The sequence below is a fragment of the Pelodiscus sinensis genome, chromosome 16 (genome assembly GCF_052426305.1).
Source record: "Pelodiscus sinensis isolate ZL-2025 chromosome 16, ASM5242630v1, whole genome shotgun sequence".
Taxonomy (NCBI): Eukaryota; Metazoa; Chordata; order Testudines; family Trionychidae; genus Pelodiscus; species Pelodiscus sinensis.
In genome coordinates this window covers 5170093-5240741 of record NC_143067.1, presented here as the reverse complement: position 1 = coordinate 5240741, position 70649 = coordinate 5170093, and the positions used below count along the sequence as shown (strand labels likewise).

The 70649-nt window shown below is 53.7% G+C and overlaps 1 protein-coding gene across 1 annotated transcript; it reads right to left on the bottom strand.

Annotated features, from left to right (window-relative positions):
* Positions 1-28623: 28623 nt before the first annotated feature.
* Positions 28624-66962, bottom strand: LOC102458106 (LON peptidase N-terminal domain and RING finger protein 1-like). Its single transcript, XM_006138309.5, has 12 exons — positions 66231-66962; positions 58317-58435; positions 53522-53644; positions 51754-51894; positions 50367-50517; positions 47728-47842; positions 40865-40979; positions 39008-39129; positions 38416-38574; positions 35257-35419; positions 34457-34603; positions 28624-31879 (listed from the first exon to the last, which is right to left on the bottom strand). Exons 1-12 carry the CDS (start codon positions 66535-66537, stop codon positions 31682-31684), a joined length of 1860 nt encoding a protein of 619 aa, XP_006138371.3. The 5' UTR covers positions 66538-66962; the 3' UTR covers positions 28624-31681.
* Between the last annotated feature and the right edge of the window lie 3687 nt (positions 66963-70649).

Below are 70649 nucleotides of genomic sequence, written 5' to 3'. Positions count from 1 at the left end.
AGCGCTGCCTGACCCCTGGCCAGCCGGCAGCTATTCATGGGACAAAGGGCTGGGGCTGAGCTGCCCGGCTCCCTCGACCCATGGGCAGGGGGGAGCTGGGGCTACGCTGCCCAGAGCCCCCAGCCAGACCCACAGCTCCTGGGGTCAGAGGGCCAGGGCTGCTGGCTGGTTGCCACCCACCTGGACAGTGCTGCCGCTGCCCCCAGCCACACGGCTCCAGCCCCGGGCCTGGCCGCCTGAGTAACCACCCCCAGCCACGTGGCCCTGCCAGCCAGGCCACGGCGTCCGGCCCACCGTAGCCGATGAGGCTGCCCCAGCAGGGACCGCTTCACCACGCCCTGGCTCCAGGCACGTGTCCCACCAGACTGCCACCGCCACCGCTCACCGTCCGGCCCGGCAGCTCTGCAGGCGAGGTGCGCAGGCCTAAAACTCGTTGTGCCCGGCCATGCAGGCGCAGCTTAGCCGGAGCCCGGTTACAGGGAGCTCCTTGTAAGCCAGAGGGGCAGAACAGGGAAAAGCAGGGAGATGTTGGAAAATTCGGTAAGTGGGCCGCGAAGCCGGACACCAGGCCCGCTCGGAATGTCATGGAGATGAAGGAGGCAGAGCTCGGATCAGCCAGTCTCCAAAGCACAGGCTCCTCTCACGCACACTGCAAGAGAATCTCCACTAGCTGCGGGCAGTCTAGGGGCTGAGACACACACTACATTCTTATCATCCCATACTAAGCCTCTTGTTGGCTCTTAAATTACAAAGAGCAACATGAGCATCCAGCAGTGACTGCTGCAGCAGGGACTTTTGCGGTGCAAGCCACAGGCCACTAGGAAATTATAAGAAACCCCCTAAGACAGAGGTGGTGAACCTAAGGCCCGGGGGCCAAATCTGGCCCCCGGCTTTCCTGGATCTGGCCCGGAGGCTCAGGACTCCATCCCCAGCATTGGGGAGCCCACGCTAGGGCTACAGCCTCCCCCCACTGCCCAAATATGGGGCTGGAGCACACAAAATCTACTAGCCTGGGGCCAGGGCTGGCCCAAGCCATTCGCGCGGCACCACCCCGGGGCACTGATGTGTGCGCAGCCCCGCCCCCGCCCGGTCTGGCAGCCCCGCACGGCTCCCCCTACAATGGGGCACCCTGGGTGGTAGCCCGGTCAGCCCATAGCTTGGACCGGCTCTGCCGGGGTCCCCCTCTGCTCTGACGTGCGAGGGAAATGCGGGGAGTGTTTTTCTCCTTCTCAGTCGGGGGCCACGTCAGGCAGGGCTGGTTGCTTGGTTGGTTTGGTTTTGGTTCTCACTTGTGTGCAGCCCCCGACTGATTTTTCTGTGGGTCAGCAGCCCCCCGACCCAAAAAAAGGTCCCTCCGCCCTGCCCTAGGACATTGCAGGAGGGGCACAAGATGGTAGCAGAATGAAAGCCACAAGCAAACGGCGCCAGGTTCAAAGCAGAGGCTTTGTCTCTGGAGCTGTGCAGTGGCGGATTTCCCTCCGTTCCGACAGACCAGCCGACACACGGCGTAACCCCGGACAGGTCACTCGGGTTGCCACAGCAAAGGCCGCATGCCCAGCCTCTTCAACAGCCGCCCGCGCGACACACTGTGTCACTGTCATTTCAGTCGCATTTGTCGGGCTCACCCGTTGTCCTGGCCAGTGCATGTCGGTGCGCAGGAGGGTGGCAATGAAGCAAGGAAGTTGTCAGGCTGAGGCACAGGGAGAGAACTCGCTGCCTGTTTTCCTGCTTCCGGCTGCATCCCCTGATTTCATGGTCATTTTGTCCATTGTCCGTTCCAGGGATTAGGGTGAACAGCAGGGGGACTGACAGACTTGCCGGGCTCCTGGGCAAGGTGGGGGGGGGGCACACTCCTGGAAAGGGCGGGGCCTCAGGCAAAAGGGGCAGGGCTAGACAGCCACGGCCCAGAGTGTGCTACACCACAGCCCCTCCTCCCCCCAGCCAGCCCTCAGAGCCACCCGGAGCTCGCTGCGCCGCACTCCGGCAGGGATTTAAAGGGCTTGGAGCTCTGGCCACCAGCAGTGGCAACCAGGATCCCTGAGCCCTTTTTGTATCACCGGGCACTGGGGTAACTGCCCCCTTTGCCCCCACCACTGTCAACAGGCCTGGTCAACAGTATCTTCCGCTGGTCCTAAAAGAAGAGGGCTTTGACAGTCTGATCTATTGAACACGCTTGAATGTGCTGCTGCCAGGAGCAGGTGCAATGTATGAGGCGGTGAAGCAAACAGACGCCCTTCCCAGAGCACAGGGGAGACGTGCGGGACTTATCCTCTCTCGCCGCAGACGCGGGAACGCTCAGCAAAGAATGGCAGCTGGGGAAAAAAAGGCAGGAAAGGGATTCGGAAACCCACGGAGGGCTGGGAAACAAAGCGGTGCTTCATGGGACATTTTGCACGGTGCCAAGATGCACTGCGCTCCGTCCCGCCTTCCCACAACAACAAGCGACAGATGGGGTGGCCAGGCTGTGTGGGATACCCACCCCCAGGCCTTTGCTCACACTGTTGACAAGGGGGCTAAAAATGTGGACACACTCTGTCACCGCGGGGGGTGGGGGACAGGGTGACCAAGCCTTGCCAGCTTTTCTAGACCATCCCTGATAGACATTTATCTAACCTGCTCTTAACTATCTCCAGAGATGGAGATTCCACAACCTCCCTGGGCAATTTATTCCAGTGTTTGACCACCCTGACAGGTAGGAACTTTTTCCTAATGTCCAACCTAAACCTCCCTTGCTGCAGTTTAAGCCCATTGCTTCTTGTTCTATCACCAGAGGCCAAAATGAACAAGTTTTCTCCCTCCTCCCTTTTAGATACCTGAAAACTGCTATCATGTCCCCCCTCAGTTTTCTCTTTTCCAAACTAAAGAAACCCAATTCTTTCAGCCTTCCTTCATAGGTCATGTTCTCTAGACCTTTCATCATTCTTGTTGCTCTTCTCTGGACCTTCTCCAATTTCTCTGATAGAAATTTCTCTGATAGAAATATAGGGCTGGAAGGGGAGTCATCCGGTCCAGCAGGAGTAAGAGTACTTAGACCATCACTGATAAGTGACAGGGAACTTGTTCTTAAAGTCACCAATGAGGGCAAGAGAGAAAGAAAAGAATGGGAGGAGGCGATGGCGGGGCAGGCTGGCTGAAATGGCAAGAAACTGCTTTTTCTTTGTGAAACTGTCTGGTGTCTGTTTTGTGGGCATTGATTCTTTAGTGAAGTGTCTGAGAAGTTTGTCCAATATACAGAGCAGCCGGACACTGTTGGCACATGATGGCATAAATTATATTTCTGTGTGAGCAGAAATATGTGTTCTTGATCTTATAACTAAAATGGTTAGGCCCAATGATGGTGTCAGCGGAGTAAATATGTGGACAAAGCTGGCAATGGGGTTTGTTGCAAGGGAAAGTGCCAGGGTTGGTATTAGTATGGTATGTCCTGTGGTGGTTGGTAAGAATCATATTGAGGTTAGGTGGTTGTCTATAGGAGACTATGGGTCTGTCTCCCAGAGCCTCTTGGAGTGTAGTATCCTGTTCCAGTATAGGTTGTAGTTTATTGATAATGTGTTGGACAGGTTTAAGTTGGGGGCTATAGGTGATGACAAGTGGTGTTCTATTGTTGGTTTTCTTGGGTCTGTCTTGAAGTAGATGGTTGATGGGTATTCATCTGGCTCTTTCAATTTGTTTTTTTATTTCTCCGGGTGGGTAATTGAGGTTTATAAATGCTTGGTTGAGAGTTTCTGGTCTCTGTCAATGGGATTAGAGCGGATGCGGTTGTATCGAAGGGCTTGGCTATAGATGATGGATCGTATGATGTGTTCTGGATGGGAGCTGAAGTCATGTAGGTAACTATGAGTCAGTGGGTTTTCTGTAGAGAGTGGTATCTAATTTACCATTGGTGATTTGTACTGTGGTGTACAGGAAATGGATCTCTCATGTAGAATGGTACAGGCTGAGATTGATGGTGGGGTGTAGGTTATTAAAATCTCTGTGGAATGTCTCCAGTGTTTCTTGGCCATGGGTCCTGATCATAAAGATGTCATCGATGTAGCATATGTAAAGAACGGAAAAAAAGGGATGGGATCTGAGGAAATGTTGTTCTAAGTCAGCCAAAAATATGTTAGCATATTATGGGGCCATGAAGGTACCCATGGCTGTGCCGCTTATCTGGAGGTATAAGTTGTCCTCAAGTTGGAAATAATTGTGGGTGAGAACAAAGTTACACAGGTCTGCTACCAGATTGGGATAGAGTTTCTAATTGCTTGTAATCCGTCCCCATGTGGGATGTTGGTGTATAGAGCTTCTACATCCATGGTAACAAGGATGGTGTTATCAGGGAGATTATTGATGTTTTGTAGTCTTCTCAGGAAGTCTGTAGTATCTCAGAGATAGCTGGGAGTGTTGGTTGCGTACGGTTTGAGAAGAGAGTCTACATAGCTGGATAATCCAGTAGTGAGTGTGCCAATACCTGAGATGATGGGGTGTCCGGGGTGTCCAGGTTTATGAATTTTGGGAAGCAGATAGAACAATCCTGGTCGGAGACACAGAAGGTGTTTCTGTGTGGATTTGGTCCTGAGTAGATGTAGGGAGTTCTTTAAGGAGACGGTGTCGTTTCTTTTGGTATTCTGAAGTGGGATCAGAGGAGAGAGGTCTGTAAAATGCGGTGTTGGAGAGTTGTCTGGTTGCCTCCTGGTTATAGTCGGACTTATTCATAATGACCACAGCGCCCCCTTTGTTAGCTGGTTTGATTATAATGTCTGGGTTATTTTTGAGACTCTGGATGGCATAGTGTTCAGCGCGGCTGAGATTGTGTGTCGCTTGTTGTCATTCATGAATAATGTCAGTCTGTGCATTGTTGCGGAAGCTTTGTATATAGAAATCCAGATTGTAATTCCGACCGTCAAGGGGAGCCCATATAGAATTATTTTTCTTTTGGTGTTGATAGGGGGGATGTGCTTGGTCAGACTGATGTTCATTGGTAGTTTGGAAATATTCTCGTAGGCGGAGGTGGCGAAAGAAAGCCTCCAGGTCACCACAAAATTGAATCCAGTTCGTGGGCGAGGTGGGGCAGAAAGAGAGACCCTTTCAGGTGCAGACCCTCACTTTGAGACACTTTTAGCAGCAACATAAAAGAAGCATAGTAATAAAAGGCTTGTATCCCTTCCCCCCACAAAAGCAGCCATGAGTGGGCAGTTTATCCTATAGGGTTAATATGTGCTTATTCTCCGAATGCTCATTTCACAAAGCTCCAACTCTCTTCCTTCTGCTGAGTCATGTACCAGCCGACTGCTCTGACTCCCAGCATTGTTTGTAGTCTTGGCACTGGTTTTAAGGCCGTCATTTCCTGGGCCTTGGCAATTGCCTTTGGGGCTCTCGCTCATGAACGTCATTTTTTCAAAAACTATTTTAATTACTTCCTAATGTTCCGGCGACAGGAGCCGCACTCAGCATCTCTGTGGCACATTGCTTTGTCGCTCAGAGGTGCTGCCGGCAGCATCTGCTAAGTGACTGCTGGGGAAGACAGCACCACAGGAGATGTGGCCACACTGAGGAAAAGCCCTGGTGAAGTAATTAATCAAACACTTCAACCCCTACCAGGCCAGGGCTGGGTATGAGTGGGAAGTAATAACGCAGCTCAAAATCCAGGACTGCTCAAAATGAGTGACTGCTGTTCGTCTTTGTTGCAATAAGTAGTCTCTGAAGACTTCGTGTGAGATCAGGGCCCATCTGCGCTCGGCTTTGGGCACCCATGTAGCAAGAGACAGGTCCAGCCCCCAAAGAGAATACAAGGTAGACATATAATGTGTGTGTCTAGATTACAGGGTTTTTTCAAAAAAAACTTCCCCTGCGTCTAGACGTGGCAATAGGGAGAGAGGGAAACAACCCAGCCCCGGGGAAGTCAGCACTTTTGGACATGCCGCGCTCCGGTCTGTAAGTAAACATTAGGCTTTCTAGGACTCTGTTATTAACTGGGAGAATGGAAAGCAATTCCCCCCTGTGCCTGTCCTCCAAAACAAATCACTTGCGGACAATTCCAGGGTGCATTGCCTCGTGGTTTTCAATAATCCGTTTCCCCGTCCTATGCTTTCTCGGTAGCCGATTTTCTCAAGCAGCTGCTAACACTTTATCGCAGCTGTACCTCTCCCCCTCTGCCCATTCTACACCTGCTATAATACTGTGTTCATTAACAGGAGCCTTTCCACGGCAAGGTTACAAAGTCACTTCCCACTCTTATATAAGCTCTTATCAAGCAAAAAGAGTAAAAAGCTGGCGGAATGGGGAACGCGGAGAGTGGCTATTCTTTTTTGTTTTAAGTGAAGTTGTTTTCCATTTTCAGATGTTAATTCGAGAGAGGAGGAATAATAATAACAGGAGATAACGTATAAATATTGAACTATTAAGAAGCTGCTTCAAAGCAATCTCGGAATTTTTATTTTTTTTTAAAGCATGGAAATATCCCTGTTAACTCCCTTATCTTTCCGGGTGCACCTGGCACTGTGAAAGATTTAAACTTGCAAATCCAAAGCTCAAACAGGGTAAATATTCTGGCTTCAATCAAACTGCCCTATAAAAAAAATTACTCACTCTATTTGGCCTTTGGATTTGTTGCGTGTCTGTGGGAGGGAGGGTTTCATGGCAGCTTATGGATTTGTTTGGGGGAGCTGCAAAGCGTGTGCCTGCTTAGTTATCTTCATAGCAACGCATTTAGGGGAGGGGCGCATGTCTGAGGCTTTAAGGAGGGTGTGCTGCTGTTTTCTTCAATGCCCTCTTTAGTGGAGGCTGCACAGGCTTTGGTGGAATCTGGATTCAAAGGGTCCCCTACTGGTATCGGTCCCTCCGAGGCATTCATGAGACTTCATGCCCGTGAAAATTGTCTTCAGGCAGCACATTTTCCAGTGCCCTTCTTTCCTGCTTCCTCCGCGGTCTCCTCTCCCCATTATCCTCCCCGAGCTGCCTCTGGCCTGCTCCTGTGTTTGAACTTTGCACTCCAGTGCCCAGCAGCTCAAGGGCTCATCTTTCTGGTTGCCTGGCACCCACCAATTGAGGCCCAGCATCCCAAAGAGCTCCGCTCCCGTTGAGGCAGCTCGACAAGAGCCCCGCACGCTGAGGAACACTCACCCGACTCGCTCCTCTGAAAATCCGGCCGCTACTGTACTTCACTTGGTGGCCCGTGATGTGGGACAACAAGTGAATCCGGTCCTGTTTTCCCCCCCTTGGTTGTTGGGACAGGAGTATCTCTCACCCTTACTCCAGCTGGAGGCTTTCCAGGGACATTTTGGCTGCTCCCTTTGGCTGAACCCTCGGGCTATTTTTGGAAGCTTTAACAAAAATGATCCAGGAAAGGAGGGTTGTCTTTGACCTTTATGCAATAGGCACCCCCCCACAGCCCCGCCAATAAAAAAGAAACAGCTAGCTTCTGCATTTAAAACACATAAAGCCAGGGGGTTCCAGAACTGGCCAGAAAATCGTCCGTGTCGTTTGCCCAATGTCCTCCCAGGAATCTGCTCCAAAGAATCCTTGGCACCCTAGAGCTGAGCCCATCGCCCTGAGAGGAGGTGCTTGGAGTGACCCATGACAGGTGTGGAGCAGAGCCAGGGCAGATTGCCACGGCTCCAAAAAATTGCCTAGGGAGGTGGCGGAATCTCCATCACTGGAGATATTGAAGAGCAGGTTGGATAGACATCTGTCAGGGATGATCTAGACGGTGCTTGGTCCTGCTGTGAGAGCAGGGGACTGGACTTGATGACCTCTCGAGGTCAAGTTCTGGTATTCTAGGATTGTAAAGTGCTCTGATGGTTTACACCAGCTGTGGATCTGTCTCTGTGCCTGCCTGGCGGGTGGAGGGGGCATGAGCTTTGCATCTCACGCTCACACCCGTGTGACTCCATTGTCTTCAGTATTGTGTGTTGGGCGGGATATACCAGAGTGCTCTTACACAGAGGAGACAGCATGGGATGTGTTGGCCAAGGTGTGCAGGGTTTTCTGCTCATTTCCCCCTCCAGGATCCAGCCCAGCTCAGCATCTGCAAGAGACAGTCCGGTGAGTCAGACAACAGCCTCTCTGGCTGCTGATCGAAGCTGGAAACCTGCGTTCCCCAAGGCGCCTGGCTGCCTGTACTTTATGCCAAGCATTCGCCACACTGCCAATTTCAGCACACATTTGCAAAACTAAACTCCCTGCAGACAATAATCATCCGGCTTCTGAAAACTGCTTTCCCCCAAGAGCCTGTAGGGGCCCCTTAATGTCCTATCTCCAGAACGACAGACCTCAACATCCCCCTGCTCACAGACCATGGTGGCACAGGCCCAAACTCCGCTGGCTGCTATGAGGTGACCCCTGAGCAAACATATCAGCCTTTTGAGGTTAAAAATACTGGGCCAGTGGCATTGCTCAAAGCAATAGTCTAGAACGTCGTCTTAATAGGTAGCAAGTTTAAAATAAGACAAAGGAAGTATTTCTTCATGCAATGCTTAGTCAACCTGTGGAACTCCTTGCTGGAGGATATTGTGAAGTCTGGGACTTTAACGGGGTTCAAAAAAGAGCTAGATAAATTCAAGGAGTACAGGTCCATTAATGGCTGTTAGCCAGGATGGTAGGCATGGTGTCCCTAGACGCTGTTTGCAAAGGGCTAGGAATGGGTGTGTGACGAGGTGTACCAGCCCCACACTGGGAAAGCTAGGTTTAAACAGGCTTACCTGGCTGAAGAAGCCCCACCCCCACAGCCCTGCTGGGCATGCTCAGACTGCAACCCAGATATAAAAGCCTGGAGAGAGGCTCTGTCTGGGCCGGCTGCTGAGGAGGCAGGAGACATGGCCAGAGCTCCTAGAGGTGAACTAATGGAGAAACTGGATCTGGGAACCTGCCAGCGAGACACGCATGCCCCTGGCAAAGACCAGGAGGAAGGAAGCGCTGCAGGTGAACTGCCAGAGTAATCAGTCCTGGAATCCAGCCAGCAGGACACCAGAGCTGCAGAAGAGCTGGAGGAAAGTACCTTGGGGGGGAATTCAGCGGAGCATGGTAGGAAGTAGCCCGGGACGGGAGATTGCATCCCAAGAAGCTCAGCGTCTTGCGGTGGGATTCCCCTCTGAGTGAGCAGTGGCCCACACCTCTGCTCTTAGGGCCCAGGGTTGGGACCTGGTGGAGTAGGGAGGGCCTGGGTCCCCCCTATCCATCCTTTGCCTCACCACCCTAACTAGTAGGGCCCGCACATGCTTTATACTGACTCCGGCTACTAGGCCGCACTGCCCCAGCAGGAGGGGCGTTTGCTACTGACTCCGACTACTAGGCCGCACTGCCCCAGCAGGAGGGGCGTTTGCTACTGACTCCGGCTACTAGGCCGCACTGCCCCAGCGAGAGGGGCATTCATTACTGTCTCCAGCCTTCAGGATGTGCTGCCCAGTGACCGCAGCGTTGAGGACTAACTGCTGCAGGTAAGCCCTACAGTCGTATCAGGAGGGTTGGGGGTTAAGACTGAAGAGAAGTGCTGGATGTACAGGGTTGTGGTGTAACACTAAGAGCCCTAGGGACTCAACTCCTCTCCCTCCCACCCCCAGGAGGGGTGTGAGTGTACACCTCTGCCACAGGATGATGGGGAGGGGTCGCTTGATGGTCCCCGGTTCTGTTCCCTCCCTCTGGGGCATCTGGCCTTGGCCACTGTCGGCCGACAGGACACTGGGCTAGATGGACCTTTGGTCTGACCCAGTATGGCCGTTCTTATGGCTTCACCAGAAAAGGGCCCTACTGCTGATGAGAGGTGTAGATGACCCAGCGCTGAGCAGAGTTTCCCTGCAGACCAGGAGAAGGGCAGACCACGATCAGCTCCATTTCAAGCATGGGACAGACCTATCTCCTGTTGCCAGCAAGTGGTCATTCCCTAGGCTGAGGGATTCCCTTGGTTACTGGAGCCATGTTCGTTGACCCCTTGTCATCGCAGGCCCTTTTGTAACCCTGATCCATGCCGCAAGACTGAAGCCAGGAGATAAAAAACCACAGCTGGGATTTTCAAAGCCATGGGGGAGCTGGGTGTCCGACTCTCTCGGGCTGTGTTTGGAAATGCCATGCCAGCGCTCCTGCATCTCAAACGGGAGCCGTGTGGTCTGTGTCTGCTCAGAGGACCATGCGCAGAGGACCGTGAAGCAAGCCAGGGAGAGCCACAGGGCCAGTGGTTCCCAGTGGAATGACTCTCATGATCTGATTCTCAGTCTTAAGATACTTCGTTTCTTAAAGAGCCAGCTCTTGGAGTCCTGTGACTACAAAGGGACACCAGCTTTCAGCCACCTGTCCAGGTCTGGGCCCCCCGTTACAGAAAGGAGATGGACACACTGGAGAAAGTCCAGAGGAAGGCAACAAATATGATAAGGTGGCTGGAGCGCGTGACTTACAAGGAGAGGCTGAGGGATTTGGGCTTATTTAGTCTGCAGAAGAAAAGAGTGAGGGGGGATTTGAGAGCAGCCTTTGACTACCTGAAGGGGGGTTCCAAAGAGGATGGAGAGAGGCTGTTCTCAGTGGTGACAGATGGCAGAATGAGGAGCAATGGTCTCAAGTTACAGTGGGGGAGGTCTAGGTTGGATAATAAGAAAAACTGTTTCCCTAGGAGGACGGGGAAGCACTGGGATGGGTTCCCTAGAGAGGAGGTGGAATCTCCATCCCTAGAGGTTATTAAGTCCCGGCTTGACAAAGCCCCGGCTGGGATGATTTAGTTGGGAATTGGTCCTGCTTTGGGTTGGATTCGATGGCCTCCTGAGGGCTCATCCCACCCTATGACTCTATGATCCTGTGACTCTTTTTAAAAGAACATCATTCCATAGATTCCAAGGACACTGTGACCATCTCGTTTACCTCTAGTAACACCGGCCAGAGACTTCCCAGACTCATTCCCACAGCACAGCTTTGAAATCAACAACCTACCTTGGTTTAAAAATGGTCCGTGACAGAGCCTCCACCACCACCAGAAATTGTTCCAGTGAGGAATTACTCTATCAGACATGTACGCCGCCTTGCTTCTGAGAAGCTGGAACGAAAGTCATCCAAGTTCACCCCAACAGCCCTCAGATCAGAACACAACTAAAAAGAACCTTATGGGTATTGCTTTGTTTGTGGAGGTGGGGTGCTGACTCGTGAGTTTTGAAAGCATGGGGCTGGCGGTACAGCAGCCCACATCAACGGCGCATCGGAGAGAACAGGAGTTGGTCTCAAAGGAGTAGAGTCCACGGGAGGGGTTAGGCAGGTCTGGGAGGGGTTAGGAGAAACAGCAGCTCAGAGAATGTAGCATCACAGTGGAGAATCACACGCTACGTCTACACTGGCGGCTTCTTGCGCAAGAATTCTTTTGTGGAAAGAATCTTCCACAAGGGAGCGTCTACACTGGCATGTGCTTTTGCCCAAGAGCATCCATGGTAGTGTAGACAGTCTCTTCCGCAAGAAAGTTCTGATGGCCATTTTAACCATAGGGGTATCTTGTGCAAGACATTCATGTTGCCTGTCTACACTGGCCTCTTCTGGAAGAGCTCTTGCGCAAGAGGGCTTATTCCTGGGGAAAGGAATAACTCTTCCGGAAGAAGCCCTGTTTTACAATGCTATAGTGTAAATTTACTTGCGCAAGGACGCTCGTGCAGTGTAGACAGCAGGCAAGTTTTTGCGCAAGAACAGTTGTTCTTGGGCAAGAAGCTGCCAGTGTAGACGTAGCCTGACAGTGTCTAACTGCTGCTTTTCGCTCATTATGCGATTTCGTTTCCGTTGCTATCTTCTTTTTAACACTGAGGTTTATGGGAGGCAGCCTGCCCCGATGAATTGGAGTATAACAGACGTCTCCTTCGAAATTGCTCTAGTCCTTTCCTTTTTACCAGTACGGAAGAAAGAGGAAGGTGGAAGAAACTGGCTTGTGAGTACAGTGCTATTTATGATGCAATTCTTGCCAGGGATGGAATCCTTCATGTTCCAGCTGAGAAGAACCCCCATCCTCTTCCGGGCTGGTGTCCCCAGAACTCAGGCAAGCCCCAGAGAAGGTTTGGCATCTAACAGTGAAAGAGGGGTAGCTGGACACTGGAACCATGAGCAACTGGTTTATGTTCATCTCCTTCATTTTAGCCTGAATGCTCTTCGAGGGAGCAACTTGTTTTCTTTCAAGGGGTGCGGCGTCGAGCACGGGGGTTGGCCGAAATGCGGTCGTGCAAATGTTTGGTAATCATCACACGGATGCAGAGTTCTGGGAGGGTTGACCTTGGAGGAGGGGGAGCTGGTAGAAAGGCAGGGCAGGCGAGTTAGCCTAGCGGGTGGGTGGGTGGATTGATTATCGGTTCATCTCTTAGATTGCGGTGAGCGATCAGGGTTAGGTCTCCGGAGCAGCTACAGCATCAGGAAGGTTATTACCAATATTATTAGAACAAGTGATCCGAGGAGAGCAGGAGAAATGAGTGCAATTTCACAAGGTCCTTTATTAACAAATCCATTAAGCAGATAAACCGTCCTGCGAACACAGGAACACAACAGCAGAAACCAAGAGAATGCATAGTCCCTCCCCTCTCCTGTGGGGGAACCCTGGAATGTCAGTGATCGTCTTCCTCCCCATCTTCATCCTCATCACGAGTGCTAGACCTTCGGGAGTCTTCCAGGGCACACAGGCCAGGTTATACCTTTTAAAATGGGTTGCCCTGATGTCCCTTACGGTTCAGACATATTCATAAGGGGCTTAACCCCTTTTTAATATCTGTATTTTCACACCTCACTAACTTTGCGGGTAGGGAGGAGACATAAAAATGCAGCATCTTTTTCCTTCATCGGGCCTTGTCTATACTTATGGGAAGATCAACACTCCAGAGATTGATCTTCCAGGGTTTGATTTAGCAGGTCTAGTAAGGACCCACTAAATCAAACTCTGATGGTGCCTCCTTCGAGCCCAGTACTCCACAGGGTTGTGAGGAGTAAAAGAAGTTGACAGGATAGTTTCTCCTGTCAACCTCCCACAGTGGGGATGCCAGAGAAATCCGATGTAAGGGATGTCGACACCAACTACACAATTCTCACAGCTGGAGTTGTGTATCTTAAATCACATTTGTGGCATAGTGTAGAACCTGGCCTCAGTGTTGCTGAAAGGAAGAACTGGGTAATGAAGGATGCTGAGCGCATGTCAGAAGGGAATGCATTCCTTTGCTGCAGTGCAGAGTTATTTTAGCTAACGCCTTTCACAAGCTCCTTCGCTGCCTTGCCTTCTCCCTGCACAGCGATGGAAGCCATCACTTCTCCTGTCGCCCCGCAATGGTGTGTGATTCCTGCAGCAAAGAACCCAAGCGCGACAATTGTTCATAGCGCTCTTGTGCAATCTAATTCTCTCTGATTCCGGCTTTTTCCCATTCCCGTCACTCCACAGTGCAAAGGGAGGCAGTGAATCTGGGAAACGTAATTAACTACCCCAAACATGCCAGGGTAATTGAGATCCACATAAGCCAGCACACAAAAGCCTAAATAAATTTGATTAATTCCTTTCAATTTGTACAAGTCTCCCTCTCAAATGATAATTAATGAGGGGAAACAATTAAGGTAAACAAAGTGCAGTTTTGAGAGTTGTCCTCACTAAAAGTCACATTTGGTTTTAATAATGTTTTATTTATACAAGCCCCCCTCCTTTTAACGAGTTTCCCATTTTCTCAGCATTTAATCAGCTTGTGAATATTTTGCTTCAGCTGAACAGTCCCGTGAAATCATAAAGCGTCAGCGAGGGAGCTGCGGGGGAAGAAGGAATGAATAGCTGATGGGTGCCTAATGAGATGCCAGGCTGCGGGTTAGGCACTCAGGAAGAGGCAGTGTGGGACAATGGATAGAGCTGAATCCGAGCACTTGTCCCTCCTGGATTCTATGGGGCAAGTCGCTAACCTCTTTGGGCTCCTCTTTACTACAAAATTTGCCTTAACAAACACTTATCACGCACATCCACAGCCTCCCCCTTTCGCTAGAACCTGACCAGTGCTCACTGCTGCCCGGTGTGTGACAGTTTGCAGGCCAGAAGTCTAGCTGCTCACTGGAGGAATGACTGGCAGAAGCTGAGCTAGGGCTGGATAGGTGGGCAAAGGGTTAACGGTCTCCCTGTGTGTGCAAGCTGCCCCCAGGTACGCTGCTGCATTGCTCCTGGCTAGAAGAGGCTAGAAACCCATGAAAGGTGGCCCGTCGTTGCCCGCTCTCAGAGCCCCCCAGTGCAGCCCCCAATGCCAAGCACCTCAGTGCCAGCCTCCTGCCCCTTAAAGCCCACCACCTCCAGACCCCCAATGCCAGCCTTCTGTTTCCAGAGCCCTCCCAGTGTCAGTCCCCAATATTAGCCCTGTCCCCAGAGCCCACAAGAGCTAGCTTCCCCTCCCACATGCCCCAGTGCCCTCCAGTTTCAGCCCCCTGCTTCCTAGCTCCCCCCACCTCTTAAGGCTCCCTAGTACTAGCCCCACCCCTAGAGCTCCCCATATTAGTTTTGCCCTCAGAGCCCACCCAGTACCTGCCCCCTGCCTCTTAGAGCCCCCCCCCCCAGCACTAACGCCACCCCTGGAACTCCCAGTGCCTGCCCTACTCCCAACTGCCATCTGAGCATTGCTGCCCGGGTTGCAGCCGGCTCCGCACAGCCTTCCCGCCGCACAACGGACCGCTCTTTCGTGTCTGGGAGGAGACCAGAGAGTGCCAGACTGGAGAGGTTCCACCTGCACTGGCTCACTCTTTTGACCCAAGCACAGTTCGATAATATTCAGCACCTTGCAGGTTGTTTCTGTTAGGAGAAGAAATGGATGATGGAAACAGGCATTTCTCTGATAACATCCTATCTCTACGAAGAATCTCCACAGAGGTCTGTTTCCCTGAACACAGCGTGACTCAAACAGGAAACTCCGGGTTTCTTTGGTTAAAACTCCAGGCATCTTTTTCCAGCCAGCACTCTGCCCAAAAAGCTCTCACTCTCTCTTAGCTTACCCTCAGGGTCCCACGACAAGTGTTTCTCTGGCAGTCCTTGGCTTTCTGCTGGCCTTCTCCGCCTGCCTCTCCTCAGACATGCAGTTCCTCCGAAACAAAACACAGTCCTCTGCCTTTATATTCAGTCACCAAGGAAACCACTCGGCCCACGCAGCTCAGTTTCTGACTGCTCCTGCCTAGGAAGGAGTCCTGCAGAAAGAGTTGTAGGGGTCATACTGGACCACAAGCTAAATGAGTCAACAGTGCGACACGTGGAAAAAAAGGAAATATGATCCTGGGAGGCATTGATAGGAGTGTTGGGAGAAAGAAACGAGAAGTGATTCTTCCGCTCTACGCTGCGCTGATTAGGGCTCAGTTGGAGTATTGTGTCCAGTGCTGGGCACCACATTTCAAGAAAGATGTGGAGAAATTGGAGAAGGTCCAGAGAAGAGCGACAAAAATGATGAAAGGTCTAGAGAATATGAGCTATGAGGCAAGGCTGAAGGAATTGGGCTTGTTTAGTTTAGAAAAGAGAAGACTGAGAGGGGACATGGTAGCAGTTTTCAAGTATCTAAAGGGGTGTTACAAGGAGGAGGGAGAAAAAATGTTCTCTTTGGCCTCTGAGGATAGGACAAGAAGCAATGGGCTTGAACTATAGCAAGGGAGGTTTAGGTTAGACATTAGGAAAAAGTTCCTGCCTGTCAGGATGGTTGAACACTGGAATAAATTGTGGAATCTCCATCACTGGAAATATTTAAGAACAGGTTAGACAACCTCCCTAGACAAACACCTATCAGGGATGGGGCTTGGTCCTGCTGTGAGGGCAAGGGACTGGATTTGATGCTCTCTCAAGGTTCCTTCCAGTTCTAGTCTGTCTAGTCTAGTCTGTCTCCCTGCCTCGTACGGGCAGGAGAAGCCTGGACCTAGAGTACTCACCTCGTTCCCTTCTCACCAATCAACAGCCTGCAGTTTGGTTTAATCCAAGGGAGCAGTGGCCATTCACGATATGGGGCCAGACCTTCCGCTGGTGTAAATGCATGGATTTCCACCAGTTGTGGCACTGGCCCACAAGTTCTCACTTACCAGCAAGAATAGAAATGAATGCCACACTAAGGCCATGTCATTCTGCTCTCTGCCCTGCCTCGATGCCAGGGGCGGGCAATAAAAAGGCAGCGGTTCTGGTGGGCTGCTGCCGCTATATTTACCTGCTATATTTACCTACGCCTTCACAGGTAGGGACGATCATAGCATCCATTGGCCGGGAAGGACAATCCACGGCCAATGGGAGCGGTGATTCCCCAGTACCTGTGGAGGTGGAGGTAAATACAGTGGTATGGGGGCCTGGCAGGGACTTGGCAGACCGGATCCAGCCCATGGACTGGTATTTGCCTATCCCTGCTCTGTGCACTACCTACCTCAGGCAAAACCTGATGTAAACAGTGTGTGCCTCAACTGTTCCTGAGCCCCTTCAAGGAGCAATTCAGAAGCGGGGGGGGGGGGGGGGCATGCATGTGAGTGTCTGGAAAGTCAGTAGCATCCTGGCCTATGGACTGGGCAAGCCCATTTCAAATGCCCGGTGGCACGTCCATTCAGAGTCACACAGCCAGCAAATTTCTACTGCCATGGTTCCCTCCGCGAGAACAAGGAGACTAATCTGGAAGGCTGTCCCCAGGCAGGTCCCTGCTTGTCTGTTTCGTTTGTGCCCAGCTCTGCCCCCTCCGATCAGCCACGTGATCCTGCCAAGGGACCATTGGGCTCACAGGCAAGTGCCAACACATTCCTTTGATCCTGAGGCTGGCTTGTTATTGTGCGCCAGCCTCCATCTTCAGGAGGCACCCGGCTGGAAGAGGAGAGAGTGGACCAGAAACTCTTCTCTCATTCATCCTAGTTCTTTAGACCAACCAGGGGCACTAGGCGTTCTGGCGGGTGTGGCACCCCTGTCCAGTTTGGTTTCCATTCAATCCACAGTGAGCAGCCCCTGGATTGGTCAGCTTCAAACGTGTCATTATTGCTCTTTGTTATTTCTATCGCCATAGCGCCCGAAGGGCCTGGTCCGCTGGGTGCTAGGTACCGTCCATCCCCCTGCACTAAGGCATAGCTTCCTTGTCTGGTGTAACCACTGATGGGCAGATTCAAACCCGGGACTTCTGGAGCTTGGTGCAGGAGGCTGGACAGCTTAAGCTCACTCTAGGCTGTAGAGCTCACTCATTCTTACCTCTCGCTGTCAGTGGTCTAAGTGCCACTCCATGGGACAGTGACCCACACCCAGTAGGCACCGGCACATCACTCCGGGCGTTCGTTCCACCCTGGGCAGTTGAGGCTCCGACATTGTGCCTGGGACCCTTGTGTTGGAGGGCTCCCCACAGGGCCTCTCCAAAAACAACTTCCCTGCCTTCGCACATGCAAGGCAGGAGGAAACGGGAGGAGGGCTACGTCCCCCTGAGAAAAAGCCCCTGAAGAGAAACCCCTCCCTGCCTTTCCCACCTCCTCACGGGCTGGCTCTCACCTCAGAAGCCCCTGGCCGGTCTCTTTCCCTCCGGAATGCCGGCCTGAGGAAAATCACTGGTGTGTGAGTGTGGAGAGGGGCAGGAGACTGCTCTGTAATTACAGATAAGCAGCCAAGCGTGCCATGCTATTAATGCCTGCCTGGCTCTAATATGGGGAGGGAATGAGAGGCTGGCTTTTTAAAATTCCTCTTACAGGCACTTCTCAAGCTTGTGTTGGGGGGGGGGGGTGTGATCAGCCTTTCTCCAGGCTGTGGGGGCTGCAGCGACCCTTTGTCCAGGGAAGCTGAAGCAGAAGAGCAAAGCGACAGCCCTGGAGTGCCGCCTTTCATGTTCCCTCTGCCGAGGGCTTTCGCGCCACATGCTTCTGGCCCTTCCGCACATGAAGGGAAGTGCCACCGTGGGCGAGCCGGCGCCGAAATGTGGGCCTTTGATGTTGGAGGCAGCGGCTTCGATGAAAGGAGGCCTCTGCCCGGACACCTCCTGCGCCCCGAAGCAGTTTGGCCGAGCGAGCAAGGGCATCATGTCCCTCAGGCCATTCCTACATTGGCTGGGAGGGCTTTCTGGCCAGGGACGTGGCCTGCTGCAAGGAATCGCCCTCACACCTTGCGTCTCACGTGGCCGCTTTAAATACAAACCAGCAAGGACGGGGAGGGGACGAGGCAGATTCTGCTCTCTCGCCTCCCCCGTCTGACCCCAGCCTTCAGAAATTGTTTGCTTCTCGCCATCCTCCTTTCTTCAGCATCCCCTTCTGCTTTGGCAGGACTTTCGGCTTGGTTCTGTGGCGTAGGCAGCTGGTGAGGAGCTAGGGTTGCCAGGTGTCTGGTATTCACCCGGACAGTCTGGTATTTTCGCCTCCTGTCTGGTAAAAAAATTCAGAGAATACCGGACACCTGAGATGTCTGGTATTTTCTGAATTTTTCCCTGGCCAGGAGACGAAAATGCCGGGCACTTGGCAACCTACAAACACTTAGCAACCGGGCACTTGGCAACCTACAAACACTTAGCAACCGGGCACTTGGCAACCTACAAACACTTAGCAACCGGGCACTTGGCAACCTACAAACACTTAGCAACTGGGCACTTGGCAACCTACAAACACTTAGCAACTGGGCACTTGGCAACCTACAAACACTTAGCAACTGGGCACTTGGCAACCTACAAAATGCCGGGCACTTGGCAACCTACAAGCACTTGGCCCCCATGCTTACCTGGTTCCTCAAGGCTGCCGGCACAAAATGGCTGCTGGCCAAAAGACCTGGGTCTTACTGCTCAACTGCTCCCCTGTTCCTATCCCTGCACTCACTCTTAAAGGGGACATGCTGTTTTAATGCTGTTTTATTTATTTTATTTATTTATTTATTTGGGGGGTGAGGGCTTAAGTCCTTGGAGTCCTTTTTTTTCCCTCTCTCTCTCTCTCTCTCAACAACTACTTTGGTCTCCTCTCCCCTCCTCCCTTTTTTTCCCTTCAACAGAATTTTTTTTCCGGTTTTTCTGGTGGGGGGGGGAGCGTGTTTGGTATTTTTTTTCAACCATCTGGCAACCCTATAAGGAGCACCCAGTGTGGCGCCTTGATACCTCCGCGATGGACACCTTGGCAGTACCCAAGCCGGAAAGCCAATGGAGAAAAAGAAGCTGAAGACAAAAAATGATCCTAGGGTGACAACACTGAGGCTATGTCTACACTGCCGGCTTGTGTCGGCAGAGAGTATGCTAATGAAGCACACATTAGCAACTTCTCACCCTTCATTTCCATAAAGAGGTTTTTGCGCAAAAACGAGCAGTGAGAGGGATTTGTTTTGCGCAAAAAAAACCTTTTGCACAAGATCTGTAGACCTCCTTTTTTGAGGCATAAGAATCTTGCGCAAAAGGGTTTCTTTGCGCAGAATGGACCTTTTTTCACAAAAACCTCTTGCACAAAAAGCCTCGGGCAGAGATTATGCAAATGAAGTACGAGAATCCCTGGCATCTCTCCCAGGAGACGGCCTTGTCATAAGTAGGTGGCAGCTCCCTTCAGTTTGGACTCCCTCATACTACTACACAAGCACCCGAGTCTGCAACGTGATCAGTCCCAAAGGGCGCCAGGAGCACTCAGATGAACGGAGCCACTGAGCGACGCTCGCTCACGTCCGTAAGGGCGTGCAAGGCCAGGCTGTGAGCAGCAAAAGGCCCCCAGCACCTTTCAGCCTTGCTCACTAGGTGGACATGGGTGGGTTCTGGGAAGAAGCAGACGTTAGAGCTCCTGCGACGGATGTCTTCGGGGCCCAGATTTCAAACCACCACCCCACAGGGCTTCGTGCAACCCCCAGGCCGCCTCACGGCAACCGCTGCTGTTCTCCATGTGTCTCTGGGTTTGCTTCTCAGGGGGTTCTTCCGGGGTCTCTGAAATATTAAGGCAGAGACAAAGCAAGCCTTCATGAAACCCACCAGGAGCCTGAGGAGGGATGCCATGTGGCAGGGTTCCTGGGACTAGCCTCAGCAGACAACCAGCCCTGTTGGTTCAACTTCCATCATCGGCTCTAGGAGACCCTGCCGGAGCAGGGGCTGGCCCCCTCGGGCAGATGCCTAGAACTGTTTACACTACATTCCAGAGGGCAGGGGACCACATGTGAGATCTGGATGTGGGGCTTGCCTGGCCTTTCCATTCCAGGTGGATGCTTGGCTTTGACTCTGCCCCGGCGGTGGGCTTGCTTAGAAGTGAAGCCAGCTGATTTTAGTTCTTCAGGATTCTCCCAATGCTTAAGCAAGGTATTTCACGGGAGGCCAGGAAAAAATCTCAGCACAGAGAGGGGCAAGAAGAATACTTGAATTATATTAATATTTTCCCCTGCAGTAGGTAGGACTCTGGGTGGTGGTTTCTTTCTCCCCTTCCCCCTGGCCTTAAAATGTAAGCTGGGCCCCCATAGCCTAACGCATGTCTTGAACAAAGCTGTGCATCTTCACTCGAACAGTCATCTCTTTGTTTGTCAAGCACAGGCCAGTCGAAAGAGTTGGGAGCCACGCCAAACGCTAACGAAACGCGGCCCAGCCAGGCACCTGCTGCATTCATTACGCGCCTGTTTGGCTCATTTCTACCCCGCCTCTTAGATGGGGAGGCTGCAATTGAGGGTTCTTCATGAAAGCAGCAAGGAGAAGACAGATAAAAGTCCCGGTGAGATAGAGGAATCCGGTTTGGAGGGGGGTTCGCAGCTCTTTATCTTCCAGAGGGAGCCAGAGATGTCTACTGGTCTGGCAGCTCATAGCAAGCATGTTGTACCTCCAAACCGCCACATGGTGGGAGTATTCCAGACTTTTGTATTCCAGACTGTTGTAATTCAGCTGAGGTTTAGCGTTAAGGCAATGCTGGGGGAACGGGGGGTGGTGGGGGGGGGGCAAACACAGGCTGCAGAAGGAACATCTGTCACCACAATTAGAGGAGGTGAGGAATTGCGTGAGGTGCTGGAGGCGGGCGAAAGGATTCGGATATCAGGGCTGCTGCTGGGCAATGTAAGGCACCCCTGTGCCTCAGTTTCCCCATCCCAGATGCAGAGGAGAATGACACTGACCTTCTTTGTGAAGCTCTATGAGAGCTGCTGAAGAAAAGTTTTACCTAGGCACTAGGAATTATTAGGGCTATCTGTGTTTAGGATTAAACAGGAGCCTAAAATCTACATACATTAAAAACATAGACGGAAGCACAGAGACAGGAAGAAGGCTGGAGCAGCAAGAAATTAGGAGGGAGGCAGAAGAGGCTCAGGGGACCAGTTCTCTCCACACTAATTAACCTGACATGGAGGGGAAGCTCTATAGTGCAGGGGCTGTCTGTGTTTGTACAGCACCGAGCGCAGCGGGGCCCTACGCGGGAGTGGTGTTCTCCAACACAATAATAATAACGTGTCTGAGCCACTCGACTAACACGTAAAGCGCAGGGTGTCCGAATCCACTCAGTGGGGCAGGGAGCTTGTCATCTTGCCTCCAAAGAGCCTGGGGCACACATAGCACTTGGCAGAGCAGGGGGGCAAAGCCGTTGGGGCTGCCCATGACCCCCTGTGGATCTTCCACTAAACGCACGCAGCTAAGTGTGGGCAGCATGTCGAACTGGAGTGGCCTGCATGGCTGTGCCCTCTATCTACCCGCCTCCCCAACCGCCACACGTCCAACGGTGTTCCCTGTAAGCTGTGTGCTTGGGCAGCCGCCCTGGGGAGATTCCAGTGCTGCCCAGCTGATTAGCAAAGCTCCCACAGCCTCCCATATACAGCAGCATGTGTTTCTATGGGTGGTACACATCTGCACCTGCCTTGGTGCACATAAGAAAAATTATTCTGCACATGGATTGAGAAAATTAGAGGGAACATTGATGCCCAACCCCTTGGGGGCTGCACAATGTGTGCTCCACCACTATCCACACACATGCTACGTCTACACTGGCATCCTTTTCCGGAAATGCTTATAACGGAAAACTTTTCCGTTATAAGCATTTTCAGAAAAAGCGCGTCTACATTGGCAGGATGCTTTTCCAGAAAAGCACTTTTTGCAGAAAAACGTCCGTGGCCAATCTAGACGCGCTTTTCCGCAAAAAAGCCCCGATCGTCATTTTCGTGATCAGGGCTTTTTTGCGGAAAAGAAATCTCTGCTGTCTACACTGGCCCTTTTCCGGAACAGTTTTCTGGAAAAGGACTTTTGCCCGAACGGGAGCAGCATAGTTTTTCCGGAAAAACATTGACGATTTTACATTAGATCGTCAGTGCTTTTCTGGAAATTCAAGGGGCCAGTGTAGACAGCTGGCAAGTTATTCCGGAAAAGCGGCTGATTTTCCGGAATAAGTGGCCAGTGTAGACACGGCCACAGTGTCTGGCATCTATACTTGCTCTGACCCCATCACGTCGGAGCCCTATGCACCAGATGGACTGATCGGTGCATAGACTGAACCACACAATGACAGATCCAACTAGACCATGCATCTGAGCGCCATAACATGGCTCCTTGCTGTTACTGCCTCCTTTTTCTTCTCATGAATGGTCCATGCTGGGGTCATTTCTTACATGGTCTGTTCCTACCCGTGGGTGTAGAACTGATCAGTTGCTTTTGGCAACAAACGAAGTCGGTGTGGCTGGGAAGGCAAAGCAAAAACAAGGAAGGGAAGGCAAACAACTCGTGAGTGATAAATATATAAACATGCCTAGTGATCTGCCCATCGATGCGGTGGTGTGTACATACATAGACATCTGGGGGAACTCTTTGGGTGCATCTTCACAGCACCCTAAACGCAAACTAAGATATGCCACTTGCACTATGCAAATGGCATAGCTTAGTTTGATTGTATTTCGAAATTTGGTGCAACTACACCCCGCCAAATTTCAAAATGACACACTATTTCGAGATAGCCCTTAACCCTCGTGGAACGTGTTAAGACATGGAATAACTATTTCGGGATACCTCCTGAATCCTAAAACATCCATGCAGTATAGACGGACCATTTCTTCCTTACAGTGACTGTTCCATTGGTTTGGGGGAGTCAGAGGATGTGGATGTTTTTAGGGGGGGTCGGAATGAATAGGGTGACCAGCAGTCCCAATTTTAAAGGGCCAGTTCTGATATTTGGGGCTTTGTCTTATATAGGGGGCTAATACTCCTCAGACATCACCTGGTTGGTCTCCCCTGCTATCCGGTCACCCTAAGAATGAAAGGAGCAGGCACGCACAACAGTGACTTCATGTATCAGTCACCTTCCAGCTGCACCTCTTTTCTCTCCCACCCCTTCCCAGTCTCCCACCCTCCCCATGGGGGCAGGGGACTGGACTCGATGACCTCTCGAGGTCCCTTCCAGTCCTAGTATTCTGTGATTCTATGATTCCCTTTGGCCTATCGTCAGCCCCCTCCTGCCACCTAGTGGAAACCGGGCAGAGCTGCGCGCAACTAGGAACTGAAACTTGCGTCAGGTTTGTTGACCCAGGTGTTTGAAGCCCTCTTTGTGAGGGGAAACCAGGCACCGTGCAGTGAAGGGGGAGCCATTCGTGCCAGCAAGGACCGGCTACAGCTGGAGCGATAGCCGATGAAATGACAGGCAATTCCTTTCTTCCTGCCCCACACATGCAGGAGTGAGAGTTGAATTCAGAACCTGCTCCAAAAGACACACACACACACACACACGCACACATACACACACACACACACACACACATACACACACACCCTTGCAGCCACTAGAGGGCACCAGTCACACAAACACCCTACATCTACCTGCCACTAGAGGGGACCAGTCACATTACACACACACAAACACACACATCCTACCCTATACCTACCTCTTTGTAGGTTGCAGCAACTAGAGGGCACCAGAGTCGTGTTTCTCACACACACATCGTACACCTATCTACCGCTAGGTCGGTTGCAACCACTAGAGGGCACCAGAGTCATGTTTTTCACACACACGCACATGCCCCCTACATCTATCTACCTCTTGGTAGGTTGCAGCCACTAGAGCCGTGGTCACCAACCAGTAGATCGTGAACTACCGGTAGATCTCAGGGGCTCCAAGAGTAGCTCTTGAGCCCTCTCTGAACTGCGCGCCTGCACAGTCCATTTACATTAGCTTTCCTCATGTAACGTAGGCGGGGCTTCAAGGAAGGGGCGGGGCAGTAGATCTTCGCCTGTTCTGAGACTTAAAAAGTGATCTTGGGTGTAAAAAGGTTGGAGACCACTGCACTAGAGGGTACCAGAGTCATATTTTACACACACACACACACACACACTCTCTCTCTCTCTCTCTCTCTCTCTCTACCGCTTGGTAGGCTGCAGCCACGCGAGGGCACCGGACGCACAGGGCCTGAGCAATAAGACATGCCATGCCGCCCCATCGGGGGCAAAGGGGCTCACTGCGCTACAGAGAAGCCAGCTTGCACAGTCTTTCCTAGGAGTGTAATAATCAGCCATCACTGAGTCTCGTCCTCTGTCGCCAGGCTGAGAGGCTTCGGCTGCCACCTCAGGGCTGACCCTGCTCAGCTTTCCACCGCAGGTGGAGAGCCCCCAGGGCAGCATCCTTGGGCCAGGGAGAGACCTTGCCCCGCTGTTGGCCTTAGTGTTGTGCTGCGTTGGTCCGTTTCCATGGCAATTCCTTGCAAGGCTCCGTTCACCGGCCACCCCGGCCTGCTGCAGTGCCGGCAATGCGCCCGCGTGTGCAGCTAGCTGGGCAGTCTGCTCCCACCGCCTCAGCCTTGTTTTGCCTCTTTTCCCTGTGGAAGATATTGGGGCGCGCCCAGAGCATTTAGTGAGGGGCCCGCTCCTGGGAACTGCCCCCCTCCTCTCCCTCGGCAGGACCGTCACCACACGCCGGCAGCCATTTAAAGCAGGGCTGTGGAACCTAAGGCCCGGGGGCCAGATCCGGACCCTGGCTTGCCTGGATCCAGTCCCCGAGGCTCGGGTTCCCGCCCAGAATTGTGGCGCCAGCGTCGGTGGCTTCTGCAGGGCTGGAGTAGGGCTGTGAAAGGAGAACTGGTTTGGCTTACCAGTTCTGATTAACCGGTGGGGGCTGGAGCCGCTCCCCGCCTGCCGTGGGTACTCCCGTGTCTGGAGCAGCCCCTGTCCATGGTGCCCCACAGGCAGGGGTAGCTGCTCCACTCAGCCTCAGCAGGTGAGGAGCCATTCCAGCTCAGCATTGTCACACCGGTTCACCAATTAAACGGGATTTTACATCCCCCGGCTGGTGCACACAAACTACTCGCCTGGGCCCCCCAAGGCTCTGGGGTGTGAGGGGAATGTGGGGAGGGTCTTTCTGCTTCTCAGGCAGGGGCCACATCAGTGCGGGGTTGGGTTTTTCCTTTTGCTTCTCATTTGTGTGCAGCCCCCCGACTGAGGGAGCGTATGGGTGGCTGCCTTTTCCCCGCCTGCCCTACCCCAAAGGGATTCTCCAGCCCTTTGATGAAGAGCGCACAAAGCCTCCGCCAGCAATGGCCCTGACACGGGCTAAGAGGCAGCGCCCCAGGGGACACGGCTGTAGAAACTGCTGCAGGACGGTGGATCCTCCCCACCTTTGCAGAGTTTCTTGTTAAGCCTGGACCATCCTGTGAGGCAGTGGGGACTGGATACGCTCGCTTCGCTTTGTTCTGTTGCAGCGGATTTCTGCTGTCCTGTGGTAACCCCGTGGGCGTGCCTCAGTTTCCCTGGGCACTGCAGCAATAGCTAGATGGCGATCAGAATTTCGGTGCATCTCCCTCCCATACACAACAGCTTATGCTGGGAGGCAGGCAGAGATTTCCCTACACCCCCGAATTTCCCCAAGACACCCCCAGTTTTGTGAACGATGGTACCATACAGCCCAGTTTCACCCTCACAGACTCACCCCTCATTGGCCCTGAGACACACACCCCCTGTAAATTTGAACACCCGCCCCCTAATTTCAATTCCTGGGGAGGCTACTGGAGACGGGGGGGGAGGGGTTGTGACCGGCTGACATCTTTTGCCTTGGAATCTGGACCAAGGCCGGAGGCAGGACTGGCTGCAGAGGGAGAGGGGCTGCTGGGTGTGTGAGAGTCGCTGACTTGGGGGCAGAGATGGGGGACAGGGCCCTCTAAGTCCCCTCCCCCCAAGATGGACTGTACTGACAGCTTCTGGTTCATGCTGACCAGTCCATTGCACACTGTGGACTAATAAACTTTCAGTTCTCCCTGCCGGCTGAGTCACATCCGGCTGTGGATGGGGGGTGCAGGGCCCGGTGACGTCCCGCCCCGTGGTGACAAATCCCACACCTGGTTCCTGCTGTCCCCACTGGGTGACCAGGAGGCGAGCCGGGGGCTGGCACAGCGCTCTGTGGCGGGCAAGGCAGGCGTCGGCTTCCTTCCCCTTTTGGGTGGTTGGTGGATTTTGTGGGTGGAGGATTCCAAGGACATGGCCCTTGGGAAAGTCTTGGGCCCCCGGCCACCACCTGCCAGAATGGCCAGGGTGCCCTAGACGGGGCATTTCTCCTGGCGCTTTATGAAGGAGACCCATAAGCCCCACTTCTCATGATTAGGGCCCTACCACTTTCACGGCTGTGAAAAACGTCATGGCCAGTGAAGTAAGCCCTTCCCTGTCAAATCGGATACCTCCTTGCTCCTAGGGGCACCCCATCCAAGGGGGCTTCCTACCTCCCACTGGGCAAGGAAAGAGCAGGACCTCTCTCTCCCCTGCAAACTGCTCTGGTGCTGGGAGAGGAGACCAGGCCAGACCCACCTCTGGGTGCCTGTCCGTGCTGCAGGACGCCGTCAGGGACTGACCACCAGCCTGTGGTTGCTGCTGCTGTGTGGCAGGCGGGAGGGGGGGGGGGCGGGAACGCTCTGAAGGCAGCTCAGAAATAAGGGGGCAACCTGCTGCGATCCCTATAGCAAGTTTGCAAACTCTCCCCCCCCCCATCTAGTTTTGAGAGGGGACCCCAGGCTTACCCCCCCCATGGAACTTCAGGTTTAAAGAGCTGAAAACAGGAACTGTACCGATGTTCAAATCTTATGCCTGGGGAATTGGTTGCAATGGGCCATGAATTTGGAAGGGCCCTGCCCTAGGCAGGGGGTGAAGGTAGGGATGGGGAAGGCAAGCCCCTCAGCTCCACCCCTGCCCCCAGCACCACGGATAGGTGGGGCTCTAGTGTCCCCACCCCCAGCATTATGGGGAGAGGATGGCACATGGGCCCAGCCTCCCTGGCCTGGAGAATGGGGAGGGTGGGTACTAGGGGCAACACCCCCCCACCCATCCACCCAGTGCGCCCACAGTAGAAATTCTTGGAGCTGAGCATGAACAGGGCCATGCCTAGGACAGCAGCACCCTCCCTCACCCAGGATACCCGCAACCCCGGGACCCCACTCGTGATCGGTGATGGTTCTGGGCAAGGCGGTGACACTTGGTCCCATAGGGGGTGCTGTGGTGCTCACGTGCACAGGGGCTCCCTCGCTCTGCAGGAGGGTGCACGGAGGGTGGGTGCAGGTGCGCCTGCCACGTTCTGTGAGCTAGGGTGCCTGGATGAAGCTCCGGCTCCTCTCCGGCCCCAGCGTGCCTGGGCGGCCGTTCCCTCTGGCCATCAGACAGGGCACTCAAGGCCCAAGCACATGCTCCCTCCTGCATCCCTGGCAGCTGGCTTGGGATGGGATGGGATGGGATGGGGGCTGGCCAGCCTGTGCCCATTTCACAGTCCCATGGCTGGAAGCAGCAGAAGGCCCCATTTTCCTGCAGCCCCCTCCCCGGCGAAGCTGCAGCTGAGCCGAGCCCAGGACACATTGGCTGCATCTAGACTGGCAAAGTTTTTCCACAAAAACAGCTGCTTTTGCAGAAAAACTTGCCAGCTGTCTACACTGGCCGCTTGAATTTCTGCAAGAACACAGACTTCCTACTGTCTGAAATCAGTGCTTCTCGCGGAAATACCATGCTGCTCCCGTTCGGGCAAAAGTCCCTTTTGCGCAAAAGGGCCAGTGTAGACAGCTCAGATTTGTCTTCCGCAAAAAAGCCCCGATCGCAAAAATGGCGATCGGGGCTTTTTTGCGCAAAAGCGCATTGAGATTGGCACGGACGCTGTTCTGCAAAAAGTGCTTTTGCGCAAAAGCATCCTGCCAATCTAGACGCTCTTTTCCGCAAATGCTTTTAACGGAAAAGTTTTCCGTTAAAAAGCATTTGCGGAAAATCATGCCAGTCTAGACGTAGCCATGCAGTGCCAGAGCCGTAGTAACTCCCCCTTTGGACCAAGGGCAGCTGATGAGGAAGAACACAGTGGGGGCACCAGCCACGTGACCAACCCCCCCATGTGACTCCTCTCCATGCCAACCTCCCCTCCCCACCTCTCTTCGGAGCCACATAGCTGCAGCCCAGTCCGCTTCCCCGGCTGCATTGCATTACTCCACTTCCCCTCCCCCCTGCCACTGCCAGTGAATGCAGGTGGCCCGACCCCCCGGTGTGGGTGCCAAGCCCCCACTAGTCCCTCAGAGGCTCTTGCCCAGATGGCTGCTGGCCCCTTGCCCCTCCTGCCCAGTGCTGGGGGCAAGCACCTCCCTTCCCCCTCCCCCCCCATGCATCGCCCCTGCTTTGTACCAGTCTTCTCACTTCCTCCTCCTTTGCTCCAACTTGTTCTTCCTTCAAACAGCCTCCTGCCTGGGCAGGGTCTCACCCAGACTGTCCCTCAGGGCCTGGTGGATCCACAAGGACTTCTGCTCACGCTTTGATTGAGTGTCCCCCAGGAAGGAACCAGACCCACCCAGGCAGTGTTCCAACAGGCACCACACACAAAAAACCCTCCTTTATTTCTCTGCCCAGACACAACGTTTTGTGCAAAGAGGAAAGCCCCTAGTCAACGGCAAGCCAGCCGGAGCGCTTCAACCGAGTCTCTGCCCGACGCAGGCGTGGAAGGAGCCGCAGCTCCAATGGGGAGGGTCCCGGGGGCTGGCCCGTTGCTAAGCAAGATGTCTACTGCGAAACGGCTCAGCTGCGATGCCTGGCCACGTGCTGCCTAGAACCGGCCTGGCAGCCATGCGGGTGGGTCCCAGGAGACGAACAAGGCGCAGGGTGAACACGCTGGCAGTCGAATCCACAGCTGGAGGCCACCGGAAGGGGTCAGGGTGGTGAACAGAAAGCCCAGGGCTGCCACTCAGCTTGGCGACCCAATCACGCCCACCCCTAATAAAATAAAGGCACTTCCCGAAGTTCAGTAGAGAGAAATCTCCCCTTGTATTTCCATTCCCAGCAGCAGAAACGAATCTCTTCTGGGATATACCACAGCACCTCTGCACAGCCAACCCCAGCCCTTCGTCCTACCCAAAACTCTGGGGTCTCCTCCACAGGCCAGCCAGAACCCCTCACTCCCAGCCCTACGGTCGCCTTTAGAGACCACTGTGGGCCCCATGTTGTAGTAACAGGAGCAAAGCAGGAGGGGGAACAGCCAAATCCAGGCATGAAGACAAAAATCCAGCTTTGACCCATCCCTACCAGCCACCCCCTTCGGCCTCCACCTGGACCAGCAAGCCTCCACTACTCTGGACTGTCACGCCCCAAGCCAGGCACTTTGTTGGGAAGGAGGGAATGAGACCTCCAGTGCCAGTGACACAAGAACACATGGGGGAGGAGGAGGAAAAGGGCAGTGCATGGGACCAGAAATGCCTGAACCAACTATGGGGAGCAAGGGGGGAGCAAGAATGGAGAGTCTCAGTCCTTTCCTGCCTGGTAACAAATCCTAGAGATGGAACATGAACCCTGCGAGAGCCGAGGTAACACACCCGACACCTACAGGTGTCCATGGGAGTTGTTGAGGATGCTGGTCACATAGAAAACAGAGGAAAAGCTTCCCCGGTCAGAATGCTACAGCCCCACCTTGCTCCGGACGGTAGCGTGGTATAAACTGGTCTCTCCTCATAGCACACGGAGCCGCCGCTGGTAGCGGGGCAGAGGGGAAAGGCAGGGGTGAGATCCTGGCCAAACCCAGTGCTGATCTTTTAAATAAAGAAGTAAATTAAATTAAACCCAACCCCCCACAAATAATATTGAAAACAACCGTGTCTGGATAATCTGCAGAAAGTACCACAAAGTCCTATCTGAGCTTCACTTCCTCCACATTTCATCTCCACCCGTGGTGCAAAGGGACAGTTGTAGACACGCAGACGCTTGCTCTCCTGCTACAGAGATGTTTAGATCCACAACCACCTCTGTGTCATAGCCCCTCATGGCCACAAGAATCCCAGCCTCTCATCTGCACCTGTCCGCATTTCTAGAGGAAACCCTCCAGGTTTGGTTTCAAGGCTGCATCCCACATGGGAAGGCGCCCGTGTTCCTGATGGTTGTTCACACGGCAGCCGAGCCCTCAGGCCAAAAGATCTCAGCCCCCAATGGCAGAAATAGCACGAGAAACGTGGACCGCCCAAGATTTCTCCCACGCGCGCTGTCAGAAACCTTGTACAAGTTGTAGGCCAAATCTCCTGAGAGACTGATGCCTTCAAACCCAAAGCGTAATGAGCTAGCCCGGAAGCCGAACTCCAGCCTACACTCAATCCAGCTCCAACCACGGCCTCATTGCCGTGAGCAAACTCTCCTCGCATTTCTCAGTCCCTGGCATTCCTCTTGCAGCAGAGGGCACAGTAGCTAGGGAGGGCTGAGGTATTACTGAGAAGTCTTTCCTGGGAATCTGCTTAAGAGCACTTACCCACCCGCACGGGGTATAAACAATTGCCAGAGCTGAGACTAGGAAAGAATTTTCCCCTCGGTCAGATCTGCAGCCAGCTGGTGGCGGGTGGGCGGGGGAGGGGGGGGATTTTCACCTTCCTCAAACATGAGACCCAGGTCACCTGCAGGTTTAAACTAGTGTAAATGGTGGATTCTCTGTCCCTTGCAGCCTTTAAACCTGGTTTGAGGGCATCCAGGTTAGGGGCTCTACCACGGGGGTGGATGGGTGAGGTTCCGTGGCCTGCAACAGGCAGGAGGTCACACTAGAGGTTGACGATGGTCCCTTCTGACCGTAAAAGCCTGCGGGTCCGTGAGAAACAGGCGACTGGCCCTCGCAAAAGCAAGGCAACCCCTTCTCTCAGCATTGCCAGACGGACTTTGCAAGGAAGCGTCTGCCCTACATGCAGGTACTCAAACAAAAGCAGAGAAGGAAGCAACCCGGAGAGACAGGAACCTACTGAACGGGGGAGAGTCAAATAGCAACTTCTCCTTGGGCCATAAGTGGCTAGTAGAAGCAGAACCATGAAGATCCGAATATTTAACTTCTCTTTTTTGTGGACGATCTGATCGAGGGCATGACTGAAGGCAGCAACTCTATCTCCCGGGAAGCCATAGCAATCTCTCCCTTCCTGTTATAACTTCATCCAGAGTTGTGCAGAGACTGGGGCAAGCCAGCAAAAGGTAGCCCCCCTGAGTGCAGAAGAGCCCCAAACAACGAGATCCTGGCATTCGTTTCTGGTTGTCCTCTACTGATTGCTCCATGCTACCAAAACAGATCGGCATGTGGTTTCCGCTCATAGCGACAAGGCAGTGTCCGTCGACTGGCCCCATCTTCAGACTCATTGCCTTCCTCAGACTGAGTGAGATGCTCCTAAATCCCCTAAGCAGCTTAATCAAGACTGCATGGACGGCATGGTATCACTAATGGACCAATGACTCTAGCTGCCGCTGCATGTGCTTTCCAGCTGTTTGCCAGAAAGGTGTGTGCACGGCCCGGGGGGGAGGTGGATATGAGGATGAAAAGACAATAAAAACATGAAGGCCACACAGAAATAAAACAGGCGAGGTGTCCAGCCCTCCCAAAGAAAGTGCTGGGTGAGTTGGCCAAGGCGCCAGCCATGCTTTGGAGTTCAGATCCTGCCTCGCGGGCTGAGGTCTGCGAGATGGTGGCCATATTCGCGGCCCTGCAGGATGCCTGTGAGGATGTGCTTCAGCTGGGTGAGGCGGGCTCGCAGCGAGGTGGTGGCGAAGAGCCGGAGCTGGTCGGAGGGGTCAAGCGGCAAGATGGAGATCAGCCACCAACACCAAGCTGGTCCATCTTTGGTGGCCTAGGTGGGGGAGAAGAAAGTTGTGGTTCAGAAACAGGGCACGAGCTTGACAGGAGCTGGGACCTGTGGGATCTCTTTTAGGAGCTGTCATGCTCCCTCCCCCCACCCTGAGGGGGCTTGCCCTCCTCTTCCATGGAAGAATGCCAGGTTCAAAATGGATCCCAGCACCAGGTGGTACAGTCACATCTCCAGCCAAACTATTTATAGAATCACAGAACACTGGGGCTGCTCTAGACCGCATGATTTTGCGCAAATCCTTTTAACGGAAAAGTTTTGCATAAAATCATGCCAGTCTAGACGCACCCTAGAACTGGAGGGACCTCGAGAGGTCTTCAAGTCCAGTCCCCTGCCCTCACGGCAGGACCAAGCACCTTCTAGATCATCCCTGATAGATGTCTGTCAAACCTGCTCTCCAATGATGGAGATTTCACAACCTCCCTAGACAATTTATTCCAGTGTTTAACAACCTTGACAGGAAGTTTTTCCTAACGTTCAACCTAAACCTCCCTTGCTGCAATTTAAGCCCATTGCTTCTTGTCCTATCCTCAGAGGCCAACGAGAACAATTTTTCCCTCTCCTCCTTGTAACACCGTTAGATACTTGAGAACCACTATCATGTCCCCTCTCAGTCATCTCCTTTCCAAACTAACCAAGCAGAAGAGACGTGCCTAGAGCTTTCTCAGTGGGGAAAGCCTTACTCAGGGTTCCTTCAGGACCAGTATTATCTTTGCTCTTTGGCCATCTGCACATGCAGCTGCTAGATCTGCAGGTAGCGCCTAGTCACACCAGTGAGGTGCACATTAGGGAGAAAAAGCCCTAATAAGGTGGGTTAAAAAGCAGGTAATTGTGTAACTCCTGAAAAACTCCATGGTTACATGCACCCACAACAGTAGCCAGCTCCCCGGGAGCTGGTACATGCCGGAAACTGGCTTTTCAGCTAGCTCCCGGCGTGCATTGACTCCCGCCCCGCTCCTGATACGGAGACAGCAGCTCAGGGTGGCAGCTGGCCCCCCAGGAGCAGGGCGGGCGCTTGCGTGTAACCGTGAACGCTAACAAGGAAGCCCAGGCTTCTCGGTGAACTGCGTACCCAGTTGTGCGTTCGCATCCCTAGTGTGTATGGGGCGCCTAAGCAATCCGACAAACTGCTCTTCAAAATGGCCACCAGTTGCAGAGAAAACACGTCCCTCACGGGAACGCGGTTAGGGCCCGCCTTTTGTTTCAGACTGTCTGAGGCGGTGTAAGCTCCAGCCGCGTACAGAAGAGAATTTCTGCACCCTGCCGGGAGAGAGACGCCCTGGCTGAAGCAAACGAAAGCTGGCGTTCTGCAGTCGGAATCCGTCAGAAAAATAGGACAAGAGGGCCGGATCCAGCCCTGTGGGTACCTCCTCTCTAGCTGGGAGGGGGGAAACCTAAGGCCCGGGGGGTCGAATGTGGCCCCTGGCTTGCCTGGATCTGGTTCCCAAAGCTCGGGGCTACCCCTGGCATTGGGGAACCCTCACTGGTGCTCCAGCCCCCCCACAGGGCTGGAGCACACAAAATCGGCTAGCCTGGCCCCCTAGGCTGTGTGCAAGGGGAATGGGGAGAGGGCTGCTTCTCATTCGAGTGAAGCCCCCGACTGATTTTTCTGTGGGTCAGTGGCCCCTGACCCAAAAAAGGTTCCCCAGCCCTGTCTTAAAGGATCCACAAATATTGACTCTTTTTGGGAGGGGGGGTTTTCAAACCCAAGCAATTCAGCTCTCAGGTGACAATTCAGAAAATGGGACGCTCAGTTTCCAGGACCAGTTTCAAAGCATCTGTGGGCAGTGGCCCAGGAACATTTTAAAGAGTGGCCGGGGGGGGAGGAAAAGGCCTGAAATGCAGCTCCCTTACCTGTCCACCCCCCATCCCAGCTGAAGCAAGGAGCAAAACCCCAGCGCGTGGGACGGTGCTCGGAGCCCAGGGGTGCTACAGCTCCCCCAACCTCAGCCCTCGCGCCTATATCTGTGGGCAAACTGTTAAACAGCAGAGGATCCCAAACCAGCATTAAAAGTGGTGCAGAGCAAGCAAGAGCCTCTGTCACGAGCAACGGGAATAAAAACTGGACCCGGCAGGATCCATCGACTTATTGTCACCTCTGGGGTCACCAGCAAACAGCAAGAGCCTGGTGGGAAATGGCCCATCCTGCCGCAGACGCTCTAACACCAAGCTAACGTGTCTTGTGCGTTACCCATCAGCCCCATGGCCATGAAAAGGAGCAGCCAGCAAGAGTCTGCCCATGGGCACCCCTGCTACGGGAGGAGGCCTTTCATCCCGCAGACAGAAGCACCCCAGGAGGCAGCGCCTGCCAGAGGAAGGCAGCTACATTCAAACCGGGTGTACAGTTTTCACAACGGTGGGTCCTCCTCCGCTCAGCGATGGACACTGGGGGCCTTTCTCTGCTTCCGCCACTGGGCTCCGGGGGACGCAGGCGCTCAGAGGAGAGGATCTCGCCGCCTTCCTGGCCTTTGCAGCTCTGGAATCTCCAGTTTGTGTTTCTAAGGCGGCAGCAGCAGCCCTCCTGCCGAGGCCTAGACACCCTTCCCCCTTCCCCCCGCTCACCTGGATGTCTTCTTCCTTCTGAGGCAGGGGGCCCCGGTGCAGCAGGATCTGCCTCAAGGTGGCATCCCCGTGTTCGCAAAACTGCTGCGCCTGCTGGTAGGTGCATTCGTGCAGCCGCTGCAGCTCAGCCAGCTCTTCCCCTTCCACCTGGACGGCAGGGAGAAGAAAGTCGGATGGGAGGAGGAGGGAAGGGAGCGCGTGGAGTGGGGAGGAGAGGAACGGGGGAGGAGGTGAAGGCAGCACAGCAGAGCAATGGGGAGGGGGTTAGATAAACTGGATCAGTAACACAGTCCAGCAGCAGGCTCCCCTCTGGATCAGGCTGTCCCACCCAGCGTGCTCCAGCTGGTATTCCCGCCACACCACCCCCCATAGGGTCCAGTTAGTGGCTCCCCAAAAGGCAGTGACCAGAGGCCTGGGGCACCTCACCCCGGAGGGCATGCATGGCTCTTGCTCCTCGTTCGCCACCAGTGGGGCAGGGGGTACCCCCAGGCCAGAGCTGGCCTGCATAGAAGTGAGGGGCCACCAGCTGGGGGAAGGAGGCCAAGGTGGCAGGTGTCCATTCTTGGAAAGCCCAGCACAGCTGAATGCCGGGAAGCAGAGGTTACAAAGCAGCGCGGCAGCAGACGGCTGACGCGAATGGACCTTCCGAGCCCGAGAAACGCGCTGACAGAACATTCCCACGCGCTGAAATCCCCCTTTCTCGGACTGCCCCCTCCCGGCCGGTGGTCTGCCCTGCTGAGTGCCTGCTCCCGCCCCTCCACGGGGCATGGATGCCGCAGCCCCCCAAGCTCGGCTCTCACCTTCTCGTCCTCCAGGTATTCGATATCCGCAGTGTTGTAGCCGTCCCTGTGGCCCCGTCTCAGCACCCGGAAGCGACGCCTTCCTATCGTGTCCACCAAGGACCGCCCATCAGGCAAGAACTCCATGCGCTGGATCTCCAGCATGCAGCCGTAGTCCGCGAAACTGGAGGGGATGGGGGTGGGGAGGGAGACAAGCTTAGGTGTGACAGCCAGGTGGGAGCTGCTGTCCACAAAAAGTGGAAGGAAAGGCTTCAGTAACCGGCAGGATACAGCCCCGACACAGAGGGAAGGTCCCTGTCAAACCCTCCCCGAAGCCGGATGCAGCTGCAAGGGAGCGATTCCTCCAACGTCCAGGACACCAAATCACACCCACGCTATGCTGCCGCTGACCATGGACGTCACTTACTCGGGGCTCTTCTGCGTCACTGCTGGAGCCCTGAGCATCTCCAACCCTTGCGGGCCGCCCACCAACTTCCCTGAGCATATGCGACCCTCGTGGGCCACCTACCATCTTCCCTGGGCATCTCCAACCCTCGTGGGCCGCCTACCATCTTCCCTGAGCATCTCCAACCCTCGTGGGCCGCCCACCATCTTCCCTGGGCATCTCCAACCCTCGTGGGCCGCCCACCATCTTCCCTGAGCATCTCCAACCCTCGTGGGCCGCCCACCATCTTCCCTGAGCATCTCCAACCCTTGCGGGCCGCCCACAATCTTCCCTGGGTATCTCCAACCCTCGTGGGCCACCTACCATCTTCCCTGAGCATCTCCAACCCTTGCGGGCCACCCACCATCTTCCCTGAGCATCTACAACCCTCATGGGTCGCCTACCATCTTCCCTGAGGATCTCTGACCCTCATGGGCCACCCACCATCTTCCCTGAGCATCTACGACCCTCGTGGGCCACCCACCATCTTCCCTGAGCATCTACGACCCTCGTGGGTCGCCTACCATCTTCCCTGAGCATCTCTGACCCTCGTGGGCCACCCACCATCTTCCTTGAGCATCTCTGACCCTCGTGGGCCACCCACCATCTTCCCTGAGCATCTACGACCCTCGTGGGCCACCCACCATCTTCCCTGAGCATCTACGACCCTCGTGGGTCGCCTACCATCTTCCCTGAGCATCTCTGACCCTCGTGGGCCACCCACCATCTTCCCTGAGCATATGCAACCCTCGTGGGCCACCCACCGTCTTCCCTGAGCATCTCCAACCCTTGTGGCCCACCCAACATCTTCCCTGTCAAACCCTCCCTGAAGCCGGACGCAGCTGCAAGGGAGCGATTCCTCCAACGTCCAGGACACCAAATCACACCCACGCTATGCTGCCGCTGACCATGGACGTCACTTACTCGGGGCTCTTCTGCGTCACTGCTGGAGCCCTGAGCATCTCCAACCCTTGCGGGCCGCCCACCATCTTCCCTGGCCATCTCCAACTCTCGTGGGCCGCCTACCATCTTCCCTGAGCATATGCGACCCTCGTGGGCCACCTACCATCTTCCCTGAGCATCTCCAACCCTTGCGGGCCGCCCACAATCTTCCCTGGGCATCTCCAACCCTCGTGGGCCGCCTACCATCTTCCCTGGGCATCTCCAACCCTCGTGGGCCGCCTACCATCTTCCCTGGGCATATGCGACCCTCGTGGGCCACCTACCATCTTTCCTGAGCATCTCCGACCCTCGTGGGTCGCCTACCATCTTCCCTGGGCATATGCGACCCTCATGGGCCACCCACCATCTTCCCTGAGCATCTACGACCCTCGTGGGTCGCCTACCATCTTCCCTGAGCATCTCTGACCCTCATGGGCCACCCACCATCTTCCCTGAGCATCTCTGACCCTCGTGGGCCACCCACCATCTTCCCTGAGCATCTCCGACCCTCATGGGCCGCCTACCATCTTCCCTGAGCATCTCCAACCCTTGTGGGCCACCCACCGTCTTCCCACCTGAGGTGCCCAGGGCTGAGGGGCCTGTCAGTGCTGCTGTGAAAGGAACTAGAGGGGTGCCCCTTGCAGGGTCTGAGGCAGGGCGACTACCTAGTTCGCCTGTATTGATGAGCCGCCACTGCCCAACCTAAACCTCCGTTGCTGCAGTTTAAGCCCATTGCTTCTTGTTCTATCCTCAGAGGCCAAAGAGAACAATCCCCCCCCTTCCCTGTGACACCCCTTTTAGATACCTGAAAACCGCCATCACGTCCCTTTTCTAAACTAAACAAGCCCAGTTCCTTCAGCCTTGCCTCACAGCTTTCATCATTTTTGTCGCTCTTCTCTGGACCTTCTCCAATTTCTCCTCATCTTTCCTGAAATGCGGTGCCCAGCACTGGACACAATCCTCCAACTGAGGCCTAATCAGTGCAGAGCAGAGCAGAAGAATCACGTCTCGTGAGCTCTGAACACACACACTGACTATTGCTCACTCCGGTCCTTTTGAGCCCTCTTTCTATTACATAAGGATGCTTCTGTAAAGAAGTTGCATCACCTCTAATTTTTTTCTATAATGTCCACATAAACCATTTTCCACAGCAGACAACCCTGCTTCAAGGGGGCCTCCTTTCCCCTGCCTCTAAGCCTCATGGGAAACTCCCTTCACCATGGTCATTCTCCCAAGGGGGTTTCCAACAGAAATGCGGGCGGAACTGCTCCGAGTGACGCCTGACCACTGGATTGTCTTCTATCACTGACAGGCGCCTCTCCCGTGTGTCACAGGGCCCCACAACTGACAGCTGCAGGTTGAATTTCTCCAGTCCGTTACTCACTGGTCGGGCAACATCTGTCTGTTAGCCAGCCAGATATCCACTCAGCATGGGTGTAGCAAGTTTCCCACAGTCCTACAAAATTTGTTTGCAGCCACTACCCCTGACTCTCAGCATTCTGTGCTATTTTACCCCTCAATGTCATCTCAGAGCCCAGTAAGCAGTAGGTGTTGGCATTGTTACTAGACAATATCGAACTCCTGTGGTTCGGCATCAGTCAGGTCCTGAGGGTGCCGGATTAGAGAGGTTCAACCTGGACTATTCTGGAAGACGATGATACGGGAATTGACAGGCCGACCGCAAAAGACAGAGGAGTCGACGGGTCTGAAGGGCGGGAAGAGGGAGAAGGAAGTCACAGGCGGAGGGAGGAAGAAGAACACAACCGCCGCTGGCACCCGGGCCTGTCACTCACCTCTTCCCGTTCTCATACATACACATGCCAAACATCTTGGTGCCGGTCTCCTGGCACCTCCGCATCATGAGGCGGTAGCGAGGCTCGAAGACGTGCAGCGGGCAGGGAATGCCCGGGAAGGACATGGTGCACACAAAGATGGGGATGTTCTTGCTCAGACTGCAAGGAAAGGGATGAGGGGCTATTGGTCGCTTTGAAACTTCTCCCGGCTCCGTGAGGACGTGGCAAGTGCAGCCCACGTGCCGCCCGGAGCAGCGGAGGACTCCGAGCCATTTACATTCAAGAGGACAGGGCCTTTCCCAATCCAGCTCTTTATTATGGCACTCCACCAAGCAGCAAGGGCTGCGTGAAGAAGCCGTGCTCTGGCCTTGCCGGGGACATAACTCTGCCAATCCGGCTGCTCTGTGATAGAGGCCCAAAGCTGAAAAACTCAGCGACCCACCAGGAGCTTCTCAGAGGGATCCTCTCTCTGTTCTCTGAAGGCCCCTCGGAGACCGACGGTCTCCCCTGTCCACATGACTGCAGGGGCAGGTGAACTCGCTCCCGCCCTCCCCTCCCGCCAGCCACGTACTGAAAAACGTGCTTTGTTTACTTTGAGAGCTCTGCCATCTCGGCCTCGTGCACCCGTTTCCGGTCCGCCAGCTGGGCGGGAAAGGTGGCCGCCATGATCTCCATCAGCAGCAGGGTGGGGTTGTACTTCCCCGCCTTCAAGTACTGGAAGAAAGAGGGAAAGACGTGCGCCTTTGGCAGGAGCATGCAGGGGAGTCCAGGGGCCCAGCGGAAACCGGGAGCTATCCATCTCCCCATCCCCTGCCTCCTGGAGCCAAAGTCCAATTTCAGATCCAAGAATGGCAAGGACAGAATCCAAACTCATCTTCTGCCAATGGCACAGTCCCCTCCCATTCCAGCCACAGGAGTAGGGATGTAGGTTACTAGTTGACCAGCAAAAGCTAGTCCCTCAACTAGTCGCTTCCCCCCCCCCCTTTCTCACACACACACACACACACGCTGCCAGGGATGGGGGAGCAGGAGCGGATGCTGGGTGGAGTCGGCTTAACAGCCAGTTCTCCCCAGTACTGTCTCTTCTGGAGGCAGGAGAGCCGGGGGAGAGGGGCGTAGTGGGGACCGGGCACGAGCCAGGAATCAGCTGATTCCCAGTTTGTGCCCAGTCCCAGACACTGCACCTCTGCTTCTTAAGTGTATTAAGAGTCTACTCGCTCTTAATTGACTAGTCGATTAGTTGATAAGTGAAGAGCCATTGGGAGCTGACTCCACTGTGGTTCTGCTTTTTAAATATATCAAGAGTCTACTCGCTCTTAATACATTGAAAAGACTAAAGTGCAGTGGGGGGGACCCAGCGAGAGACAGGAATCAGCTGACCTAGCTCATGCTGGGCCCCCCCCCCCCGCCGCGCTCCATCCTTTTAAATGTATTAAGAGCCAGTAGGCTCTTGATATATTTAAAAAGCAGAGCCGCAGCGGAGTCAGCTCCCAATGGCTCCTCACTTATCAACTAATCAACTAGTCAATTCGTTGATTAAACTAAATGTAACATCCCTATACAAGAGAGTACTCCATAGAATCATAGAACACTAGAACTGGAAGTGACCTCAAAAGATCAAGTCCAGTCCCCTGCCCTCATGGCAGAACCAAGCACCATCTAGATCAGTGTTTCTTAAACTGTGTTCTGCAGAGAACAATAGAGTTCAAAATGACCCCCAACCCTTTTTTTTTTTTTTTTTGGTCAACAAAAAATCCTTGGTGTTCCTCATAAAAAATATATATATATATTGTTTGGTGTTCCTCGGCCTTAAAAAGTTTAAGAAACACTGATCTAGATCACCTGACAGATCTCTAGGCATAATACAATTAGAGGTTACAGGAAAAAACTGCTAGCCTGGCTCAAACCTGTGGTCCATGTAGTCAGGTATCCTGTCTCTGACAGTGGCCAATATCTGATCCTTCAGAGGATGGGGTAAGAGACTCCTGCGATAATCCACTCTGGGCTGGTCTTCTCTTACTCTCCACTAGAGATTCCCTTAATCCTGGAAGCATGAGGTTTGAAACCCCTTCCGTTTTTTGTTACCCTTCACTATCATAACCTTTGATGCACACAATCCATATAAATGCCCAGTTCCTTGGTGAATCTAGCTAAATTCCTGGCCTCGAATAATCTTGTGGCAATGAGTTCCACAGTCTGACTGCACGTTGTGTGGAAAAGTGCTATGCTGTGTGTGATCATGCACACACATGCGCAGACCACATACCCCGTTTGGCGTATGGCCCCGTGGGGCTCAGTCCTGGTCTTCTACCCTCCTCGCGTGGCCGGTATTGCCCTTGCAAAGCATTAGGCTTCAGCATCCCTCCAGTCCTGCTGCCCTCCCTGCTGGCACGTACTAACAACAGTGCAGCCCCTCCCGCCCGTTCCAAGGCCAGGAGTCGCCTCTTACCTCTCTGAGGCTCTGCTTGCAGAGCGGACAGTTGGGTCGGTGGTCCAGACTGCGCTCCAGGCACTCCTTGCAGAAGGTATGGCCGCAGGGCGTGGTCACGGGCTCGAAGAACATCCTGCAGAGCAATGGGCCCGAGTGTGAGCAAAGCAACGGAAGGAGGGTGGAGTTACAGGCCCACCGGCGGCACCAGCAGGATCTGGCCTAAGAAGAGCCTCGCGCTCAGGAAGGAGAGAAGCAAAGACCAGTCCCCTCCCCCCCATATCTGGCTCCCAGGCTATTGAAAGTTTCGTCTGTCGGCAAAGCAGGTCGGCCCTAGGGGCAGCCGGTGCCCGGGAGGGCTCGCGGGCGCATGGCTTGAGCTGCCGCAGTCTGCGCCAGGTAGAGTTACCGCGCCCCAGCTGTCTTGTGATCAGGGTGTTGAAGGGCACGGCTGGGGAACAGACTGAGGTCCATCTTGGCCACCACTGACTCATGGTTTTCCGTAGCCGGAGCTCACAAAGAATCCACCCCAGCTATGGCACCTAGGGACAGGCCCAGGAGTGGCCTGAGGCAGGCTGCAGCAGCTGGCACCCAAGGTGGAACGTGTGATCGGCACCCTCGCCTGCACGGCCGTCAACTAAGTGACGTCGTCATCGGGCACCCCAGGTGGAACGTGTGATCAGCACCCTCGCCTGCACGGCCGTCAACTAAGTGACGTCGTCATCGGGCACCCCAGGTGGAACGTGCGATCGGCACCCTGGCCTGCATGGCCGTCAATGGAGTGACGTCATCATCGGGCACCCCAGGAGCCCCGTGACATCATCATCGGGCACCCCAGGTGCCCTGTTGAAGGCGGACCCCTAGGCAATGGCCGAGTCGGCCTATAGTCACGGGTTGCCCCTGGACAGGCCCCTGTTGGGACGCTTTGCTGGGGTCCTGGCAGAGGCTGGCACCAACAGGAGAGGAGGCTGTTGCCGTGCTCACACCCCAGCAAGGGGGCAAGCCCTTGACGGGGATCTGCCAGTTAGTTTGTCCTGGGAACCCTTTTCACTGCAGGTGGGAGGTTCTTAGAGAGGGAGAGGAAGGACGGCCCACTGGTTAGAGCAGCGGTTCTCAAACTTTTGGGGCTCCGGAGCCCTTTACATGCGTAAAAATGTACGCGGAGCCCCAGCAGTCCACTGATTGTACGTGTTGAACCTATCAATGTTTCCTGTTTGCCAGCCTCACGGAGCCCCTGGAGACGTCTCGTGGAGCCCTGGGGCTCTGTGGAGCACAGTTTGAGAAACACCGTGTTAGGGCATTAGTGGACAGCTGGGTCCAAGTACAGACTTTCTAGGTGAGTCACACAGTCGTATAATCTGATCACCTCAGTACTACAGGCTGTAGATGTTCCCGCTAATTGTTTCCATCCATGTGCAGAATAAATTTTGTTTTGTGCACCGAGGCCTGTGCAGATGTGCACCACAAGTAGAAACACATGCTACCGGCTGTGGGCACCCTTCTAAGCAGCTGGGCGGCACCTGAATCTCTCTTGGGTGGCCGTCCAAGCGCTAAGCTTACAAAGGACTCATTAACTTGCAGCCAAATCCATGTCAAGTCTAGTGACTTTATTTAAACTAAAGCATTTCAGTCCTGCAGAGACTACACTGCAGATACGAGTCCAGGAGAGCCAGAGGAGCCACCGATGTCCAGCAAGGGCAGAGAACTGACTGGGTGAGGGGAACCCAGCAGGGGAACCCAGACCCATGTTACAAAGGAAGGTAAAAATAAAAACCAGCATCCCAGCCAATCTGGCTTGGGAGACAGACTCCTTCCTGGTCCTGACTATGGTGACCAGCTGGACATTAAGCACATGAGCAAGACCCACCAGGCACGCCTCGAAGACAGAGGATGCTCTGTACCTGCTCTGAGCACCGGTACATCCCAGCCAGTATCCTGTCTCCAGCTGGGACTGATCTCTCATGCTTCCGAGGAAGGTAGGGGGAAAAAAAGATTCCAAGTGTTGAGGGTGTGGGGATTCCTTCCTGACCCCTCCCAGTCACTGGGCAAAGCCCTGAAGCATGACATTAGACTACAGGCATCATCACACCACACAGCTCCCAGCGTTAGGAGCATGTTCAGACAATCCTGTTCTCTCCATGGCCCGCAAAGGAAGGGGATGAGCGAGGGATGCACAGTCACAGTGAGTCTGTCTCAGCTGCCCATCTGTAAAATGGGTCCAACAGCCTGCCAGATGTGCTGGGAAGACACAGACCTTTAAGATGGTGAAGCAGATGGAGGCTTTGACAAATGGAGCCAAAGAATTACCAAAGACCGGTAGAATCCACCCTCTGTCCAGCATCTCGCCTGCATCCAGAGCTCACTCCCCTATCCACCAGGCCTCCCAGCGGGCGACTAATTCTAGAAAACCCTGTAGCTGAGTACGACCAGCCTGGGAGACACCTGACCCCATCCCGCTGAGTGACTTTGCTCCAGAGCTTCATGCGTGCATTCAATCACACCCCCGAATATCCGCTTTCATAGCAGCTCCCATCTCCTCTTCACCAGGAGCAGCCAGCCCCTCGGGTTATTCCAGAACCTGCCGGCGCTTGTCCCTCAGTTTGCCAGGAGACCCCAACTCCGGGCAGCACCTTGGCTCAGACAGACCATTTCGTCTCATCGGACAGCCGCCCTACTGGGCCAGTCACATTCTTATTCTTAATCGCGGGAGCTCAGCTTTAAAAAACATCCAGCCCTCCAGCAACAGACCAGACCTGGCTCATCCAGAGGGATTAGCACTTTAACCCCTTAGGTTCAGAGGCTGATCTGAAGTCCACGGGTGGTCGCAGTGAAATGGCTCAGGGGCACATTGCCCACGCTGCAAACGCACAGCGCAGCTGGCAATCTCTGCTGAACACAGCCCTGAGGGGGAAGCACATGAGTATGGCTGCCTCACACATACCGTTTCTCCCTGTGACAGGATGGACAAGGCCCTGAGCCCAGAAAGAGTCATAGATAAGTCCTCCATGTGGCTAGAGAGGCTCTGGAGGAACTGGCCAATCAGGGGCCAGGGTGGCCTAGAAAAGGAGCTGCAAAGCTCAGCAGCAGTCAGTGCCGGGGCAGAGCTCAAGAGGTGTGTCTACGCAATTTACACAGCTTATTTCCAGGTCATTTCATAATAGCTTATTTTGAAACTTGGCACTGTCTACACAGCAGCAAATTTCGAAATAAGGCGCCATTCCACAACGTCCCTTAACCCTCGTGCAATGAGGCTTACGGGGATGTCGGAAGAGCGAGCCCGTTATAATTCGATATAACGGGCTTGCTCATAAGATGCGGAATAGCAGAACAGCTCCGCAGTGTAGGCGTAGCCAAGGCGAGACGCCTGCGGCTGGCTGAGGAAGTTGCCTTCAGGAGGGGACGCTCATCCCCTCTCCAGCGGAGGGGGGAACAGGCTGAGACACAACTCAGCGAGACACTCTACCGAGGGCAGCTGGATGGGCCTCGGTTAGAGGTGTTGCCCAGAAGGGGCAGTGAGTTCACAGACGGCCGCGTGAGTCGGCCGCAGGGCTGAGCAGCCGATAAGGCTGAAGACTGAGGGCAGCGTAGGCCCCCACACTGGGCCAAAGGGGGGCCACTCACATGACGTGAGGGCCGACCCCGCTACGCTCCCTCCTGTAGGCAGGGCAGGGTGCTGGATCTCCCGCTCCTGGGAGGGAACACGCCGCTTAGTTCTCCGTCTCGCATGCCAGCTCACTGCTTAATCAGAAGTATCAATCGCCCGGCCCGCGCTCCCACGGAAGGCGTTAAACCACTAAAACCTAGGCAGTCAGCCCCCCAGCACTCTGCTCCAGGCGTGAGCTTCCTTCCACGTCCCGGCTGGAGCTCCCTCGCCCCGCAGAGCACCAACTGGCCTCTGTGACCTTCCGCAGCAGGGAACCCACCAGACAGTCTCAGCCACAAAACCAACACCCACAGCCCTCCCCCGGAAGAGAGGTGGGACCACCCAGACAGGGGGAGTAACAGAGTACCTGGGACCAGCCCAGGGGTGTAGGGAGGGGGGTCATGGTTCAGCAAAAGACTAGGGACCAAAATGGGACAGAGCAGAGAACCCCCCCACCAGTGCCCCCTGCTCGGAGAAGATGCTAATGGGCCAGGAGGTGCCACCTAGGGGAAACACCAACCAATGGGCTAACACTTTTCCCCTGGCTTCTCTCTCCATGACAGCTTGGGCTTCTGGACACTTGCACACCCCTTCCTCCCCTCCTCCAACAAGATTCAACAACTAGGGATTTTCAGGTGCACTGGGCCAAATCCACCCCAAGTTTACCTCAGCCCTCCCCACCTCGCTTACATGGGGTGGGGAGGGGGGCATTTCCCACGGGTCAAGTAACTACTAGGAGTGGGGAAAGGGTTAGGAGCAGCCTCAGGGCCAGGCTGCAATGTGAGAAGATCTTTCTCTCCTAGTTGCAGACGCATGAGCCAGTAATCCCCCCCCCTTTCTGGAGCGGGGAGGAGGGCGGGGCTCGAACACACCCTTTGGCAAGTCTCACTTCCTTTTGCTATCAGCTCACTCACAGAGCCCCAGCCCGTCCCCTGCTGTGTTATCCAACAAGCCAGTCTGAGTGTGCGCTGAATTCTGCACCGGCTTCCGCCCCTTTGCACACACAGCTCTGCCAAAGCACCTCTGCTTAGACTCCCCCCGCCCCCCACACACACTCCACTAGTTCAGTCTTACAGGGTCTCTCCAACAGAGGCGCCCAATGGTCCCCAGATAAAAGGCCCCCCTCAGTCCAGAGCCCGGAGCCTCGTGTTTTCGTTACGCAGCGTGCACCAGGAATGCTGACATGGAGGTCACAGATGCTGTTTATCATCATCAAAGGGACCAACCACACACGGGGATCCATGTCTGAGCACGCTCTCGTGTGACCCTCATATAGAAGCATAGACCCCTAGAACTGGAAGGGACCTCGAGAGGTCATTAAGTCTAGTCCTCTGCCCTCGCGGCAGGACCAAGCACCGTCTAGATCAGGGGTCTCCAAACTACAGCCCGGGGGCCGGATGCGGCCCGCGAGGCCCTCTCATCCGGCCCGTGGAGACCTTTTTGGATTCAAAGGCAGAAGAAGTGAGATTGTTTCAAAACCCATTTGAAGCAGATGTGGCCAGTTGCCCAGATGAACTGCAGCTGGAAGTCATTGAGTTGCAAGCAAATGACCTCCTTAGGGACAAGTTCAAAATAGGACTGGTGGGTTTTTACCAGTTTTTGCCCAAGGAAGACTTTCCTAATGTCAAAACTTTTGCATCAAGGTACCTTTCAATCTTTGGAACAACATACCTGTGTGAACAAACATTTTCAAGAATGAAATACGTGAAGAACAATTTGAGAACAAACTTGTCCGATGATAATCTCAGGTCACTGTTGATGTTAGGGACAACAAATCTAAAGCCAGAAATGTCTGCTATTTTGGCATCCAGGAAACAATTTCACCATTCACACTAATACAGGTGTTCATGTGTAGTGTATGAATGTGTTATTAAATAATAACTGAATAAAATAATATTAAATACATAATTAAAAACAACATCCATGTTTTGATTGTTTTTTATTTGGACCTCAAGTGTGTAGTCGGCCCCCGAACTGCTGTTTGATAGTTAATGCGGCCCTCGGGCTGAAAAGTTTGGAGACCCCTGGTCTAGATCATCCCCAATAGATGTTTATCTAACCTGCACTTACATAGCTCCAGTGATGGAGATTTCACAACCTCCCTAGGCAATTGATTCCAGCTTTTAACCATCCTGACAGGCAGGAAGTTTTTCCTGATGTCTAACTTAAACCTCCCTTGATGCAATTTAAACCCCAATGCTTCTTGTCCTATCCTCAGAGGCCAAGGAGAACAATTTTTCTCCCTTCTCTTTGTAAGACCCTTTGAGATACGTGAAAGCTGCTATCCTGTCCCCTCTCAGTCTTCTCTTTTCTAAACTAAACAAGCCCAGTCCAATTCTTTCAGCCTTCCCTCACAGGACATGTTCTCTAGGCCAGTCATCATTTTTGTTGCTCTTCTCTGGACCTTTTCCAATTTCTCCACATCTTTCTTGAAATGTGGTGCCCAGAACTGGACACAATACCCCAAGTGAGGCCTAATCAGCGCAGAGAAGAGCGGAAGAATAATTTCTCATGTCTTGCTCACAACACTCCTGTTAATACAGCCCAGAATCATGTTTGCTTTCTTTGCAACAGCATCACACTGTTGACTCATAGTTAGCTTGTGATCCACTATGACCCCTAGATCCCTTTCTGCAGTATCCTTCCTAGACAGTCGCTTCCCATTCTGTGTGTGTGAAATGGATTGTTCCTTCCTAAGTGGAGCACTTTGCATTTGTCCTTATTGAACTTCATCCTATTGACCTCAGACCATTTCTCCAGTTTGTCCAGATCATTTGGAATTATGACCCTAAACTCCACAGCACTTGCAACCCCTCCCCACTTGGTATCATCTACAAACCTAATAAGCATATCTCTATGCCATTATCTAAATCCTTGATGAGGACATTGAACAGAACTGCTCCCAAAACAGACCCCTGCAGAACCCCACTTGTTATGCCCTCCCAGCATGACTGTGAACTGTTAATAACTACTCTTTTAGAACGCTTATCCAGCCAGTTATGCACCCATCTTATAGTAGCCCCATATAGGTTTGTTTATTGATAAGAAGGTCGTGTGCAACCGTGGCAAATGCCTTTCTGAGGTCTAGGTAGCTTTGTCCACTGCAGTTAGCTTCAATTGTGCTTTGGCATGCAAAATTTAGCAGCAAGATGAGAGCAGAAGCTCCGGGCCAGCAAAAACGAGCCCCACTTGGTTTTCATGCGTTCCTGCAAAAGCCCTCTGGTGACACAAAAGAACTCACCGTATGCAGAGGGAACACTCCAGGTCGGAGACACTCAGAAGGTCCTTAAGCTCCGGCTGGTGGCGATGGCTAAATTTTGCTGCCGCTGTGTCTGGTGATGTTTCCTCCCCCATGCCTAGGAGCAGAAGGAGCATGTGAGAGAATGTGTGACGCCCTCTGAGAAATGCTTTGGAGTTTGCATAGAGTTAGAGACAGAAGGGCCCTCTATGATCACCTCACCTGCCCTCCTGCAGCAACCCGCCCCTGGCTTTTGGCTGGGTTCATTTCAGATGGGATGTTTTAGCCGGCAGCACGGCCTGGATCTCAAATCCAGTGAAGCAAGTGGAAGCAGTAAGTTCTGTTCTGCCACTGCGTCACTGCACGGCCTGAGTGAGTCACTCCATCCCTCCGGGTCAGTCTGCCCCGTTGGAGAATGAAACTCATTCTCCGCCACACAGGGGGTGGGAGGCGTCAGCGGTAGCTACCCGTGCGATGCTTTCAAGATTAAAAGCTGAGGTGCTCGGCAACATAATCTACAGCAGGGGGTTTCACACTTTTTTTTCTCACGACCCAGTTGAAGAAAATTGTTGATGCCGCAACCCAACGTGATTTGACTGGAGTGTGGGCTGAGGAGGAGCTTTGGGCTGTAGGAGGGGGCTCCGGCTTTGGGGGGGGGGTCAAGACTGGGGCGGGAGGGGCTTACCTTGAGTGGCCCCTTGTTAGTGGTGCAGTGGGGGGGGGCGCTAAGGCAACTTCCTGCCTGTCCTGGCACCGCAGACCAGGCTGCCCCCAGAAGTAGCCAGCAGCAGGTTCCCAGCCAATGGGAGGGTGGAGCTAGTGCTCGGGGTGGGGCAGTGCATGGAGCTCTGTGCGCTCCCCCCACCCACCTAGGAGCCGGGCCTGCTGCCGGCCGCTTCTGGGACACAGCACAGTCTGCGGTGCCAGGCCAGGCAGGGAGCTGCCTTAGCCCCCCCACTGCTCACCTGCTCCCCCTGCAGCCACGAGACCCAGCGCCCGACATCCCACAGCCCAGTACTGGGTTGCAACCCGCAGTCTGAAAGCCCCTGGCCGACGTGCCTGCGTGTATCTCAGCCGCCGACCTGCCGAAGGCTGAGGCCAAGTCCCTACTTAGGAAAAACGTTTTCTCCCGGTGGGGATGGGACGTGAGGGGTTTCTCACTCAGGACCGGAGGGCCTGATGCAAAGCTCCGGGCAGACACTGGGGATACGCCCCCAGACTCCTCTGGGGTTCTGGCTCCGGCCCGTCGAGAGTCAAGGAGCTGCACTTGTCTTTTCAGCCTGTCTAGGGAAGGATGCAGCCGCTGCCTTTTTAAGCAAGGGCGTGCATGGGGAAATCGCCTAGCTAAAGGCCGGGGGTGGGGAGCACCAGCATGTGCCCTGGAATTGATTCCAGATAGGAGGGGAATTCAGGAGGGGAAGGGCAGAGCTGATGCCCAGCCGCTGAAGTGTCTTTGCAAGGGGTTGGGGGAGGGAGGCACTGGGCCGGGCATCTCTCTGGTTCCAATCCCGCTGCATGGCCAGACAACGCCCGGGAGCAGGGATGAGGCAGGCCCAGCGTGAACATTGGCGGGGCCTCATTTGAACCCCTGGAGCGGGAGCAGGGTCTGTATATACACACATACAGGGTGGGGAACCACTGGCCCGGGAGCCAGATACGGCCCCCAGCTTGCCTGGATCCGTCCCCTGAGGTTCAGGCTGCCCCTGCAGCATCAAGCACGTGCTGTCACCCCGGCCTCTCCTCCCCCACTGCGGGGCTGGAGCACACAAAATCTACTAGCCCAGGCCCCCCCAAGCTGTGGTGTGCGAGGGGAACATGGGGAGGGTCTTTCTGCTTCTCACTTGGGGCCACCTCAGGAAGGGTTTGGGGTTTTGTTGGGGGTTTTTTTGCTTCTCCCTCTGTGCAGCCCCCGACTGCTTTTTCTCTGGGTCAGTGGCCCCAGGCCCTGAAAAGGTTCCCCGCCCCCGCTATAAAACTTTACCTAAAAGCACCTTCCACCACATTAACACCCTCAAAACGGCCCACGGAGCCAGTAGCCCGCTGTGCACGACACAGGAGCCTCTCTCTGTATTTTACGCGGCAGCGCGCCGGTGACGGGCGTGGGTCTGACGCTTGGCTTAAAACGGACGTCCGTATTTCGACCTCATTTGCCCACTGCCCTTGCACAAGTGCTCGGGCGGAGGTATCCGTCCTATAATCCGAACTTTTAATCGGCATGGCTTGAATAGGTAATAAAATAAGTGGTCTAAATCCCCAGTACGGGGGAATACAGCGGGGCCAGTAATGAAGCGCAAGGCCCGGTGTGGGGGAACCGACTGCACACACCTCAGGCCGGCCCTGGGATGAGGGAAGGGAGGGGAGTCACCTCACTACCTCAGGATGCTGGCCTTCCACACACACCTCCAACCTGAATCCAAATACCAGCCCAGGAGACCCGGATGGGGGGGTAGACATTGTCCAGCCTTCTCCTCTGTGCTTCATATGCTGAGGCGTCTAAGAGGGGCCTGCAGCATGGAGGCCCAGGGCAGAGGCTGACCGTGCATGGTCAGACTGTCCCGGGAGAAGCGTTGGGTTTCCCCCTGGGCCCGATGCCTGGGGAAAGTCTGCGAACTTGCCCTGTAATGGAGGACGGGGTGACCTACCGGATGATCTCCCCTCTTGCCTCTCTGCCGAGGTCCCTGAGTTTTTCCCTCTTCTTGGCCACCAGGCAGGCTGTGGGGGAACACGAGGCTCCTGCTGGCTCAGTTCAGACAAAGCTTCCCCCTTCCCATCTTCCGTCTCTCCCTGCAGATCCTAGATCGCAAAAAAACCAAGAAGTCAACCAGGGCCGTCTCTACCGGTGCCCCGTGCTGGCACCCCCACCCTCCGGGGGGTGGCCGCTGCGCACGGCGGGGCTGACGCTGAGGGGGAAAAGGGTTGCCAACTCTGCCGGACCGGACGCCATTTCCTGCAGAGTTGACAACCTGGAGCAGGGCCGGGAGGGAAGCGTGGGCCAGAGGATGGCGAAGCAGCAGCAGCAGGCCGTGAAGCCAGCTGGAGAGAAGCGGCGCTTTTAAGGGGAACGTGCCGCTTCTCTCTAGCCTCCCTGCTGCGCGACTGCCTCCCCCCCCCCCATCCTCCAGCCCGCGAGGTAATTTGGTGCCCCAAATTTCACGGTGCCCTACGCCGCCGCGTGTTTTGCCAATCAGTAGGGACAGCTCTGCAGCCAAACCTCACATCCCTGCCTCCCTTACACCCCACACAGACGCGTCTGGGCTACCGAGGCGTAAGGGAGAAAGCTCCTCCACGTATGGGTAGACTCCGGCTGGGCAGAGGAGCTCTGAGGAGGACGGACGGACGCCTCAGAGGAGGACAAAAATGCTGGCCCCTCTTATCCCACCTGGGCACCTATCGTGCGTGCAGAGGACGGTCCGTGCTGTGCTCAAACCAGGCCTCTTCTCTCTGAGCTCTGCCCCCTCCCTGAGTGCGTTTGATTCACTCCCCCATCTCCTTGTCCCTCCTCGGCCACTGGGGTCTCCCAGGCAGTGCAAAGTACCAGTAGCAGAGGAGCGCTCATTACTTGGGCTGGCCCAAATTTTTCCTCACTCCCCTGCTTTTCACTGCAAAATTCTTCCACTTTTCCCAAAAAAAGCAAAGCTCGGGGGGGGGGGGGGGGGGGAGATTGCTGACAGGATCCACATTTGCCGTCCCCTCTTCTGTCACCTGAAATCCTTTGGGATTTTTTTTCCCCCTTCCCAGGGGGTAGGGCGGTTGGGGGGGGACATGGAAAAGGGGTGATTTCTCATGCCTGCCCGAGCCCTTCGCAAGATGTGGGGGTACCGCTTTCCCGGTGTTCCCCCCGCCCCCGCTCCGTTCCTTCCTCTGCTGGGCTGCATCTCTGCTAGCAGCTGCCTCCGTCCGCCCGTCAGCCCCTTCCCAATGCCAGGGCAACACCCTGCGCCCAGGACTGATCTCCTGCCGCCCTCACACGCCTTCCCCGGAGCTTTGCTCCTGCACACACCAGCACAGCAGGCCCGAGAGGCCCCTCACCTGCCCGTACTCTCCTCCACGGGGCGGCCTTGGCAGAGGGCCTGCTCCTTCCTTCCCTGAGTTGCTGTGTTTGGCGTCCAGGCTGGCGGCGCTCGGTCGCTCCACGACAGGGCCTGGCAGCGGGGACTCCTGCGCGAGGAGCTGCGGGCAGAGGAGACGCGTCACATGTCGGGGGCAGGGGAAATCAAACCGGAAGGCGGAAGGGGGCTTCTAGATCGGGGGGTGCGAGGGCGGAAGAGTAAGCCAGAGGGGGGCGAACTATGGCCCACGAGCCACATCCAGCCCGTCAGACCCTTCTGTCCGGTCCCCGAGTTCCCACCCAGCGAGGCTCGCCCCCAAACCCCTCCCTTCTGTCCCGGCTCCCCTAGCGCTGGGTGGCACAGTTGCCGCAGCGCCAGCCCCGACGGTCTGGGCGGCACGGCTGTAGCACTGCTAGCCCTGGTACTCTGGGCGACGTGGCCGGAGGGCAGACAGTGGGGGCATTAGATAGGAGCAAGGCTCCTAGTGGAGTGGTCAGGGGAAGGGAAGTGGGGGGGCTGGATAAGGGGGGGAAGAGAAGCGGGGGGCGCAGTCAGGGGGTTGGATAGGGAATAGAACGTTTGGGGGGCCTGATAGGAGGCCATGCCTGGCTGTTTGGGGAGGCACAGCCTCCTTTAACCGTCCCTACCCAGCCCTCCCTACAATTTCTGACCCCCCCTCCGCTCTCAATCCTCTCTGCCCCCCAGCCCCACACTCCTACAAAGGCCCGCCAGCCCAAGAGCTACGGGACAGGGTTGGGTAGAGATGAAGATTCAAGCCCAATTTCTTTTCTTCCCAGCTTCTGGGCAGAATCCTGGAGTCCTGCCACCACGACAGGCCAGTTCTACCCATTGCCCCCTCCTGCCCCGGCAGCGCAGTGGGGTGGGGAGACAGGGCAGCAGGAGAGAGCCGACGTGGGGGTGGCAACGGGCAGCGCTGGGGAGGGCGGTGATAAACCGGACACAACATGGAGAGGGGCGGTGCCACCCGGCCCGGCTCACCCGCAGCGACTCGGACGGAGGGAACATCTCCCGGAATAAACCGGCACAGAGCGCGTGGCCGGTGGAGGCTGCCTAAGGTCAGGGTGGTTTCTGCAGCGGGCTCGGGGACCCCTCAAAAACACCCCCAAGCAAGCGACTGCGAGAGGCGGCTCGGGACGCAGGTTTCTTGGCAGGAAAACGGCCAGGCTTTTGCCTAGTGACGGTCCGCGGCCGCGGGAGGACGCCTGCAATAGCTGCATTCGGGCCCGGGCGATTCCTCCGCCCCGCCAACGCTGGCCGGGTTAGCACCACGGCAGGGCAGCAGGATCACCGCTTTATTTTGCTGCCTAATTCAAGGGCCCTGAAATCCACGCCCTGCTTTCAACTTCCTGGGAAATCGAGAGGTTTAAACAGAGCCTGGCTCTTGGGCTGAAAGGCCCCAGCACCAGGGGCTGACCCGCTCTTACCCACTGTCCTGGAAATGCCCCAATGCTGGGGGGGGGGGGGTTACCCTCTTACAGCTGTGGCTGGTTCCTCCTGACCAGAGGCCACCCGAGTCGGGAGGCTGGACCAGCTCAGACTCCCAGAGGGCTGCCCAGCCCTCGGTAGCATCCAGGCATTTCACCTCCTCCCTGCTGGGACCTCCCAACTCAAACACCATGGGGAGGGGGCGGGGAGAGGATAGGGGGCTGTGGGCTGGGGGCAGAACAAGACCCGTGGCGGGGCTAGGGCCCCATCGATTGTGAGGACGGCCCCACCGGATCGTTCACCTTTTCCATCTCGTGCCGAGCGGCATGGAAAGCGGGGTTCAGCGTAAGGCAGTGGTGGAACTGCAGCAGGGCTTCCGACATCTGTCCCATCGCCAGCAGCACCTTCCCTTTCTGGAAGTAGCCCTGCAGGGGAGCAAAGCCAGCGGGACAGCCACATCATTTTCCTGGCCGGATTCGTCACCAGCTGGGCGATTTCTTTTCAAGGGAACCGCGCAGGGGCACTAACATGGCAACCCAAGTCCTCCTCGTACCCACACACCACACAGCACGAATACAAACCTCCCCACCAACTCGGACCCTCCTAAACATACCCCCAACGGCATCCTAGGCTGTCCTCGGAGAAGCCCCAGGAACTGCACGATGACGCCAACGAAAACCACACGTGGGGACATGGGGACTCGGTAATGCTGCCGTCCCAGAAGTCAGAAATGGGAGAGAGAAGAGCGGGCCCACTCCTGAGGCCGTGTCTGACCCCGGCAAAATGAGTATTGCCTCATGTGGCTGGTCTTCTGGAAGGTAGCAACCTACTACTGCTGCTGGCTCACAGCTTTTACTCCTTACGCTCAAGTGCTAGCGTGTGCTCTGCAGGGCTGGAGGAGCCAGTTTCGCACCCTGCTGACTGACCATTACCCCTTCCAGGAGCGGCCCAAGGCCAGCTGTAGCAGCTGGCGCCCCAGGCGGAAGGCGCGATCGGTGGCCCCGCCTGCACGACCGTCAATGGGTGTGACATCATCACGGGGTGCCCTATGACGTCATCATCCGGCGCCCAAGCCGGCCGCGCCTTAGGCAACTGCCTAGTCTGCCTAGGCTCACAGGCCGCCCCGACCCCTTCAGTTGGATTTTCTCATACTCCCAGAGGGTTCCACAGCTTGATCGATTTCCCCTGCTCCCCACGCTTAGCGTACGTCTAGACTACAGGTTTTTTTAAGATATATGCAAATTCAGTGCTAATTTGCATATCTTCTTCTGATCGCTTTTTCAAAAGTGGGTTTTTCTAAAGTGAAAGTAGTCTGGACGCCGGTTTTTTTTCAGAAAAAAATGCTTTTTCGAAAACTGCATAAACCTCCTTTTTTTTTTTTTTTTTACGAAGAGCGGGTTTTTCAAAAAAGGGGGGTTCCCCCCCAAAAATGCATCCAGACTACTTTCACTTTGAAAAACCCGCTTTCAAAAAAGCAATCGGAAGAAGATATGCAAATTAGCGCCAAATTTGCATATCTCCTTTCGGGGGAAAAAAAACCCGTAGTCTAAACATACCCTTTATCTCCCCGTGCTTTGTCAGCAAACGCCCCAGAGAAGAAAACGTATGATGGGGAAGACTGCTTACGGCACTAAGAGGACTTTTACTCCAAAAGGCAGCCACAGAGCAAAAGCAAATTCCATTCACTGGCATACAGAGAAACTGGGAAGTCCTTTCCCAAGCAGAGACAGGTCTCTCCCATTTCCCATTCCTTTTGCTATGCAACAGATTGCTCTGACCTATTTTTTACCTTTGCCGCCCGTTCACACACTGCAACAGTCATAGATGTTCTTAGCCTCTTGTCTCTTGGCTGCTGCACTTCTCTCTGGCCCTGGCCAAGACCCCCTGGCCCCGCTCAAACCTACTCAGAAGGCTGCTGTGAAGAGCGTTTTCTTTGCCCGTTCCTTTTTCTGCTTCGCCCCTCTCTTTCCGGACTCCCCTCCTCTGTTGCACCAAACATAAGCCATTTTCAAGGCCCTTCAGGGCCCAGCCCCACCCTATCCATTCTCTCTCCTCCAGTAATGAAATGTCATAAGAATGGCCATATTGGGTCAGACCAAAAGTCCATCTAGTCCAGTGTCCTGTCTTCTGATAGCGGCCAATGCAAGATGCCCATAGAGCAGGCATGTCCAAAGTCCGGCCCGTGGGCCAATTGCGGCCCGTGTTCCGGTTTAATACGGCCCCACAGGTAATTTAGCAATATCTATCTTTTATGGCCCCCAACGAATCCATATGTATTGAGATGAATACATTGTAAAATCTCAGTTAATGTCAGTTGGTCTAAATCAGTTATAAATATATTTGGACACAACATGTATACTTGGTGTTATGTTCCTGTTCATATTTTTTGAACTTAAAAGTTGACAGACAACCTTAATTACCAATAATATGTAATGTACTTTACAATGTTCCTGACATATATTTCAGCTTCCTGGATTTTTTTTTCATCTGGCCTTCAGATATGAAAGGCAGAGTGATTTAACACCTGTTTAGATTTGTCATCCATGTGACGAAATGAAAAGTATGCCGTTTGCAATAAACTTTGCATAAAATAGTTAATTTGCATTTAATTTTAATGGTTCAAAGAATGTCAGGCAAAATGGTCGGCCCTCACACATGTTCACTTCATCAAATCTGGCCCTCTTTGAAAAAAGTTTGGACACCCCTGCCATAGAGTGTGAACAGAACAGGGAACATCAAGTGATCCCTCTCCTGTCACCCGTTTCCAGGCTCTCAGAGAGACCAGGAACACCATTCTTGCCCATCCTGGCTAATAAATATTAATGGACCTGTCCTCCATGACTTCATCTAGGTCTTTTTTTGAACTCTGTTAAAATCGTGGTCTTCACAACTTCCTCTAGCAAGGAGTTCCGCAGGTTGACGGTGTGCCGCGTGAAGAAAAGCTTCTGTTTGTTTGTTTTAAACCTGCTACCTATTCAGCGGTGACCCCTAGTTCTTAGATTATGGGAACAAGTAAATAATGTTCCTTATTCACTTTTTCCACACCAGTCATGATTTTATAGACCTCTATCCTATCCCCACTTCGTCTCCTCTTTTCTAAGCTGAAAAGTCCCAGTCTTATTAATCTCTCTCCCTATAGCAGCCGTTCCTTTATTAACGTGCTTCTGTGCTTGACCAAAGAGTGCCTTTCATAGAGTGTCAGACACGCCTAGAGGGCTTCAGCTTGGGTTTTTCTTTGAACCCAAGAGAGCTGTATAGGTGCGCTGGGCTTAATGAGCTAGGACACATGGCCCACTTAGCATAATGGAGTGCTCTGTATTTGCAACTTAACACGTCACTGTTGAATTGGGCCAGTGCATTTCCAAGCAAGACACACCCGAGAGCTGTGCCAAGAGGGAACGGGTGAGTACAGAATTATCAGTGAACCATGACCCTCGCTCGGTCACCAGCTGCACCAGGGCTGCTGGCAAGGTGTTGGCATTAGGGGTTTGGAACGGGTCCCATATGAGGAGAGATTAAAGAGACTGGGACTTTTCAGCTTAGAAAAGAGGAGACTAAGGGGGGATAGACTAGAGGTCTATAAAATCATGAGTGGTGTGGAGAAAGTGAAGAAGGAAAAGTTATTTACTTGTTCCCATAATATAAGAACTAGGGACCATCAAATGAAATGAATGGGTTTAAAACAGGTTTAAAACAAATAAAAGGAAGTTCTTCTTCACACAGCGCAGAGTCAATCTGTGGAACTCCTTGCCTGAGGAGGTTGTGAAGGCTAGGACTATAACAGGGTTTAAAGGAGAACTAGATAAATTCATGGAGGTTAAGTCCATGAATGGCTGTTAGAAAGGATGGGTAAGGAAAGGTGTCCCTAACCTCTGTTTGCCAGAGGGTGGAGATGGATGGCAGGAGAGAGATCGCTTGATCATTAACTGTTCGATTCACTCCCTCTGAGACACCTGGCATTGGCCACTGTTGGCAGACGGCATACTGGGCTGGATGGACCTTTGGTCTGACCCAGTATGGCCATTCTTATGTTCATTCAAAGGATCGATCCTCTGCAAATGTTCCCATCCACTCGCTACATCTAAAACTCCTGCCATCCTGTGCAAGCTGTCACTTTTCCAGACATCCCCCAGGGACACAAGGAAGAGCCACCATGCAAGTTGTCCAAGACTGTGGAATCTCCACGACTAGAGACTTAAGAGCAGGTTGGACAGACGTCTGTCACAGATGATCTAGAAGGTGCTTGGTCCTGCCAGGAGGGCAGGGGACTGGACTCGATGACCTCACAATGTCCCTTCCAGTTCTAGTGTTCTATGCTCCTATGAACATTTGTCACCATCATCTCCTCCCGGCGGCAATGCTACTCCCTTGCTCTCAAACGCGGAATGAGGTGCAAGAGAAACGAGGTCAGCTCCACCCATGACGAGCCGGACGAGCAAGTTAAACCCTGGTCCAATGCCCACGAGAGCAACGGAAAGGTTCCAATTATTTGACCAGGCCCTCAGACTCATGGCTCTGCAAACGAGTTTCAGGAAGAAAGGCAAAAAGACAGGCACCTTGGAGCCAGGGGAAAGAAGAGGCTTCATGGAGAAGACCCTCTAACACGATCACTGCTGAAATCTGAGTGGTTCTGAGCCCCCGAGCCGAACCCTCGCGCATCAGCAGGTTATTAGGTGGAGTCTGGTCAGTCCTGGAATGGTTTTGGTTTGCGAACAAGTTCAAATTTTGTACTTACATATTTGTGGGAACCCTCCACCTCCCTCCCCCCCCCCAACCACACACACATTCCTTTGGGCAGCTCTCTCTCTTTCCAGTGCAGGAGCGCTATAGAAGTGTGGCAATCCAAGACAAGGGAGAACTCCGGGGTCAAATGAAGCCCTCTGGGAGAAGGGGGTGAGGGAGAGCCTGGCAGTATTTGTAACCCCCATTTACCGTTCTAACAGCCCCCAGAATGAATCCCTCCGTCCCTGTGAGCAGACGGCTGCAGTCCCACAGCTCAAGCGTCATCTTTCACATCACGTTTCACTTCAAGGCGCCCACAGCAGGTGCCCAGTCCACCTTCTTGCACCAGAACCCACCAGCCGGGCACCGACCCACCTCACACTCCTCCGGCTCGCTCCGGCACACCGCCTCCAAGTCCTCCAGTGCCTCAGGATACCGCTGCAGGGCCACGTAGACCTCCGACCGGCTCAGCCTCAGTGAAACATCATCCGGCGCTGCAGGCACAAGCCCTCAGAACCGTTAGCACAAGGTCTACACTCAGTATCTCCCATACACGGCGAACCACATTCCGGCCTAGCGCAAACGGGGAGCGGGGGGGCAAATCCTTTGGAAATCTCCTGGACAAACTCAGCGGAAGTGGAAGTAACATCAGAGGTAAAATAGAGTCAGAGGTAAAACAGTGTCATTGGCACCAGCGTCGCAAAGTGAGCACATCAAGAGTGCAGAGGAGAGGGATCAGGGCCCCCCAGCCCAGCATTAGGGAGCCAGTGTTGGCAATCCAGACCCCCCCTCACCCTCACTGCCCCACTGTAAGGCTGGAGCACACAAAATCTACTAGCCGGGGCCCCCTCACTCTGGGGTTTGAGGGAAATGTGGGGAGAGTCTTTCTCTTTCTCCATCAGGGGCCAGATCAGTGAGGGTTTGTTTGGGGTTTTTAGCTTCTCACTTGTGTGCGGCCCCCAACTGATTTTCCATGGGCCAGTGACCCCCCCAACCCAAAAAAGGTTCCCCACCACTGGTGTAAAAGGAAAGACAGCTAACAGGATGAAACAGAGCCGTGACAATTGTTTTGTCCTGTAAACCTCCTTGCAGAAGGCATAAGGGATCTGTCGAAAAAGCCTTTCTTTCTCCACAGATCCCCCTCCAGACTGCCACTTTTTGCCGACAAAGTGCTGAGGCCGCAAAAACGCGGCAGCCATTTTTATGCAAATTAGGCACGGGATATTTAAATCCCTGCCTCATTTGCAATGTCGACCTGCCTAATCTGCATCCCTCTGCCGACTTAGGGATGCAGTCTAGACATACCCCCATTGTATGCCAGATCAGGAGATTTGTACTATTTTATCACGTGTTCGCACTTGCATTTTGATCAACTTACGCCATGATTTTGTCACCCCTAAATTCACATCATTGGCACTAATTACTCTTTGTTGAGGACTTAATTGCAGGCCAGGATACAGAGAGGTCTGTAAGAAAATGAATATGCAGGCTGGCATACTCTCTAGTCCAGGATGAACCTCTCTAATCCGGCACTGTCTGATCCAGCAACATCCAGGGTCCAGCATGATGGTGGGTAGCCAGATGTTCACTTTTCATGGGTGTGGTCAAGTTTCCCACAGTCCCATAACGTTTTTTTTACAGCCACCAGTCTCGGCTCTCAGTTTTCTGTGCCGTTATTTAGCTCTAATTTACCCCTAAATGTCTTCTAAGAGCCCAGTAAGCAGCGGAAGTGCTGGTAATGCTAGACAATACTAGCTTCTCATGGCCTTGCAAATTATCTGGTTCAGCACCAGTCACATCCTGAGGGTGCCATACTAGGGAGGTTCAACCTGTAGAATAGCCACAGACAACATGTGACTACGTGATATTATCCAACTAGCTACATGATCCAGTCTGGCATAGGGTTGCCAGATGGTTTCAACAAAAATACTGGACACACTTGACATTACAGCACAATCTATATTATATCTTATTTAGAAAATATCGAACATTTCTATTTTCTCAATTTGTTTCCTGAACAGAAAGCTCAAATACTGGACTGTCTGGTTCAAAACCTGGCAACCGTAGTCTGGCATGTGACACAGGTGTCAATATTTTATAATAGGAATTGGTAATACAAAGGCAGGCTAGCCTTAAACTCGAATTGGTCAACAAAGCTAACGGCTCTCTAATTCCTGACCTTAACGCATGGAAACGCTGACGTTTTCCAAGATGATTTCCTTCTGCTAGGTTTCAAAATGGGCCTAGTTTTCTTCTCTGATCTCCCACAATTTCAAGGAATTCTTTTATCTACATAGTGTATTAATTAAATGTTTTGGAATTTTTTTTAAAAAGGGTTTTTTTTCAATTTGAAATAGGCCCTTTTTTTAAAAAATAGACCAAAATCTGTTGTATTTCTGCTGTGGATAGAAGTCCGGCACATGGTAAATCGGTCTGATCCAAACTGATAACAAGTCATCAAAACAAAGAAAAAAGAAAACAAACCCAAAATGGATGAGTGAAAAATGAAAACAGGACACACAACCTAAAGGAAACCATTTTTCAGCAAAAAACTTTTGATCAGCGCTAATTACAACCAGATACTAAGGGTCCCTCAGGTTTAAACTAATGCTCACACTCAGGGCTCGCCAGACCGCGCTGCACATGCGCAGATCACGCAGCGCTGGCTGTGCCGGCTTGTAATCTACTCGCTCCGGGCGAGTAAATTACATGATTTGTCAAGCCCTGCTTGCACTAATGCTCACGCTTACACTGAGTCATGTTTATTATGGTAGTGATGAAGGATCAGCCCCATTGTGCTCGGGGCTGGAGAGACACAGAGAAGAGACAGTCTCTGTCCTGAAAAGTGTATCATCTAAATCAGCAACGGGAAACTTAGCTTAGTGAGTGGGCTGCATAAGTGTCTCTCCTTCATCTCAGCGGTATGCAAGAGTGTCAGAACCAAGACAATCTCCCCGAATAGGGTAGTTTTGCTCTTCACTTGTGTACCTAGAACGTACATGGGGTAAGGGGCGATTGAACCATAGCAGCACTTTGATTGGATGCCGAGGGAGCACACGGCTCTCACAGTCACTGTTGTGTCAATCAGCACCCACCTCCCCTCACGAGCTATAACTTCACGTGTGTGTCACCAGCGGAGTCTTACAACCCTGCCCGTGAGCAGCGGTAAACACGTCTCGTGGGCCACACATAGAACCCCGACGGGCGGCCTGCGGTCCGCAGGTTGCCCACCCCCGGGGCTGAATAGATGAGACAGACACGGGCTCTGGGAAAGAGACAGAACAACAAGCTGAACCATCAGTTACAAATCAGCTTGGGTTAGAGACAGGAAGTCAGCGCTTCCGTTTCTAGTCCCTGTTCTTGCTAAGGCTGATCACTCCACATTTTGACCACAGGTACAGGGGGTAACAAGGCTGACTCACAGTCAATTCCTATTTGCCAGCATCTCTTCAGAGATTCTTCAACGTTCCCAAGAACCTAGAGATCCCCCTGCTCTTCCCTCCCCCACCCCCAAATATCCAGCCTCCCATTTCTCTGTGTTCCAATTCATCCGGATGTCACCAACCCAACCTCTGCTGCAAGACCTCAGCTGAGTGGACTCTGCCCAGACCTATTATAGCAACCCTTCAAGGACAGGACCTATTGGTTTGATGGCAGAAGGGTTTGCGCTCTAGACAGTCTGCAAGCAGCTCCCTCTTTGGGACCCAGCTCCTATGGCTGGAGCAAGAATAACAAGGGTCCCTGTGGGGTGCTGTTGCCATGGGAGGGCCAGGGGCGTCTGCCGTGAGTCACCGAGCGAGGCTGCCGAGAGACGTTACAAAACAGCATTTCGGCTGAGGACCCAGAGATGCGAAACGGCCTCGCAGTCCCAAGTGTCGGCGATCTCCGAGTCAAGGAGGCCGGGAGGAACCACAATAGGGGACGCGCGCCCCTTCATGGCAAGATTCGCAGCCGGTGTAAATCAGAATCGTGCCAATGCATCTACCCCCATTTATGCCTGATACATATACATTCAGACTAGGAGTCCCCAAAGCAGCCTACAGGGGAAATCAGTTCACAGGGATATTTTCATAGCAGTTGGGCATCTCCAAAGTCCCCCATGTCAGTACTAGGGATGCGGAGGTTTAACCAGTAAGCCTCACCCGTCAAAGGTTAACAAGTGGGGCTGGAGCAGCGCTTGCAGCAGTGGGGTGGGGAGGCATGTTCTGGCCCAGCAGCTAGCACGGGGAGGGAAAGGGGGCTCCAGACAGGCTTCGGCATTCCCCCTCCCCGGCTTGCTCCTCCCTTAATCAATTAACCTCTGTGAACCAGTAAACAATATGATTTCCCGGTTAGCCAATTAAACGAGATTGTACATGGGCCTGATACTGACCGTGGTGGTGTAAGGACAAAGTCACTCCCTCACCCCCAAACCAATTATTGTCAGGGGGTGGGAAACCCGGAAATATCATGGCCATGCCCCTTCTGCTCAATGCCCCGCCCCTTCCACTTGATGCCCCGCCCCTTCCTGTGCAGCCCGGGGCCACTTCAATAATTTCCCGAAGTGGCCCCCGGCAAAAAATTATTGCCCACCCCTCCCTTAGACTGAGCTTCATCCACCAACCTACTGGGATGACCTCAAAGGTTTGCCTTTCTTCTGGCTCGGCCATCGTGGGTGCTGATGTCACATGGCTACTTGTTCACTAACACCCCTACCTCTAATATCACACAGGTTACCGACTGAGCATGAGGCGATACTCTTTTCAGATCCTCCTGACAGAGGCTGGATTTTAGCTCTCAAAGTCCACTGAAGGCAGGATAAGAAGTCATGTTAATCTGTAAATTCAGGCTCGGTATTAGGAAAGCGAAGTATAAAAGGTACTGGTTGAACCTCTCTAGTCCAGCAACCTTAGGACCTGACCAGTTCCAAACCATACACTTTTCCAGACCAGGGGAGGTCAATATTGTCCAGCAGCATTACCAACACTTCCACTGCTTGCTGGGCTCTTAGAAGACATTGAAGGGTAAATTAGAGCTAAATCACAGCACAAAACATCGAGAGCCAGGACTGGTGGCTGTAAAACTTTGTGGACTGCGGGAAACTTGGCCACACCCACAAAAAGTGAACATTCGGCTCACTAAAATCATGCTGGACAATGGATGTTTCCAGACCGGAGAGTTCTGCACTAGAGAGGTTCCGCCTGTTGTTAAGTTTTGGAATAGGCATCTAAGGGAGGCTGTGAAACCCCATTCCAGCAAGTGTGTAAGAATAGGTTAGAGGAGGGAGAATCTGAGTTTATTTGGTCCTGACTTAGCGCAGGAGGCTGAACTTGATGCTTACTCAAGGTTCCTTCCACTCCTCCATTTCAATGATTCTATAGTTTTATGACCGGGGGGAGGGGGGGGGGAATCCTGCTGCTTGATTTGAGCATTAAACACCCACATCAACCTACAAAAATCTCTGCCAAGGGTTGCTCTGTAGCCAAAGGGAGAAAAAAGGCCTTGGGCTAAAATTGAGCAACACATGAAAAAAAACACTGTCTGAGTATTTAAACCCATTTAGCTACAGATAAGAGATTCTTGCCAAGCCACTCAGACGCTGCTGAAACGTTAGCGCTCTCTTCTCTGTAACAAAACAATCCTACATGCTCCGATCCTCCCGCGTATTGCGCTGCGTAAGCCTGAGGGTGTGCAGAGCAGATCTGGGTTTGGTTTGCTATGCAAGTTTCTCACACACCCAACACAGCTGGTGCCCCTGATCCTCTGCCGTTTCAGACCTAGGCTCTGGGGCAGTTCTGCCAACGCGCTGCAGTCCAAGCTGGCAGACAGCTGGGACTCTGATGGCCAAGGAGACTATTTATTCACGCACACGGACCTGTTACTGTAACCTTTTCCACATCCCCCTGGGTCTCTTTATCCACCTGCTGTATCTTGTCACAATCCGGGAGAATGAATTCCCTAGAGCAGCAGCTGCCTCTCCTTCACTTCTCAGCACGGTACCTCACCCAACGGGACTCTGATTTCTGACTGGCTCTCCCAGGTGCGGTAGCAAGATATAGAATAGCAGCAGCCCTTTCCCCCAGTGCTGGTCCTTGAGCCAGGACCACTCACCAAACCAGGCTGTGCGGTGGGTTTGGTAAAGAGGACAAATGGAAGCCAGGTGAAATCAGAACTGGTTTTTCACGTGGGGCCTGCGCTGTGACTCCAGAGGGGAAGAGCTAAGAAGTGATTACATTGTACTGCTTCACTGGTCCCAGCCACATGTGTGTAAAGACAAAATGCCACGGCCATCGGTATTCACGGGTTAAATGATGCCACAGATCGGATTTGACACCTGCATAGAGACGCACACTGGTAAACCTGAGCCTGTCATGAAAAGCAAGGGACAACACCCCACCTCCAAGATGTTCTTTTTGTTACGGCTCTGTTTCCTTTTAAGTCTCTGGTTGTTACCTAAGCATATTTCTTTATCTTGACCAGTGTTCCCTGTAAGCTGTGCGCTTGGGCAGCCACCCAGGTGAGATGCAAATACTGATTAGCCGAGTGCCCACAGCTGGCAGCATGTATTTCTACTGATGGTGCACATCCACACATGCCTTGGTGCACATAACAAAATTCATTCTGCACATGGATGGAAAAATGTAAAGGGCACATGAGTCCTGACTACCACTATAAGTTCAGGACAGGGCCTCAACTCTCACTGATATATCAGTCCTGCCAATGTACTAGTGCACGATAACAGATGGATCGATAAAGCACGGACGCCTCCTAACAGTTCTGTTATTGACCAATGGGAGCTGCAGGGGTGGTGTCCCTGCTCTGGCTTTCTCAGGGGCTGCAAGTATGTCTGTTTTTCCCTTGAAAATGGTACCCTTTCCTTAAAGCATCATTTATAAACAGGCAGGATCCATCCCCAAGACGGGAAGTTCTTCTGGGCAGGGACTCAATATTTGCTGTGTGTTTGTACAGCGCCTTGCACCAGAAGGCTGGCACTACAACAATTCAAATGATAATCAGAAGAAAGACGAGTTGGGGAGATGAGGCACATAGAAGCAAAGACCTCTGGAACACACAGCCAGTGTAGCAAAGATCTGAAACTCTCTGTGTCTTTGTTCAGTGTTTCTTTCACAGAAATCCCCGGTTGGCACGAGGTAAAATAAAGCAGTAATTACAACAAACCGACGTGCATGCAATTTGCTTCAAGACCGCTGATCGAGCAATCAGGATGTTGAAAAACAATGCATGTCTTACGTGAAGATGTTGGATAAAAGGATCTGCTTGTTACACAATGAGGTTTCACTACCCATCGGCAAATCAGTTATATAGTTCGTTCCACTCCCAGGCTCTGGTACTATGGTGATTAATGAATTAACGTTTGGCCACACGTTAAGTGGTGCTCAGTCTTGCCACGGTCCTAGGAACAATCCACTTTTCCTCTTAAATTCAGAAAATCCAGGCAGGCAAATTTCCCCTAGAGGTCAACCCTGAAAGAAGATACCAAGATCCAGCCCTGATCCTTGGAGAGCAGAAAATTAGTCATACCCTGAGACATTGCTGGTTGTGGGCACTGTGTGCTACGGAACCACCAACTTCTACAACACAGCTATTCCTAAACTCTCAGCCCCTCCTGCAAATCCTGGGTCACATTCTCCTGCCACTTACAGACACACAACTCTTTGGATTAGTGGCTGACAGCTGAACTTGCCACAGCAACTGCATCCCTCCACTGACCAGTGTCCCAAAGCAGTTGGCCTGAACGAGCCAGGACTGCTCATATGCAGGGAAGCAATTTATGGACAGGTGAATAACTCAAATAGGGTACAGGGCAGGGGTGTAAGTTTCCTACAGGTCCTGTCCTACCACAGCCCGGGGCCCTGCTAGCTCTTTAAATAGCTCCTTGCTGGCTTTTGCTCCAGGGCACACCCCCACCTTGCTTTCACCTCTCCTGCAGGGCTTGCAAAAGACCGGATCCAAGGCAGCATTCAAAGAAGGGGGCTGTTGCTATTCCAACTCCCTGCCCTTGGAGCTTTGGAACAGAGGATGAAAGGGGGGAGGGGGGACTAATGAACCCTTAGTGTATGCAACCCTGGGGCACATGCTGCTGGCTTGTGACCCCCTTCATAAGCTTGGGGGGGCTCACACCTGTCCCCTGATTAGCAGCGCATGGGGGCAGCCCCAGAAGCAGCCGAGCCGGGAGCAGAAGTTACATAACCAGGAACAAAAGGGGGAGGGGGCTCGCTTTGTTCTGACGCCTGGCTCAAGAAACTGACCAGCCCCGCTCCGTCCCCAGCGGTGACCCCCCGCGCTTACCCAGGGCGAGCCCCTTGTGCGCAGCCTGCAGCGCCGCCCTGTAGTCTCCGTCCCGCACCAGCTCCTGCGCCTGGCCGCGCAGCCGGGCCAGCTTGGTGGCGCGGTCCAAGCACTTGTCCAGCAGGCTGCAGAGCAGCACGTCGCAGCGCGGCGGCCCCCGGCCCGGCGGCGGCAGCCGCTCCCGGCACACGAGGCAGCGGGCGGGCGGCGCGGCGCCCAGGCAGCGCCGGCAGAAGGAGTGTCCGCACGACACGGTCACCGGGTCCCACAGCGCCAAGGCGCAGCAGGGGCAGCGGAACGCGTCCATGGCGCGGCCCGGGGGGGCGCTACCGCGGGCCAGCGCGACCAGGGGCTGGTCTCAAGCGGGAGCGCACGGCTCCGTCCTGTCCCCGCTCTGCGCTGGCTGGACCCCTGCGGCCGGAGCACCCCGCACGCCCCCTCGCCCCATGCCCGCCGGCTGCGGCTGCCGTGCGCCCTCGGGCGGGGAGCGGGGGAGCGCACGCTCCTGGCCGGCGGAGCCCAGCTGCGCCCCGGCTCTGATGCGCTGCGGGAGCGGGCACAGCGACCCCGCCGCTCGGTGGCCCTGTGCGGGATCCCGCCTTTCGCATCCCTCCCGCTGCCCTGCCTGGGGTAGGGGGCGGGCAGAAGGGAGGGGGGCGGCCAGGTGGGAGCAGGCACGTCCCCCCCGCTCCATCCCCGAGGAGCGATTTGTCCGGGGAAGGGGGTGTGGCCCCCGCCCGGCCCCCGCTTTTGTTCCCTGCACAAAACGCCCTTACGTAAAATGTGGAGCAGCCCCCATGTGATAGAGGCGCCGGCGCCTGCCCATTGGCCCCGGCTGCGCCCCGCCCCTGTTGTGAAACAGACCTGGCAGGCGGCGTTTCATAACCGCCCGGATGGGGGCTGGAGTTTGCCTGGGGAAAGGAGACACCGCACCCCCTCCTCAGCCCCGTCCGCCTGCAGCGTCTCCCCGGGCGGGCTGCGGCTGCTTGCTAGCAGAGTCCCTTCCCCCAGGAGCTGGCTGCTTATGCAAGCGCTGCGCTGCGCAACGCTGGCCGGTGTGTCCGCTCAGGGCGCGCTGCATCAAGGCTCGGGGCTCGGCTCCCTTCGGGGGGCGCCCCCGAGCGGGGGGATGCGCCCCACTCCGGGCCCGCTCCCAGCCAGTAGGAGCAGCCCCCTCGCAGGGCAAGACGCGTGCGCGCTCAGGGCTCGCCGTGCGCAAGCAATTTGCGCGCTCTTGGGTGCACTGCCTGAGAGCCTGGCGACCTCCCCCCGTCTCTTTGTGCCAGCTCCTGGGAAGAGTTAGGAGACCACCCCTGACCCACACTTCGCTGCTTACAGAGACAAGTCAAAAGCTGGCAGGAAAGAAGGATTATTATCCCTGGAATCCAGAGGGGAAAGGGACACCTTTCCTCCAGGCCACACCGCAGCTGGGACTGAATCCAGATCATACCAGTCCAGGGCTGTAGCCATAAAACCACCCTGCCCCTCCGGGGGAATAGAGTCAGAAAGGCACAGAGACATCTATATTCATGGGTCTCTGTGATGGGCAGGAAGGCACTATGGGAGAACTAGTCATCTCCTCTGCCGTCATTCTACAGTCTGTGGAAAAGGCAGTTTTATATAATACATTCCTGAGGCAAGGAGGGAACCATGTTAACCCGCTTGTACTCCCTGCAGCTGAGCAAATCATACATTATATAAAGCAGTTTTGCATATTCAACCTGCTTGGAGGAGGTTTGCCTGTTCCCGGTGGGCTCCCTGAATTACAACATTCAAAGAGAGACTCCTCAAATGCATAGAAATAAGGACTAACTGTGTAGAAAGCACCTGCTCTCAGGTATTTCAAACCCAGGAAAGGGGGGGGGGCTATTTTGGATGAATTAAGAACGGCCATCTCAGACCAGGCCTATAAAGATGGCACAGCAGCTGTGTCATCCATTGCAAAGGCCGAGAATTTGCTTGCCAGCTCCCATCTCTGGCTGTATTGCAAGTGTTTTATAACTGGGTGGATTGTGCCCTTTGGCATTTAAAGTAAAAGTCACACTTATTGTGGAACACAAAAGAGCTAGCACATGGCCTTTGGATACCAAACAGAAGGGAGACCCCTTCAGTCACCATAGCAACAGACACCAACACACTGATTCTTTATGCAGGTCCAGGGCCAGAAACTTTTTTAAGGTGAAACAGCAAGCGGCACTCGAACATCAGAGCCTTTTATGCAAAGGTCCGATACTCGGTATCTATGCCCCATGCTGTTCCACGGATCGGCTAGCTCTAATAGCAGGGCTAAGTACCAAGATTAAATCCAAGGTATTTATTCAGCTGCACTTGTATCTCCCATTAGGCACGTTTGGGGACTGCATGTGAGATGGGACATTCATGCAGAGCAAAGGAAATGGGTTCCCTGCTCAACAGTCCTTTAAATGAGAAGGAAATGCAGCTCTCAGCACCTGTTCTGTGGATCCTGGGCTACTTGTGATACTGCTGTTGCTGGCAGGTGTCATCCATAACCCTAAGGCTGTGGCCAAGGTTTGAATGGAAGATCCATAGCTAAAGAACCTCCGCTTCTGTTCATGCCTTCATTTAGCAAGAGGCACCATATTTCATAGATTCATAGAACACTAGGGCTACGTCTACACTGGCATGATTTTCTGAAACTGCTTTTAAAGGAAAAGTTTTCCGTTAAAAGCATTTTCGGAAAAGAGCGTCTAGATTGGCAGGATGCTTTTCCGCAAAAGCACTTTTTGCAGAAAAGTGTCCGTGGCCAATCTAGACGCGGTTTTCTGCAAAAAAGCCCCGATGGCCATTTTCGCGATCAGGGCTTTTTTGCGGAAAACAGTACTGTGCTGTTTACACAGGCCCTCTTGCGCAAATGATTTGCGCAAGAGGGCTTTTGCCCGAACGGGAGCAGCACAGTATTTCCGCAAGAACACTGACGATCTTACATGAGATCGTCAGTGTTCTTGCGGAAATTCAAGCGGCCAGTGTAGACAGCTGGCAAGTTTTTCCGCAAAATCATCTGATTTTGCGGAAAAACTTGCCAGTCTAGACACAGCCTGGAACTGGAAGGGACCTTGAGAGGTCATCAAGTCCAGTCCCCTGCCCTCATGGCAGGACCAAGCACCTTCTAGACCATCCCTGATAGATGTCTATCCAACCTGCTCTTAAATATTTCCCGTGATGGAGATCCCACAACATCTCTAGGCAATTTATTCCAGTGTTTAGTCAACCTCTGTGGCTGTGTCTAGACTGGCCAGTTTTTCCAGAAAATCAGCCACTTTTCCAGAAAAACTTGCCAGCTGTCTACACTGGCTGCTTGAATTTCCGCAAAAGCACTGACTTCCTACTGTAAGAAATCAGTGCTTTTTGTGGAAATACTATGCTGCTCCCGTTCGGGCAAAAGTCACTTTTGCGCAAAACTTGTGTGCAAAAGGGCCAGTGTAGACAGCTCAGATTTGTTTTCTGCAAAAAAGCCCCGATCGCGAAAATGGCGATCGGGGCTTTTTTGCGGAAAAGCGCGTCTAGATTGGCACGGATGCTTTTCCACAAAAAGTGCTTTTGCAGAAAAGCGTCCATGCCAATCTAATGCTCTGTTCCGAAAATGCTTTTAACAGAAAACTTTTCCATTAAAAGCATTTCCGGAAAATCATGCCAGTCTAGACGTAGCCTGTATGTCTACACAGCAGCGTTATTTCAGAATAACATCAGTTATTCCGAAATAATATCATGCACATCTACACTACAAGCTTTTCAAAATAATGTCAAGCTAGAGGACTTTTTACTCCGACTCATGGTAACCCTCATTTCACGAGGAATAAGGAAAGTCGAAGGAAGAGTGTTCTTCCTTCAACTTACTGCTGTGTAGACTGTGCCAAAAGCCAAAGTAAGCTATTTTGACTGAAGCTACGCAATTGAAAAGTTTTCCGTTAAAAGCATTTGCGGAAAAGAGCATCTAGATTGGCACGGACGCTTTTCCACAAAAGCACTTTTTGCGGAAAAGTGTCCGTGCCAATCTAGATGCGCTTTTGCGCAAAAAAGCCCCGATCGCCATTTTCACGATCGGGGCTTTTTTGTGGAAAACAAATCTGAGCTGTCTACACTGGCCCTTTTGCGCAAAAGTTTTACGCAAAAGGGACTTTTGCCCGAATGGGAGCAGCGTAGTATTTCCGCAAAAAGCACTGATTTCTTACAGTAGGAAGTCAGTATTCTTGGGGAAATTCAAGCGGCCAGTGTAGACAGCTGGCAAGTTTTTCCGGAAAAGCAGCTGATTTTCCGGAAAAACTGGCCAGTCTAGACACAGCCTTTTAGATCCCTGAAAACTGCTATCATGTTCCCTCTCAGTCGTCTCTTTTCTAAACTAAACAAGCCCATTTCCTTCAGCCTTCCCTCATAGCTCATGTTTTCTAAATCTTTCATCAT

Excerpts from the sequence above, each read along its gene's own strand:
- LOC102458106 (XM_006138309.5), bottom strand. The coding sequence starts at position 66,537 with ATGGACGCGTTCCGCTGCCCCTGCTGCGCCTTGGCGCTGTGGGACCCG. Across the intron at positions 58,436-66,230 it reads GCACAAGGGGCTCGCCCTGG|CGCCGGATGATGTTTCACTG; the intron begins GTAAGCGCGGGG and ends TTGTGCCTGCAG. Across the intron at positions 47,843-50,366 it reads GCAAGAGGGGAGATCATCCG|GCATGGGGGAGGAAACATCA; the intron begins GTAGGTCACCCC and ends TTCTGCTCCTAG.